Source organism: Zeugodacus cucurbitae, chromosome 4 (assembly GCF_028554725.1).
Source record: "Zeugodacus cucurbitae isolate PBARC_wt_2022May chromosome 4, idZeuCucr1.2, whole genome shotgun sequence".
Lineage (NCBI taxonomy): Eukaryota > Metazoa > Arthropoda > Insecta > Diptera > Tephritidae > Zeugodacus > Zeugodacus cucurbitae.
Window position 1 is genome coordinate 34,933,734 of NC_071669.1, and position 72,089 is coordinate 35,005,822.

Sequence of the window (72,089 nt, forward strand, 5' to 3'; positions counted from 1 at the left end):
AATTGGGATGTATGAGCTTATGCATATACACAGCAGAATAGCATGTGTTGCTTGCAAATGGGCGTGGTACGTGCAGTGGGTGTTGCTTCGATGACATGGCGGTCGCCGCGATAAATGTTCCATTCAACACTTGGTTCATTAGTGCGCACAAAACTATGGTATATTCTGAGAATCATTAGTATTTATTACAATGAAAATCTCTTATCCATGAGTAAGGAGTTCGAACTTTTTTAGGTTGGTTAATACTATAAATGAAACTTAGTTTTGGATACAAAAGAAAGTCTATAGGTTACACTTTCAGTTGTTGGAAATCTCAAACAAATCCAGTCGCATATTTTCCTGTTCGCTTTCGGGCATCGTTAAGCGTGTAAATCGTTCTCAAATGAAGACATCTAAATTCGTAATTCTCGAATTGTTAACTTCAAACCAGGGCACCCCACCCACAAGCAATGGCGCAGCCGACATCCTCCCATTCCCCTCATCGGAATATCTAAAATTAAGGCAATCGGTGCGAACAAAAATATTTAAATTTATTTTAATGAACAAAATGCGCGAGAATTTCATACTTCAGCGCAGCTTAAGTATACAATTGGCAACAACAAAACAGCTAAGGCGCACAAGTTGAACTTTGCATTTCAAACAACAAGTGGAATGCCAGAAGAAGGGTTGCTGCTGTGCCCCAGGCCAGGTTATTCCAATTCCAGTTGTGGTTGCCTGTTGAAAGGGTTAAGTTTTATGCTTTCTGTTAATTCTGTGTGGACCATGGTACAATGTTTTTGTTGTAGCGACCGTGTGTTATGGTGTTAATTTATCCGTAGACAAGTGGTGTATAGGTCGGGGAAGTTATGCGTGAGCTTTCACAATGATTTAAGCATTTGCCACACCGTGAAGGAGTAAATTAAGTGATTAATATAATTTCGGCACTACTCCATCTAGAAAGAGTTAATAATGCCTAGTAGTTGGGGAAGAAGGGAGATAATTTCTGATTTCTACTTTCGTTATGGTTCTCCGCCAACTAAATTTCGATAACTTCAACTTCAAGTTCGTGGGCGCAAAGTACTTTTATATATACTATATGTAAATCTCTACACTAATCAAAAATGTAACATAAAATGTTAGCGCAGTTGGATTGGATTTTTCAGTACATTCTGAGTCTGAAAAGAAACAAGTAAGGAGGCCTAAGTTCGGGTGGAACCACACATGTTATACTACATTCGGCATAAACGCGACTAAAATAACGAAAATCATTATGGAAGTTGGGGTAATCATCAGCCACATTATTTCAAAGATTTTCGGTGCACTTAATTTTGCTTTGATATCTCACATATTGTGCAGGAGGATGGGATCATGTGTAGAAGTTCACGTAAATGAGGATAGTTTTTGATTGTCAAGTTTGTTGACGGGGCAAAGACGGAAAAAGATGGGTCCTTGTGACATCTACTACAACGGCAATTTAAAAAGGAGCGCAAATTTGGTGTTGGATTTGTGGTGGGAGAGAGACTCCGTCGCCGTGTCCTGGCATTCACCCCGGTGGATGAACGTCTTGCCACAATCCGCATAAAAGCTAGGTTCTTCAACATATTGCTTATTTGCGCCCACGCCCCAACGGAAGAGAAGGACGATGTGACCAAAGATACTTTCTATGATCACCTAGAACGCACCTACGAGCGCTGCCCCCGCCACGATGTCAAAATCATGCTTGGCGATTTCAACGTTAGGGTCGGTAAAGAAGGTGCCTTTGGCACAACAGTTGGAAAATTCAGCCTCCATGACGAAACATCGCCAAACGGCCTGAGGCTGATCGATTTCGTTGTGGCCCGAAATACGGTCGCCTGTAGCACCAGATTTCAGCATAAGAAAATACATCAAGTCAAATAAATACAATTATGAAGGGAATACTTCTCCGACCTGCTGAATGGCATTGAAAGTACAACACCAGGAGATGGCAAACCCGATTCCCCAATCGTTGACGTTGGAACAGATGTTCCATTACCCGACGTTTATGAGGAATTTGGGGCTAGAGTTTGTAGTGACCTGAATATGCGCATTATTGGCACAGAGGCGTACTGTTATTCATTTCATATTTTCGGTTAAAAACTAGCCACAAGCATTCAGGTCCTCCGATATCTGGGGCTTTGAAAAGTTATGGTTAGATTTCGGCGATTTTTGGATGGACGTTTTGTTTCGATATCTTCAATGGTGCTTATTTTATATATTGTAAAGAGAAGGAATCGGATGGACTTCAAAATTGTAGTAAAGGGAAAGTAGGCGTGATAGTCAATCGATTTGGCTCATTTTCAAACTGTATCATTGGATTCCAAAGAAATGTTATGAAATGTTTTTGGTTGAAATTTGTAGAGTTGTTTCTGAGATAGGGTTTCTGATTCGAATAATGGTTTAAGCTAAGCTTAGCTGTAAAATAACTCTCCTCACATATGGATGTGTTTGATTTTTACCTCAAGGTATTTCAGATCACGCCTGAGTCGTGTCAAGTTGTCATGTTACGTTTGTTCAATATTATTTAGCATTTCATAATGGGAAGATTTACGCCTGAACAACGTTTACAAATTATTCAACTTTATTACGAAAGTTCACGTTCTGTAAAGAATGTTTTTTACACGCTTCGCTCAACTAATTGGAATGCTGAACGAACTATTCTCAACACCAACAACAGCAACCTGAAGAGATTCAAGAGCTGTTATTTTATCCAGAAAAAACAACGATTTGGTGTGGTTTATGAGCCGGTGGAAATTTTTTGATAAATGCTAGTCGAAAAATATTATCTATTATTGCACCATGAAATCCCATTGGAGCTAATTTTCATGGCTAACATTGGATTCAAAGCAGGTTTCGCAGATATAAATCATATTTATATCTATCATATTTAGCGCTCGTTGAACTAAATATGCGAATACAAGGGACCATTTGCGACTTAACTAATTCCACCTGAAGTTTTGTTGCCGGTTTGAATGGATCGGTCATGCACAAACGCTTTAAACGATTTGCATCTCTTAAGATGATCAATTTCTTCCTTCCGGGACCGTTTTTCTATCATGAGTTCCGGTTTCATCTCGTTCCACTAAAATTGTGTTCACTGCTGAGTTGCCGAGACTATGTATGCGATTTTTTGCGTTTGTACATTTTATTTGAATTTCACATTTTTTCTCGACAGACACGAGTTTTGTTGGAGTTGGGATTTTTGGTACAACCGCACTTTACGCTTAGATTTGCTCATCAAAAAATTCTAAAAAAATACTAAAATTATCAGCAAGTTCGAGAAAGCTTTAAGTGGACAATTTTTTTGTCGCTGAGTGTACGCGTTAACATTGAAAACATTGGAGTATCTGTCCTAAGTAAAGGTCATTGAACTCTATTTCCTTATTCATAACAAACTTCAAATAGAGTTAATCAAGAAGTGAAACTGGCAGAATTATACCGGTTACAGAAATTTCTTTCTTAGTGTTAAAATTTTTGAATTCGATGATGAGATTACACCCACCGTAGCACATACAGAGACTTCAATACAATAACTTTTCTTATAAATTGCCATATTCATACTATACACACTTATTCCATGCAGTTGAACTTAAATCATGAGAGGTAAGAGGCATCGAAATTTTAAACTGCTTATGAAATAGTCAGTCGACTGACAATGACAATAAAAACCAAATTACGTGTGTGCTCTCATAAGCATACAAAGTACAAGCGGTAAAAGCTGTTATGCCGATTTAAGATATGTTGTGCAAAACGTATAGAAACAGTACCATGATCTACCTCAACAAGTATCGTCTCGCTATGTACTCAACTCTCAGGTAGCGATATTCACATCGTAAAACTGATAACACAATCGCGAACATCGTACATATACATATAATAATAAACAAAAAAAATCGCTCAAAAAACAAAATAAAATAAAATGTAATAATCATAAATTACTTCATACGATGACGTTGGCAGATAAAGAGGGAGAGAGGGCTCATAATCTACCGAAAAAAGAGAACTTTTGTCAATTTGTATTTGTGGCGCTTTCATGTCTCTTCGTTGCGCCTAAGTAAGCGGGTGGATTGGTGGTTCGGCAGTCGGTTCATTGTTGTAACCTTGCCCTTCTTATATCCGACGACGACTGCTGCATGCATAAACGATTGCGCCGAATATGGGACATGCAACAAAGGAGGAATACTTGATAGATTTTTTATTTGTCGCACTTGACGAGTTTTCATGCTTCCAATGCATCGAACCGCAAGCGTAGTTTAAGGATTTAATAAAATTCACTTTACATATTCTATATGTATGTCATTTACGCATCGTCGGTTTCTAATATATTTCATATTCATATTCATCATATTTCCTTTGGTTAACTACTACTTATGAAATATTTTTTTTTTAATAAACCTAAAATGAAGACGGGAACTGTCTCCTAAATAACCGGTCAGTTTTTTAAGTTCTAATAATGCTAAGCAAATTGCTACTATTTGATGCATGATTTGAGGTAAATATATTGCGAAAATCTTCGTAATTATTACGGCTTATTCAAAGCTATTTACTTCATTTACCAGGTTTTTCACTTACAATTTTTTCCCTCGTGACTGTTGTTTTGTTGTTTTTACTACATACATATGCGTCCATAAAGTGGTCGACTCTACAACTTTTATTAATAGTCTGCAACATTTAATAATTAAATATAAATAAAGTAGTATTTGACACCAAAATTACTGAAAAAACATGTAAGGAAAGGCTAAGTTCGGGAGCAACCGAACATTTCATACTCTCGCAATTTATTGAAGAAATTTTATTAAGATAACATACAAATTCGGCATAAAGTTTAATAGAATAACGAAAATCGCCATATATAGTATATGAAGGCTGAAGTAATTCCTGAACCGATTTCATTCATTTTCATCAGCAAGGTACACTATATCCAAGACACACGCTCACTTAATTTTGCTAAGATAGCCCACATATTAACCAATACATATATGCGGAATAAAGCTCACCGTATTTTTGGAAAACCTATAATTAGGTATATGGGAGCTAGGAGAAGTTACTTTTGAAAAAACCTACAATGAGGTATATGGAGATGATATGGCCCGATTTTAATAATTTTTGGAACAGAGACACACTATTAGAATAAAACAATTTCCTCTGAATTACATTAAATTATCTGAAAAATTTACCCATATTTTCGGTTAAAATTTATCATTAGGCGCTGAGTTCAACATGTTCGATATCTGGGGCCTTGAAAAGTTATGGTCCGTTTTCGACAATTTTTTCACAAGTGAAGCCAGAGATGATATGCACTATTTGTGTAAAGTTTTATTATTTACCCATATTTTCGGTTAAAATTTATCATTAGGCGCTGAGTTCAACATGTTCGATATCTGGGCCTTGAAAAGTTCTGGTGCGTTTTCGACAATTTTTTCACAAGTGAAGCCAGAGATGATATGCACTATTTGTGTAAAGTTTTATTCTGCTATCTTCATTGGTTCCTTATGTTTACATTATAAAGTAAAGGAATCAGATGGAGTTCAAATTTGAGTTATAAGGAAAGTAGTCGTGGTTGTAAACCGATTTCGCCCATTTTTTATCCGTGTTATCAGGGTGTAAAGAAAATATTATATACCGTATTTCAGTGAAATCTGTGGAGTAGTTCCTGAGATATGGTTTTTGACCCATAAGTGGACGATGCCACACCCATTTTTCATTTTGTAAAAAAAATCTGAGTGCAGCTTCCTTCTACTATTATTTCTGTGAAATTTAGTGTTTCTAGTAAGAGAACCGACTGCAGAAAGTTTAGTTTATAAAGCTTTATTGGTTTGCGAGCTATATATAAATAACCGATTTGTGGACGGGGCCACGCCCACTTCCCCAAAAAGATTACATCCAAATATACCCCTTCCTAGTACGAGCCCTTATTCCAAATATATATACCTTTATTTATGGCTTAGTTATGACACTTTATGTATTTTTGGTTTTCGCCATATTGTGGGCGTGGCAATGGTCCGATTTCGCCCATTTTCGAAAGCAACCCTCTCACTGCCCCAAGGAACATGTCTTCCAAGTTTCATTAAGATATCTTAATTTTTACTCAAGTTAGAGCTTGCACAGACGGACAGACGGATCAACAGACATCCGGATTTCAAATCTACTCGTCACCCTGATCACTTTGGTGTATATGACTCTATATCTAACTCGTCTATTATACTCTCGTAGCAACTTTGTTGCGAGAGTTAAAAAGAATAAAAACACTATTTATTCCTACATTCTTTAAATTCAACGGCCCAGTAAACTTAATGTGGGCGTTAGATACATAGGCGCATACGTGCATATGTGTAAATTCAGTACGTGACAGACGCTCTACGCTCAAACTATATTGGGTGTATATACATGTGTTTGTATATAAATGCATATAAATATGTGAGTGTGTTTACATTTGGATGTACACCCATAAGATATGGTCTCTGCGCAGACGCCGACATGGAAAGTGAAATGCCGAGTATTATTTTCGTAGTTGAAATGCTGATTTTAAACAGTGTTTCGTGATTCTGTTGTTGTTGTCAAACGATAGCTCCCAAATGAATGCTGCAAACAAAATATGGGGTAGACAGCCATTTGATTTACTCACAGTCAAATAGCTATACTTATGCATATGTATATGTAAATGTTGTGCATGAGTATTGGTACGCGAGCATAATTCATAACGGTAACGCTTTTATTTATTTTCGCTCTACTATCCAATAACTATGCTTTCAAAATGCAAATGGCGTTAGTGACAGTGTACGAGGGACGAAAATGTTCAAATTCGATGGAAAGGTTTACGAAAACCTTGCATTTACACCTTTTCAAGACATAAAATTTAAATAATGTGCATACATATGTATTTAATTGTATGGATTTAACTTATTGTAGATATCTTAAGACTTCTTAATACAGTGTTAGCGACAGTGTGAGGATAAACGCTATATAGTTTAAAGGATTGAATGCCTCGGATATTCATATTTTCATATTTAGAGACTGAAACAAAAAATGTATATATTATGTGAAAATTCTCATTTTTTGATATTATCAAATGTCCAATTTATTAAAGAGCTATTTTTATATGATGCTAAAAAATTAATCATTACCATAATAATAGTTCATAAGTATAGTTTTCCAACAAAGTTGGAGAGGAACCGACTGAGTGCAGATCTTGGTTTGCTATCAACAGAATCACAACTCAAAAGTGCGGATGTTAATTTTGGTTTTGGATTCCATTACCTACTCTGAAAAGTGATTTTGTGTTTCGTGTGATATAAAAAGTATAAAAAATAAGAGTTTAAGTTTCATGAGCAAAGGTTGTTCAAATTTAGGATTTTTATGGTATTGTTTGTGAGACCCAAGTTTTTTGCAGCCGTGACGTGTTTCATTTCGAAGTTTCCATTTAATTGATGAACGGTTTTAGTTTTCATACAAAATGGGAAAATTTGAGATTTTCGTAACTAAAACTTAAACTTGGTTGTATTTTTTCTGCTGTTCAGCTCATTGAAATTATATTATACTTATATTGAGATTTTGCTTCCATTCATTTCATCTTCTAGTACTCTATCCAGCGCAACTGAGTAAAAAGGAGAAATAGTATGTGGCAAAAAAAGCAGCTTAACAGTGTTGGATCCAAAACAACTTTGATAGCAACAAAAACGATAAAATCAACAATGTCAAAAACAATGCCAACAACAACGCACGTGACTGAGAACAAACAAAACTAAGAGTGCAGATATAACAAATACTCGTACAACAGTGTCTGCCAATATCCACAAAAAAGGATGTCATGTTCGTTAGCATTCGTTGGCCGTGTTCGTGGCACGCAACTCGTCTGGAATACAAATGAGCTTGCCACATAGCTCATCGCTTTCCTGCCTCCAACCTTCTTTTTGCCGACCTTCGCTCGTCCCTTCTCGGTTGTTTCAGTTTTTGGGTTGCGCATAGTTGTTGGTTAACGGTGCTTATTTGTATTATATATACGTAGTGCGAATTCATATCCTGAACAGGATGTGACAGACTCACAATAAATTGCTGTTTTCGTTTTCCATTTTTACTTTTCTCCGCAATCATTACTATTGAATGATACTTATAGATTCTCCTTATGCTTAACTTTAACTACTGAATGTAGCCGGCATTTGTGCTCAATTCCGTATAGGTAAATCGGGCTTAATATCGATCAACATGCATTAGTCAACATGGACGAAATAAAAAACCCACTGAAACAACTCGTTTTTTGCAGCGCAAAATAATACTCCTACGAAAATTTATTTGGTGACTGGATTTCCTACAATATTCGATAAATTTGTTAAACAGTTTAATACTCACTCAGTGATGTCATTGTAATTGCGTTAGATTTATATTAAGATGTGTTTATTTAATAAAATACATAAATATTGTTTCTTTATATTATATAATTTGGATTAATTATGCAGTGTTGTTTCATACACATTATTAAAGTATTTGTCAAAATACATCATAATGGTTTTTCTAAATAAATGGAAGGGTTGATACTGCAATCCTATTATTTTCATGAGCCAACTCATTTTCATCCATATTATCTTCTTAAGGGGTTAGAGGTTCAGAGGCTAAATACAAGAAAATTTTTTATTTATTTATTTTTTTTTTTAATATACACAATCACATTATTCATTTAAACAATTCAGCATATCAAAGAAACATATTTAAACAGTTTTTTGTGACATTTTTAATTACAAATTCCGAAAACTCAGTCGTTGGCACCACATTTCCCATGACGTGTCCAAAAAAAGATATTGCCGTGGAGCCCATAACTCATCATTTGTTCATACAAAATCAATAAACCAAAAATATTTCGATAGTATGGACAAATCTAGTTAATGAACAAAGGAAAACATGAAATATAGAAATTTGAATTTTTGACGGAATTTTAATCAAAAAACTCACTTGTTTAGTTAAATTTACGCCATATAGATGCTCGAAAAAAGTAGTTGTAATCAAAATAAAAAATATTCATTTGTTCATTAACTAACTTATCGAGAAATCGTGTATATTACTCGGATAGATTTTATATATTATATATATGTAAATATGTTTTATAAAAAAAATTTCATATTTTGAAATTTTGAAAACCACCTAACTAATTCAAAATTTTGCAATTTCAAGTCAGTGTCTCAAATTTTTGAACACATTTAATGTTGTCAGAGTGATGACCTTCAACTATTTTTCTACCATTTATTCTCGACAAGCGTCTGCAAGTATTCAACAACTAACAGCACAACGCACGAATTCAAAAGTCCCAGAAAGTTTTGACGATTATATGTACGCGAATGTATGCAAATATATTCACACATATGTGCAAAGGCATGACACCCTCTATAAATGCCTTCTACTTTGCTTGGCGCTTTTAGTGCTAAACTTTTACGATGTACTAACAACTTTAAATATTCTTTATTTACCACCGTCTGAAACTCCACGGGATGTTGCCCACTGACAGGTGCACAACAGGTGAAAGTGGAAAGTGAATTACGACCAAGTTTTTGGCGCTAACCTTCGAGATCATTTGCTAGAGTGGCGCCAAAAAGCCGGCAACCGACAACCGGCAAAATGCAGATATTGTGCAGTGTGAAGCTAACTATTACAACATATTTGGCAAGAATTTCAAAACTAAGCGCGAATAGCAGAACGCGCTTCAAGCGCATTTTTTTGATTCGTAGAAAGTAATTATTACGAAAGTTACTACCATGCACTGCACAGTGTGAGATTTAGTCAATCTAGCATCTCGAAATTAAAAAAAAAAAATGTTTTCGTAACTCGCTCATATTTTTTTTTACGTGAGAGACCCCAATTGTTACGAAAACAAACACAAAAGAAAATAAAAAAAATGTTATTGGCGTGATAACAGCTATCAAACACGTGCAATTGCATAGCATGCTACAATTGATTTGCAAGCTTGCATTGATCACTAAAGTTTGAGTGATCAGGTTTTTTGGCCTAAAATATTTTTTGTATTGAAGGTTATTACTTAAACTTAAAATTTTTGTTTTATACAATATTTATTTTTGCACTCAAGTATTTTGAAAAAATTGTTTTATAACCACATGAAAGGTAAGACAAATTTTAAAGTTTTCAAATATTTGATAGACTAGAACTTCCAAGTCCCACGGAGTTCCGTGATGGGAATGCCAGCAGAATCTTTGTTAATGTGCCCAAAACAAATTTAAAAAATAAAATCCTGCCCATTTTTTGCCTTTTTTTAGTATGAGTGAAATATCGCGAGAGGAACTATTTTGGATTTGGTTGAGCAAGGTGAAAAGCGAAAAAACAGAAGCGGTCGAAAAGCACGTTATATCAATTTTTGGACCAGATGTTGACGATACCAAAATTAAAGATCATATAAAAAAGCTTTGCTTCCAATTTCAATCGCGATGGAGCGAATCTCAAAATGATAAAGCAAGATTTATGCATGACAATGCTATTTGGCTAAGTTCAAAAATTTCTACTGTTGATTTTGCTCTTGATCACGCACCATCAGCTTCAAAACAAATACCTCAACGCGGAAAGCGAGAAAAAGAGTTTGCTGAAAGTGCTTCGAGTACACAAAAACGGAAATGCAAAGAGTTAATAACAAATGTAGCTTCGGAACAATTAACTATGGCTACCGCAATGTATCTGAGATCCTGTGAAAAAAGAGACTCAGCAAATACTAATAACTAATTTTGAATATTTTCCATTGAAATCCATTCCATTTTTCATTGAAACAACATTAACTTTTTATTTTTCTCATCGAAAACTAAAGTTCGAAACTTGAAGAATTTTATAGAAATGGTTGTATGTGAGTGCTTATATCAATATATCGACAAGTTTTAGTTAGAAGAGAAAAAAAGAAGAAATTTTGAATATAAATGTGTACAAAAAATTGTCCCCAACTAGAGTTTTTGAGTGTAGTTCGGAACTAGTCCCCTTTGACACTAGTTGGAACTCGTTGTCTTTCACCATATTGAAGCTTATAATCTCCTTAACGCTCGTGCCAAATTTCAAGTTCATATCTCTACAACTTCATATAAAAATTAATTTTGATATGCTAGATTGACTAAATCTCACACTGTGCACTGTGCGCAATTACTTATGTGTATGAAATATGATTTAATGAACATGTAAATTTATGTTACCAGTATAAGTATGCTATATGTACGTATGGTACATATCTTGTATCTCGCTATAATAAACTACAAATGTCCCTTGTCTTAAAATTTTATACGAGTCCCACATTCACAGTTCACATTGAGTTACAATTTAAAGATCTCTTATGGTGTCTCCCGACTATATTAGAAGTCGAGGTTCTCTTTTAATGTTTAAAAACGATGTCAAAACATGTGTTACAACTAACAACAATACATATTGTTTTCTCTTTAAATACGTTGTAAATAAAATATTAAAATGTTCAATCTGCATTCAATTCTTTTGCTTACATCTATTTAATTTCGATTTAAGGTACACTAGTGTCCAAACCAAATAATCGTAAAAATTAATATTCCAAAACATGCACATAGTTCATATTTCTGTATATGGATAAGCGGAAAATAGAATTATTACTCGAAAAAAGATTTTCGTCACATGGTGATGAATTTTCTGACGAGTTCGCCTGCATTACACAGGCCTCGGTTAGTGGAATGCAATATACAAAAACAAAAAACAAATGCAAATAAAAACAATGGACCAAAAATACTTTCCGCCAGTCGTAATTAAGTTAGTAAAACAACAACTACAATAACAACAATTTTAACTTCTCGCCCACCAGTAGCAACTCTCGCTTCACATCCGACATCTCACAGACCTCTGCACACAGACTGCAATTCATCATAATATGAGATTTATGACAAAAACAAAAGGCTTATCGGAGTAAAATGGCACACCGCCTAAATGTATACGTGCATGTGGGTGAAACGTATGCATGTGGCTAAAAATGTTCATGTATCACTCCATTTTGTGTACTTAATTTCGTTATTTTACATACACGAACGCGGCTGACAGGAAAATTTAAATTTAAATTTACGATGTACTAACAACGATTTAAATTTAAATTTAAATTTATTTTATTGTCAGCCATCCATTACATTACTTCGATGTCTCTGCAATCAAATACACATCTATACAAATACAAACATATATTTATTAGTTGCAGCAGATGCAAACATTTCACACCAATACTTAGTTCGAAGTTAGTTATTGCTGTTGCTCGAGTATAAAATTTTTATTCATAAAGAAAAGTAATTATTGAAGGAATTATACACTAAATAGCCTTTGATGTGCATTTCCATATGTCCAAAGTCACAAGAATATTTATAAAGTCAGAGATAAAACGGAATATTTAAACAGGAATTTCCAATTCTTTTATTTAATTTTCCCGATCCTCCTCGCAAAAGCAACGGTTGTCATAGTTGCTTTTGACATATTGTCTTAACTTATCAAATTTTCGTAGTCAAATACACTTATATGATACGAGAAGTATACTAACTATTTTAATATTTACATTCATTGACAAAATAAAAATGTTCTTCCTAATTAAATAATATACAATTTAAAACATATAAAATGCAATAATTATATGCATAGCTTATGCATTGCAATAGGACATCCCTCCAATATGTGAAAACCTATTCTTATTGGAATTCTAATGATTTTGTTAAATCTGTTTTATTGATATATTGTATATGAATCTCCATTTTTCATATCACTGGAACATGTTGCGCTTGGATATAAAAGGTGTAACAACATACATATGTAGATGTGAATGTACGTATTGTCACCCATCCAAATTGGCCATGTTATAACTCTCTCCATGAATTTGACGTCTAGGGGAGTGTTTGTCTCCAATACCACACTAATATTTTCAGTGCGCATGCGTCCTTTGTGTGCTCGTATATGGTTACTGTGGGGCGAAAACTGTATTTCAATCTACAGTAAAACCCACCTCACTAGTAACTTATGGTGTTTCTTCGCGGCACCGCTTGCATTAGAAGAATATTTTAGCACAATACAATTTTGAACATAACCATGGCTTTAGGAAATTAATTTAATATATAAATTGAAAAAAAAATTAAAGAAAAGAACATAAAAACAAGTAAGGAAAGGCTAGAATAGGGCTGAACCGATTTCCCTCACCAAAGTATAGTATATCCAAGATATCCCACATATTAACCGATATATGCGGAATAAATCCCACCGTATTTTTGAAAAACATATAGTTATATAGTCACTGAGTTCTTCATCTTCGATATCCGGGGCCTTGAAAAGTTATAGTCAGTTTTCGACATTTTTTCCACAAGCGATTTTGCGACAGTATACAAATGATATTGCTCACATATTAACAATGATTGAATTAGAGGTATTTAAACTTAATTGAAATAAACTTATATGGTCCCCACTGTATTCTCATTCTAACGTTGTAACTCCCTTAGTGCTGCATTCAGTAATTTCTTTCACAGTCGATGAGCGCCACACCAACCTCCAGCGGAGAAATTCATTCAGTGCGGAGGGGGCAATATGTCTGCCATATACAAACAATGCATTGTCGTGATTCCATTTTGTATGTACTTATTGTTTGTAGTAGTCGTTGTTGTGTCCAAGGAAAATGGTCAAGCAAATAATCACACCAACATTTGACCACGAGTATGTCCTGACTGCTTGTGCAAACATACAAACGCACCACAAATAATAATTTATGCAACGGTGTTGCTTTATTTACTAGTATTTCCCCCGCACCAATACTGGTGTTTGTGGTTTGTTGCTTGCGGCAAAAATATTTCATGTGGCATGTAGAATTTGATTTTCCAACTCGACATTTGAGTTTGATTCAACCACAGTGGACATAAATAAAAATACACACACATCTGTTACAGAAGTATATATACATACATATATGCAAATGTAGAGATGATTGAAAGTAGCCGTTAAGATATACTATACATATGCAAAATATGGAAGCTCTGATATTGAAGAGTACAGAAATTTTCCCATTTTGATTCATGTTAGTAAACAGCAACTAATCATTATTATTATTCATTCATTTTAGAAATGGAGGCAAATATTTAGAACTTGAATAACTTGTATTTGTACGCTCGAATTTCCATTTAATGGCGAAATAAACGACACCGCTTATTAACAACTCAAATTAACACCTTCACAGATTCCATTAACGAGAGTAAACAATATTCTTTCCAGATAAGTATAGATAAGAATGATTGTGTTAATAAAAATAAGTTCACCTCATTGGTCACCTCTCATATTGGACAATAAAAATGTGTATAAATTATTTATCACCTAACTGTGGGAGGTCCCAACTTAGTTAAATATTTTACTGAGCTCTGACCTTATATATTAATCGACAAACTGTGATATTTATTAAATAAATATTGTCAATATACATACAAGTACATATCTAAATATACACATAGGTCTCCATAGTCTACATGCAGACCGATAACTCTTCTATCTTGTCTTTCTAAAATATTCGAAAAAGTATTACTATCACAGACATCTTCTTTCCGCCACGAAAATGATATAATACCCATTCGGGTTTCATGCAAAACATGACACTATAGTGCAAGTAAATACAATTACAAACGAGTTCACCTACAATTCTAAATGTAGCTTAGGCTTTCGATAATGTTTGGCATGAAGGGCTTTTATGGAAGAATAAAAACTGTTTACCTTTCGAACTGCATATAACCTGGGAGTCCTTTTTAAAAATAGGAGAAAACAGTTAAGGTAGCAAATTTCATATCAGAAGAACGACCGATAGGGCTACAGCAGCCTAGCACACCGCTAGGCCCAACTTTATGTATACAATATACATATGTATATACCGCAGATATTCCAACAGTCAAAAATATATTGAAACAGCTTATTGAGTCGTAACAAATGCCAATAAGAGCAAAAAGAGTATTAGAGGAACACTTAATTTCTGTCGAAGAATGGCTAGCCAACTGGCGAATAAGACAAAAAATGTGTCGGACAATTATATGAACAATATCACTTCATGTTCACATAGCAAGCAGCCAATTTACATAGGACATAACCCCCGCTCGCCAAATTTGTATATTAACTTAGATTTCGCTTCCACCTATATAGCTGATTTGCCTAACCAATTTTGGGTTTTCTATTAAGAGAAATATGTCGACCCACATTCCAGCCTTCGATATAACTTATACATACAACAAAAACTGCTGAAACATAAGTTTTGACAAACGCAACAACAAATATCTAATAAGCAATAAAATGAATGCCTCACGCAAAGGAATATCGAAATTGCTTTCAACGCATTTCAATAAAAATGCTACAAAGGCAACAACAAAACAGGAATATGTGTGCGTTAAGGGAATGAAAGGACATTCGTGAGACAGAAAAACAAAAACGCAAATCAAAATGGAAATCACAACTAAATTTCAGCTTTATTGATAACACGACAGCGCTAAATGGCCTATAAATTGCAAAGAAGTTGTGAGCGAAATCGAAATGATTGAAGTATAAAAATTTGGAAGAAGCAAAAGGGTTGAATGTATGTAAATGCGATAGAAGGCCGACATGTTCATACACACATACATATAATTGGTTTCCAACAAGTGTATTTGAAAGCTTTTATTGCTTTTCAGGAAATTATCTTAGATACAGTTACAAACCTTGGGGTTAGCAATAATATTTCGAAATATTATCTATAAAATGGTCAACTTGGTGGTCTAAACCAAGTCCAATAGCTCTTATTCCCAAAAGAAGCAAAGTAATCTCAATCCGGCGATGAATTATTCAACCAGTTTCCTATAAAATGGATAGAAACAATACAACGTAGGGTTTCTTTTAAATAGATAGAATAGATAGAAAAGTAAATTTCTCTCTCACATTAACCACAAGAAGATGCCCTATTCTCAAACAGTTTACGGGAACTTTCCATTAAGAACAATTAATATTCCAATTCCTTAACAGAAATAATTGTGATACTGTTTTCTTTAGCATTTCTTCAAAGTACTTTGGGGTCTTATTTTAATATTGTTTAATATTGTTATACTTCCACGTTTTGTAGGATATTAAATATATAATTTATGTAAAGTGTTAAATGCATTTGCATTATACATAGACAAATGGACACGTTTGTAGGCACTTATACAGCTCGTTTGGCCACTTTCTGACATTTATAGGAGCTTTACTTTAATAAATTTAATCAACCTATTCAACTGACATATTGAATTTGAGGAATTATTTGGAGAACTCCCATATTTCATCTCCACATTTATTGTATGTGTTTATCCAGTTGTATTCACTTTCGGTTTTCATTTTATTATGCGTAAACTTATTTTAGTGTAGTTTTTATGTTTTCGGTCGTCCTACTTATAATTGCATGATTTGCATGCTATTTCATTCTTGTTATTCGATTTATTTATTTGCCTAATTATAGCGAGTTTTTATGATTACATTTTATTTCAACTGAACTTAAGCACGCAATCAGAATTGTCAACTATGTTATTCGCCATATATTAAATGTGTTCTCTGCAAGCTCTACGCTTGAACTATATTCAGCGCATGTTGATCCACACGCAGCTATTCGCAAGAGGCTAATACCATAACTTAATTGGCTACTTACTACTTATTTACTTGTGTCTAGATTATTATTTTATAGTTAGAGAAAATTATTAAGTGCTTAATCGATTTTAGATGCTTCAAGAAGTCAAAACATTTCTACTATGAAGCAACTTAACTTACTTTAGCCATTTTTCGAAAAAAATTAGACCCGGAGTTCTGAATTATACTAACCCTTGATCTGGATATTATGTGCAAGCAACAAAGTTGTAATTTCATAGACAGAGGATGCAATTGTACAAGATATCCGTTAAGTATCTAACGGACGGACGATATTTAATGAAATTACATTAACGCATGCATCAGCTTCCTTGCAGAATATGGTCGGAAGAAAGCATGCCTGACGATTGGAATCTTAGTGTGCTCTGCCCAATCCATAAAAAGGGAGATCCCACAATCTGCGCCAATTACCGTGGGATCAGCCTCCTAAATATCGCATACAAGGTTCTATCGAGCGTACTGTGTGAAAGACTAAAGCTCACCGTCAAATGATTGGACCTTATCAGTGTGGCTTTAGACCTGGAAAATCGACAACTGACCAGATATTCACCATGCGCCAAATCTTGGGGAAGACCCGTGAAAATAGGATCGACACACACCACCTTTTTGTCGATTTTAAAGCTGCTTTCGACAGCACGAAAAGGAGCTGCCTTTACGCCGCGATGTCTGAATTTGGTATCCCCGCAAAGCTAATACGGCTGTGTAAGTTGACGTTGAGCAATACCAAAAGCTCCGTCATGATTGGGAAGGACCTCCCCGAGCCGTTCAATACCAAACGAGGTTTCAGACAAAGTGACTCACTATCGTGTGACTTCTTTAACATGATGCTGGAAAAAATTATACGAGCTGCAGAGCTAAATAGAGAAGGTACAATCTTCTACAAGAGTGTACAGCTCCTGGCGTACGCCGATGATATTGATATCATCGGAAGCAACTACCGCGCCGTTTGTTCTGCTTTTTCCAGACTTGATAAAGAAGCGAAGCGTATGGGTCTGGTGGTGAATGAGGACAAGACGAAATATCTCCTGTCATCAAGCAAACAGTTGGCGCACTCGGGTCTTGGCTCCCACGTCACTGTTGACAGTCATAACTTTGAAATTGTAGATAATTTCGTATACCTGGGAACCAGCATCAACAACACGAACAATGTCAGCCTCGAAATCCAGCGCAGAATCACTCTTGCCAACAGGTGCTACTTTGGACTGAGTACTCAATTGAACAGTAAAGTCCTCTCTCGACGAACCAAAATCAAACTCTACAAGTCGCTTATCATTCCCGTCCTGCTTTATGGTGCAGAAGCTTGGACGAAGTCAACATCAGATGAGACGACACTAGGAGTTTTCGAGAGGAAAATTTTGCGCAAGATTTATGGTCCTCAGAACATTGGCAACGGCGAATACCGCAGACGATGGAACGATGTACGAGTTATACGACGACATTGACATAGTTCAGCGAATAAAAAGACAGCGGCTACGCTGGCTAGGTCATGTTGTCCGAATGGACGAACTCCAGCCCTGAAAGTGTTCGATGCAGTACCCGCCGGAGGAAGCCGAGGAAGGGGAAGGCCTCCACTCCTTGAGAGGGACCAGGTGGAGAGCGACCTGGTTACACTTGGGATCTCCAACTGGCGCCGAACTGCGAAGGAGAGAGAGGTGGCGCACTATCTTCGATTCGGCTATAACCGGCTAAATGGTTGCAACGCCAATCACATACATACATACATTAACGCAACGCAAGCTTTGTTATAACTGATTCAGCATGAATTCAAAGCAAATTTCCCTCAGGGTACCTACAGGCGACATCTATAAATCATACAGTTTTACATTTCATATTTAACATCTCTTTCATACTTTCGTTGTACTTATCCATCAGTAGTAGCTCTCGATGGAGTTTGGGGGGCTAACAAAGTTACATACACGAATAAAAGAGGCAATGGCGATGGCCCTGATTGTATATTGTCAACAACAGGATAACGAAGCACCCAGTCTTTCCTTGCCCGCAAGAGTTGCTTCACAATTACAACAACAAATGCAACATCCACCGAAGCATTTAACGTTGTCACACAGTAAATATTATGCAAATTTGCACTATGCAAACTGTTTGCTGCGGCGTAACAACCCTACGTGAGCATACAGACAGACAAGCAGACACATAAATGGAAGCAGAGATTTTTAAGCAAATACGCTGAGAAATTGTCTGGCAACATAAAGCATTAAGTGTATAAAGCATTAAGAGAAAGCCGAATCGAACCACTGAGTGCCGAGCGTGCATCCTGAATTCCTTAACTGCTAAATGCAATTCTCGGTACGCTGGAATCTCAATAGAGAATATTTTCCATACGGTACATACTCATACAATTACTTTTCACTTGCCCACTTTAAAATAACTCAAACTCTGATTGATTAAGTAGAAACATCACGTTTACTATAGATGTTCGACTTTGATAAGACAATTAATGTGTACCCATAGAGCCCTTGCATTCTTTCAAGAATTCGATAGATGTTGAAAAAGTATAGCAAATGTATACTGCCGATATTAAGTAGTTACAAAACGTCTTATATGTTCTATAAGCAATAACATCCATCTAGCGCCCCATCTGTATTCTTTTTGATTAGGAACGACATTCCTTCAGTTTGGAGATAATATGTTTCACTGCTGGGTTTTTAGGCATATATGAATGTGTATATGACTGTTGTTATTTTGTCTCGTTCAGGATGTCGAGATAAATTTTACTCTGTTTACTTTGTTGCTACTTTGCTTATACGCATGTTTATTTCGATTTCCTCTTACCTTGTGTCTAGTTAATTCTTCCCTCCTAGTAAGGACCTTGCGCCCTATGTCCTTTTCTCAATTTGTAATTTCATTTAATTATCATCACTTTGCCTGATTATCTACATACATACATATGTACCTACGATGTACGTTGCACTGCAGGCATTCTTCTCATGCCTCTTCAAACGATTTTAGGTTTGGGCAAAAGTCAAAATCTAGTCAGCCATTTCTGCTCTGTTCAAAGACAATAGTGTAAATTTTACCAAATACCTTTGCGTAATTGAAGTGCGCACACTTATCTAAAAATCCAGAATAATTCATATCTATATACACGCAAATATTGGAGTTTCTTGACATAAATTTGATTACCTTGCTTCCAAAAGATACTGAAAGGTGTGGTGTTTTCACATATGTAAATATGCATACGTTTTCAAATGGATGGAAAACTTTATTAACATCCTAAGCATAACTTTTATGTAATGTGTTCTAATCATAAATTTGTCTCTGTTTTTCATAATTCATAGTCTGGAAAGCAAGATTTGTATCAAATTATCAATACAATGCCCATCGCCCATTGAACCATTTCCTGGCATGTCTGGCGGCCACGAAACATGCTCTTAGACATATAATTATGTAAGTGTATATCACAGTTACACTCGAGTTGCAACATAAGGACTTATAAATAAAAGGTGCAACTATTACGACCAACTACAACTACATGCAACCTAATTGGGGTGTAAAAAGCAGCAAAAGCGCGCACACAGAAATTTTTGGCGAATTTCCTACAAAAAGGAGCAAATGGGAAAAATCGGAAATTCCGAATTGGTGGCTTCTTCCATGCTACACTTTCACTTGCACTGGCTGCAAATTCAGAACAGAAACATATACAGCTGCGCTGGGGGTGGGTTTCACTGTGTAGGAACACCAGCGAGCGGAAACTTAGAATTTGTAAGTACTGCCATGAAAAATTTATGCAGCTCACGAAAGGTTGCAGCAACAGTGCCGTAATATCACGACAGAGGGGTGGGATAAAAGGGAAATTCAAAAACTAAATAAACTAAATGAAAATATGTCAACTGTTGCTTAGACTTAAATAGAACATTGCAGACGCTTAAGTGCATGCATATTAATGTATACATTTATACGTATATACATATAAAACAGTACACCAACATAAAATACATTTAATAAAATCAAAATAAGTAAATAAATATTTTATTACTCATAAATATATAAATGTCTTTACATTAGGACTTTTGAAGAATCTTTTTTTATTTTCAAGTTATATTCTTTAGTTATCACACATTTTTAAAATTCGCATGAATATTCCAATCTGTCCATAGTTCTATCGGTCATTTTCGTGCTTTTATCCAAACGCGCAACCATGGCGACAAGCAAAGCGGTTGCCTTTATGAATCGCGTTTGTAACGCGGCCAGAAAGCAGGAAGTTGTGTGAACCTTTCTCCTTAAGTAACTACATGACCAACTACGCGCTCGGAACTTTCCAATGAAAGGATTCGTTTAATGCGCCTGCTCAGGGAATGGTAATAGTGGCGCCATCTGTCGGAGCTAACTGTTGATAACAGCCATTTTGTTTATGCCTTATTCGCTTCCGCAGTCGGATAACTATAGGCTAACAAACCTGCTGCCACGTTCACTCACTACATTCTAGCGCCTGCTAAAGCACATTGACTTCCAGTAAATACTATTACTGCCCTGCTCATTCCAGTAGCTCAGACCTGCGCACTAGTTAAGCAACGCCCACGTTTGTTGTTTTTGCTTTAAGCAGGTACTCAGGCGATGACTAGCTGACTCGCTTCAACAGTGGTTTGTTTACTACGGAGCCGAGCACTATATGCTCAATGAGCGAGTGTTGTGCAAAGAGTAAGTGCACGAGCTCTTGTGCGACAGCCACAAACTCTTCGATGCGGTTTGAGACATTATCTCTTTTAATGTTGACTTTTGTGCTGGCGATATGTGGCGGAATTTTGACATTATCCTGACAGAACATGTAGTGTTGCCTGACAGATTTATTTTTCTCATTTTATGGACAAATTTACCATTTAAATGAACTTTCAAATATAATAAATTTTCTTGAAATTTATATTTGAATATCAGCCTGTTTATACTACTGGAGAAGCACAGAAGATAAGTTGAACTGATTTGGTAACCCAAAACTTAAATTAAATGTGTGATTAAATCGCATTCTTACATGTAAACCCGAATTTCTTGTTATTTGGATTGTTAAATTATTTTATCGATTACTTGTTTATTGTGATGTTTATTAGCTATGCACATATATGTCAAAAAGACGAATAAGGAAAACGATGTGTTTTCTTATCGGAAATACATAGATATTCAATATTCAAAGATCGCCGATATAAATAATTTGATGTCTCTATCTGTTCAAAATAATAAAAAAAGATAATTTCTTTTATTAGGAATACTATGGACCACAATCAAAACGTAATAATTCCATAATTTTGTATAAACTATATCCAATAGTAATTAGCTTTTCAATTATCTATTTTTGAGGCTCTTCGTTTTCTTTGTAATTGTGATAATGCATAAAAATGTCATCAGTTTCACTTTCCGGAATTACGTACATATATAATGGAGACAGATCAAAATCACATGTAAGTAATAATTGTTTATTATTATTTTTCTTTAGTTAATATATAGTCATTAGCATATGTCGTCGGCAGCAAAACAAACATATTTACTTACAAGTACACGTGTAACCGTGCTTTGTGGCTGTTGGTTCCTTCGCACCGGTGCTAACAAAATAACAATAGACCAGTCTTTACAGTGGCTCGAGTCTCTTCGCAAGCAAACACCTTCGCTGCAGTTCAAAGTCAGCTGATCAGTTCGATCGTAAGCAGCACAAAGCGTGTGTGTTTACTTTCGTTAATTTACGTAGTATAATTTTGTATGCAAATTTTTAATTTATGCTCTGCCTTCTTTCTTACGAATTTTCTGTGTATTTCTAGCAGTACTCGGGTATTTCAAATTATTCGAATAGCCTCTTTTTCACGCTTTTATTTTGTTCATTGTACTTTTACTTTCAATGATAAGAATATTAATACAACTGTGTCTTTTGTTATTTATTTATTGACGTACACAAACAATACTTTCTGGTCCCGAGCACAGTAATTTTTATTATAAGTATTGCAGTTTCGTTCACATAAGCGTTATACATAATTGCAACAACATAAAATCGCCGAGTACTATAGTTATAAACACTTGAACAAGAACAATAGACCTTACTTCAACCATTCGGTGTACGAGGTTTTATATCGAATACGGATAAGATTGACTAACATCTCAAAGATATATTTGATGTCACATTCTGGGTCTTAAACGATTAATTGTTATCAATTTCTTCGGTAATATGAACCACCCAGTTATCTTGAATTCCACTTAGTAAATCCTGCGTTATTGTCGTTTGATTTCTTCGGCTATTCACATAAACTTCCTCGGTTTGAATTTATTGTTCACCTAGTACGGATACCCGAGCAATAGGGATTTTTGCTTACCGTTACAGTTTTTGATTACGGTTGCTGATAATTATTTGTGCGTTAGTGAATGTTGCGTTTTTATATACAATTTATTGTGCAATGAATAAATTGGTTTGTTTTTTTTTTAAAGAAGAATCCAAATTTGGCGTCCCGCTCTCCAACGGGAACTTCATTGGCAGGAACACGAGGTTTCACAAAATATTATCTGAATACCTTTTTCTGACTTCCTTGAAAATGAAATGGACCATTTTAATTATGCACCCATTTTTAATATTCAGGGTATTTTTAATATTTTAATTATTCAGTCAACAATGTTTTTAACGTTGATGAAACAAGTATTGTCAAGGAAGGGCAAAAGGCGGATAGGGAGCCCTACAACTACCTGGTCCATTTTACCCTCCAAGATTTTTTTTCGTATTTTTAATGTGTGACTTTTATTCTGAAAGAAAAAATATTAGATCGAAGTATTGGAGAAAAAGCTTGGTAAGTAACGGGTGATTTTTTTGAGGTTAGGATTTTCATGCATTAGTATTTGACAGATCACGTGGGATTTCAGACATGGTGTCAAAGAGAAAGATGCTCAGTATGCTTTGACATTTCATCATGAATAGACTTACTAACGAGCAACGCTTGCAAATCATTGAATTTTATTACCAAAATCAGTGTTCGGTTCGAAATGTGAAATCCGCTTTTTTATCGACAAATTTTGTTCAGCGATGAGGCTCATTTCTGGTTGAATGGCTACGTAAATAAGCAAAATTGCCGCATTTGGGGTGAAGAGCAACCAGAAGCCGTTCAAGAACTGCCCATGCATCCCGAAAAATGCACTGTTTGGTGTGGTTTGTACGCTGGTGGAATCATTGGACCGTATTTTTTCAAAGATGCTGTTGGACGCAACGTTACGGTGAATGGCGATCGCTATCGTTCGATGCTAACAAACTTTTTGTTGCCAAAAATGGAAGAACTGAACTTGGTTGACATGTGGTTTCAACAAGATGGCGCTACATGCCACACAGCTCGCGATTCTATGGCCATTTTGAGGGAAAACTTCGGAGAACAATTCATCTCAAGAAATGGACCCGTAAGTTGGCCACCAAGATCATGCGATTTAACGCCTTTAGACTATTTTTTGTGGGGCTACGTCAAGTCTAAAGTCTACAGAAATAAGCCAGCAACTATTCCAGCTTTGGAAGACAACATTTCCGAAGAAATTCGGGCTATTCCGGCCGAAATGCTCGAAAAAGTTGCCCAAAATTGGACTTTCCGAATGGACCACCTAAGACGCAGCCGCGGTCAACATTTAAATGAAATTATCTTCAAAAAGTAAATGTCATGAACCAATCTAACGTTTCAAATAAAGAACCGATGAGATTTTGCAAATTTTATGCGTTTTTTTTTTTAAAAAGTTATCAAGCTCTTAAAAAATCACCCTTTACCTCTAGATACTTAAGCAGGATTAATTTAAGTGCCTTTCCCGCTTTGGTGCCTTGAAAGTGTTTTTAGCAGTGGCACTTAAACGAGGATTACTATATTTTGGATTTTGAGTTATTGTTTCACAAAAAAATGATTATATTATTGCATGTATTTGGTGAACTATATACCAAAAAAATATTGGTGGTCCATATTTGTCTACTTTACTATAATGGAAACTAATAATAAAATAAATAATAAAACTAATAATGGTAACTTTTTTAAAGAACCTTACAATATACCAGCTACCTTACTATATTCTACAAAATTTTGGACGTAACACGTTTAAATAACCCACCCAAACCTCTCCTAACAGACACCTCCCTAGGAACGGACATTTTTTCATGCATTAAGTTAAATGTGTGGAACAAATGATCGTCTCTTAGGCAGACACCTAGGAAGGGGCATATTTGGAAGTGGAAAATTACTAAAAGTGCGTTAACTCACTAAAGAAAAACATCAGACACACTAAATTTTACGGAAGAAATAGCAGAAGGAATCTGCACTCAGATTTTTTACAAAATGGAAAATGGGCGTGGCATTACCCACTTATGGGTCAAAACCATACCTCAGGAACTACTCGACGATTTGAATGAAATTCGGTATATAATATTTTGTTGACACCCTGATAACACGGATAAAAAAATGGGCGAAATAGGTTCACAACCATGATTACTTTCATTATAACTCAATTTTGAATTCCATCTTATTCCTTCACTTTATAATGTAAACATAAGGAACCAATGAAGATAGCGGAATAAAATTTTACACAAATAGTGCATCTCGGACTACAACTTTTCAAGGCCCCAGATATCGAATATGTTGAACTCAGCGCCTAAGGGAAAATTTTAACCAAAACAAGTAAGGAAGGGCTAAGATCGGGTGTAACCGAACATTTTATATTCTCGCAATTTATTTATTAAATTTTATTAATATAACATTCACATACAATTTGGCTCACATATTCGGCATATGTAAAGTATAAAAACCATTGAAAGTTTCAAACCCCTAACATTAGTTGAAATACTTCAAAATATTTGAGAGACTCACCTATATTTTAGTTAAAAAATTATTCGAAGCTCTGAGGTCCTCATATTCGATATATGAGGCCTTGAACACTTATGGTCCGATTTTAGCGATTTATAGAAGGGCGATGCCAAACTATAAATGTAGTATTTGTGCAAAGTTCTGTTCCGATATCTTCACTAGTGCTTACTTTATATATTGTAAAGTAAACGATTCAGATCGACTTCGAAGTTTTGGTAGGTGCGAAGTAGGCGTGGTTGTGATCCGATTTGGCCTATTTTCACAACATGTCATTGGGATGTAAGGAAAATATTACAAACCGAATTTCGTTCCGAACCGATCCTGCTCGCTTTCCTTACTGAATTAAAGCATTTTTAGCAGTTTTTAACGTAACTTTTGTATGGGAGGTGGGCGTGGTTATAATCCAATTTTCTCCATTTTTGTACTATATAAGGAAATGCCTGAAAAAACGACTATGAAAGTAGGAGGCGGGGCCACGCCTACTTTCCCAAAAATATTACATCCAAATATGCACCTTCCTAGAACAATCGTTTGTACCAAATTTTAAGTTCATAGCTTAATTTATTGCTTAGTTATAGCTCTTTATGTGTTTTCGGTTATCGTCATTTTGTGGGCGTGGCAGTGGTCCGATTCATCCATCTTCGAACTTAACCTTCTTATGGTGCCAAGGAACACGTGTTCCAAGTTTCATTAAGATATCTCAATTTTTACTTGCACGTACGGACAGACAGACATCCGGATTTGAACTTTACTCTTCTTAATGTAATTCAGAGGATTTTTTTTTTCTTCTAATAGTGTGTCTCTGTTCCAAAAATTATTAAAATCGGGTCATAACATCTCCCCTATATCTATATCTAATTATAGGTTTTTCAAAAATACGGTGGGCTTTATTCCGCATATATGTATTTGTTAATATGTGAGATATCTTAGCAAAATTAAGTGAGTGTATAGTCTTGGATATAGTGTACTAGTGAAATAGAATGAATAGTTAGTAAGTAGTATTTAAAGAAACAAAAACATATACCACGCTAAAATAATTTTGCAAAATTCAAATTTTTAATTATGAATTAACTTTTAAATAGGTAAACAATTTGAATGTAATGTTTTTGATTTATTAATATGAAATTGGGCTCCCGTTCTTGTTTGTTTTTAGTTTAGCCAATTTGTCACAGAATTGGCCAACTTTTACAGTACTGAAACGTTTACCTTCGCCTCAAAAATGTTGCGGAAAGTATGTCCCATAAATCCTCTATTAAATTCAGATCAGGACTTAATGACGTTTTTGTTGCCGGTAAGCGCGGTTTAGATACTTTGGATTCATATTTAAGATTTAAGTCTCCTTTCAAAAGTTGTTGGACACGTTTTCTTGGCACTTATAGACCAAATACTTGCGAATATGTCATTTGGTACGTTCATTTATCGAAGATTTTGGTCCAGTATACTTATGTTTTTGTATTCCTCGGGGTTTCCAAATAGTTTCGGATAGTTTTTCGATGCCAAAGTATTTTAGCAGTATTACATAAATTTTTAGAGCATCTTTGTTCATAATCTCTATCTTGATCTGTTCCTCAGACGAAATTCGGTTCAAATTGTTATTTTTAGCTAAAATTAAAGTTATTGTTCTTTTTATATATATACATATAATTATATTTCAATAATTGCTTACACCCTCGTTATTTGTTTTCATAATTCCAATAGTCGAGATGTTGACACCGTGACAGCCAAAAAACAAATTAATCATTTTGCGCATACACCTATTTTCTATGAAGCGACCCGATTTGCATAGTGGATTTATACTAACTGTACTATAAGCAAAGTGTTGTCGTCAATTTTTTTTGCGGCAAACAGAAATAAAGCATTAATAAACATAACTGCATACTCAGAATTAGGCTATTGTTTTATTCTTTTGAGAATTACAATAAAAAGAAATTTGCACAAATATCAATTTTACTGAGGTAAATCCTCGAAATATGAAATTTAAGATTATGCTGGGTCTATAGATAGATAATAGATAGAGATAGATGGTATTCCATGTCTAAAGCAGGAGCGGACTTCCTATTTAAATTCAAACCAAGGAAGTCTGAAAGTGATAGAACCAAGAAAGCGTTTCTATATTTGAATATACTGTCAGAACGAATTAGTACATGCTCACATATGTAGCTTGCAACCGGTTTCGGTGACTGAAGTGCCGGAGTATTTTCTTTCGTGTTTGTGAATTTCGCCGTAACAGATACACTGTATTCCGAAAACTTGATAGCCTCGCATAAGAGATGGTAACAGTTAAGTAACATGTTTATAATAGCATAACCAAGGCCCTACGTTAAATCAACTTTTCTAAGCATTTTAATACAAGTTTACACTCCACGTTTAAAAGTAGTGACGTGCTACACTTTTAATTGACTTCGAATTTAAGTAGGTCACTGAACTGAAGAAAACAAACAAGTTTTCAGCACATAGAATATTGGCCGGCTGAATTTCCACCTGCCCACTTGGTTACACCAAAGAAGGACCGAGTAAAATTAAAACAGAACTAAAATTAACACAAGGGATAACTAAGTCGTTTTTGTGAGCAGGGGAGCCCATTGAACAACCCTTGACATATCCAGGGGTAAGGAGCCTTAATTGTGTTCCACGCTTCGCGGCAACATCAAGATGCTAATGGCGCTCGGCAAATGTGAAACCGGATTCTTTTACTCGGCGCTTACGAAGCGGAGGTAACAACAAATGTCCTGCACCTTGTACTGCAACGCCTGCGTAGTGGCGGTGGCACGGCCATACCACTAAAGTGCACAACTCCTATCTATGTGCACTTGTGTAGTTGTGTATCTTCGACGCCTAACCTCTTGCGATCCGTTACAAGTCTCAATTGTAGCTCTTAATTTGTTTGCTTTTTATTATTATTTATCATTTTGTCGCTATTATTCATTCATTCAATTTCGTTTTAGACATTTGTATACATTTCACTGCTATTTTGTGACTCGGGCATTGTGCTGAGCACTGACCGATGCAGCATGCTACTTGGCTATTGCACCGTTTTACACGCTAATGACACGCTGACGTGAACTTGACCGTGGCTATCGCGAAACGCCGATCTTTTGTTGCCAACTAGACGCTGAGAAAAGAGATACCGATGCAATGGATCGGCTTCGTTACTTATAAGTCGGCACACTAGCTACAGCTACTTCGTTGTCTGCAAGGGATGTTTCACGTCAACGGTCAAGGTAGTCATTTGTTAGCCCGTTAGCGGTCGAGTGGTTAGCCGACTTGTGTGAGTGGTTGTACGCTTCAGTGAATGCTCGACGGTGGTGAAAATGCGCTTTAGAAACGGCTACACAATTCGGTCTACGGTCAGTGCTTCATGTTTTGATCAAAATGCCAGCATATTTGGCTACGGTAACCCACTGATATTATACGATAAACACGATCCGCACACTCCGGGGCCTAAATTGAATTTTCACTACCACGCGATTGCAGTTCGATCAATCAACGAGGAATAAGTGACACAAAATACTGGTCAACGTGGAAAAATTGAAAAAATAAATGAGGGATTGAAATCGTTTTTTGAAAAATGAAATTAAAGAAAAGGCTAAGCTATTGGCCACTGAGTTACAAATAGAGAGCTTTAAAGCAAACAATGGGTGGTTAGAATCTTTCCGCTTGAGACATAACATTCAATTTAAAGCTTTAAGTGGTGAAGGAGCAAATGTAGATCTTAAAGCTTCCTCAGATTGGAAGGAACTATCAATACAGTATAATCTCGAAAAGTAAATTCTCAGAAAGTAAATAATCGCGGAAAAGTTAATCACCTTTAAGATTACACATGCACCTCGAAAAAGTAAATTTTTTAATTTTTTAATTTAATTTTAATTTACTTTTCAGAGAGTGTGATAAAAAATTCGAAACGAAGCAAGCAGCGTTTTTACCATGTTGCAAAAACACTTACTCTCTTGTTTATCGCGTATTTTTAGTAAATAAACTCTCCTACTTGATCCACTGGTTTAAAAATGAAAAAGATGCAAATCAGGAGTCAGACTTTTTGAATTGTCGTACAAAAATGGTCAGAAAATATATTGCAAAAGAAAAAAAACAAAAGAATATTCAAGATTTTTTCTTTTCATAGTAAATACATATGTATGTATGTAAATGTAAATATGTTTTTCATGTAAATCCATATGTTTTATTGAAGCAAATAAATGAATGATTTTTTTAAGTTTAAAAATGCATTTAATATTATAAAAACATAATTTATGTATATATTTGCAAAAGTAAATTATTTGAAAAAGTAAATTACCCAAAATACCAATCGATTTACTTTTCGAGAGAATACTGTACTTTTAAAAAATTATTGATCTGAGGATCAGTTTAATGCGGATGAAACTGGACTGTTTTATCATCAATTACCTACTCGAAGTTGCAAAAGACTCAGTTTGTAAAGGAGACAAACTACCAAAAGAAAGACTGAGCGTATTGTTTTGCTGAAGCAGTACTGGAGAAAAGTTAATGCCACTAGTTATAGGTAGTGACTGCGACGCCGCGTGGTTTTCACCAAAATAAAATCGACACTAAAAATTTTATTGTGCAATGAGCTCACAATAAAAAGGCAAGACAACTGTAATTTTTCAGCATTGGCTTAGTTCTATCTATGAGCAAATGAAGAAGCAAAATAGAAAAATTAGTTTGTTTATTGACAACGCTACAAGCCACAGTTTAATGAATGAATATTCAAATGTGTTTGTAAAATTTCTGGCGCCGAACCTAACAGTATAAATACAACCCTCTTGTGATAAGAAAATGCTTTCAACGTGCTGGATTTCCTTGCCATAAATGTCCACCCCAAAAAGATCTGAATTATGAAAGTTTGATAAATCACAACTATCCTGAACAAATTCGAAATGTATTAGTATCGCCCATACTTATGGAAAATAATCGATAGAAATACATGAACAGGTGGGTGATTCCCATGAAACTATTTTTAAAAACAAACGTGGTAGAGGAAGTAAAACACATCTCCCAAGGAACTTCTTCAAGTGAAAGTGAAGATGAGTGCACTGAAAACTATAATCTTCCTACTGCAAAGGAGGCTTTATCAAACATGAATGAAGTCAGTCTTTATGTATCAGCACATCAACCAACTTTGGTGCCGGAGTTTTTAAAATTAAAAACGAAATTGGAACAAAATATAAGCTTATCAAAATTGAAACAAATGAAATAGATGTTTATTTTTCTAAAACTTCAACATTCTAAATAGTAGTAGTAATACATATTTATATTTTAAAATTTGTTAATTTGTATGTTTTTTTTTATTATATGTGACCTGGTCTACGAAAAGGGAGCTAACGTGCGAAATCTAGTTTCTGGGAAACAGCTGTTAAAAATAAACAACTCCCATCTTCCATACGAATCAACTAAAAAGTGAAAATTGATTTTTTGACACCTAAGCCCCCTTTCCGTAGACCAGGTCACATATATGAATTCAATGTACGTTAAATTTTGAAAAAAATTTAAATAAAGTCAATAAAATGTAAAAAAAAAAATTATTTCTTTATAACATGGACACTCGCGTAACTTGGACAAAATGTGCTGAGCCGCAGGTGTACCGCTTAGACAGGTTTTACTGTAGTTAGAATATGTTCAAAAATTTCTGAAATTATATACAATATTAGAACTAAATGTAATGACTTGCGATTGGGAATTAACTATGTAGTATGTATATCAGTTTTCTAATAGTACAGTAATAATCGTCAAGACTTCGCTAAAAATATTTTTATTTTAATAGTTTATAGGTTTGCCTTCGGCCACGGAGTTTACTAAACTTCGTAAATTTTGGAAACGGAATGTATGTATGATTTTGAAGCAATCACATACACATATACATATTCTTCAATTGTTGCATATCTCCCAGTAGTTCGGCTGGTGTCAAGCGATTACTAGAGCGCTAAGTCTACTAGCGATTTCATGCATTACTAGTAATTAGTGTTTTCGCTAATGATTTGTAATGCAACGAGGCATTACTCGAAAAATGAATTGGCAAAACCCACCCCTAAAAACAGTACTCTTGTTTTTTTCATTTCGCGCTCTCTCTCTCGTCTCTTTTGTCACACAATTTTTTTCCAAAAATTTGACGCGTCATTTCAAATTTTTCCGACTAAGAGGAAGATGTGTAATTTGCGTACGGAAAATTATTGAAATTTTTACATACAGTATAAACTCGGTAACCGCAACCCTCGATACACGCAACTCCTCGATTCATGCAACACTATAAAACATAGCATTGTAACCTTTATAATTGCAACTACTCAAAAATATTGTCCTCAATAACTGCAACTTTAAATCTAAATATGTTTTGCTTCAGTTCTTTTTTTCGTCGGTTTCTTCTTATGGCATTTTTTTGTTATGTATTCACAAACTGATCGTTATTTTACCGTTGCTCTGTCGACTTTGCTGTTTTTTGTGTGCGTTAAGAGCAATTGTCAACAAATGACTTTCATTATCAGTTTATTTTGCAACACGCCAGTAGTGTTTTATGTGTAAAAGTCATGGTGGTCACAAAAAATTAATAAAACTAACAATTAAAGAAAAAACTGAAATTTTGGATAAACTAGAAAGTGGTGTATCGACAAAAGCTCTTTGTATTGATTATAATGTTCACAAGTCGACAATAACGAGAATAAAGAAGAAAAAAGCTTGTATACTTAAATATGCCACAAATATGGAAGCTGGGCCAGGAAAACGGCAAACCTTAAAATCTTGTGAATACCCAAGAATGGAAAAGGCTCTCTACAAGTGGTTTTTGAAACAAAGGAGTGAAAATGTGTCTATATCCGTCGGTATCGTCAAAGCAAAAGCTCGCAAGCTCCATGAGAAAATAAGAGAAAAGACAGGATGTTTTCATGCAAGTAATGGTTGGGTATCTAATTTCAAAAAGCGATATGGCCTCCGCCACTTGAAAATTTGTGGAGAGAAGCTTTCCAATAAGACAGCGTCCGTCGGCCCATTTGTAATACGTTTTAGAAATAAAATCAAGGAGCTTGATCTTTCTAAATTTACAATGCCGACGCCAGATAAAACGTTGGTGAGCTTCAAGGAATCATCTGCTCCTGGTCGGAAAGTTAGTAAGGAAAGAATAACATTTCTCGCATGCACAAATGCTTCGGGTATGCACAAAGTTAAGCTCTTTGTCATTGGAAAAGCAAAAAACCCTAGAGCATTCAAAAATTTTCAAAAAATGCCCGTTGTCTACAAGGCTAACAAGAACTCGTGGATGACTTATTTGTTTTTCGAAGACTGGTTTCATCATACGTTTGTTCCTGAGGTGAGAAATACGAAATGTATTGAATTTTTGTTTAAAATTTATTTGTATTTTTTTGGATTGTTATAGGTACGCGAATTTCTAGAATCCAAGGGACTTCCCAAAAAAGCCCTATTGGTCTTGGATAACGCCCCGTGTCATCCTAAAGACAATGAGATGAAAAGTGATGATGGAATGATAACCGTTATGTGTCTTCCACCTAACTGTACCGCGATTCTCCAACCAATGGACCAAAACGTTATTAACTTAACAAAAGTCTATTACAAAAAAAGTCTTTTGGAGCATTTAATAGGGAATAAAACCACTCATCTGGAGGAAAAAATAAAGGAATTCAACTTAAGACATGCTATCTGTCTTCTTGCAAGTTCATGGGAAAAAGTGTCAGCAAGCAAAAATATTCCATTCGCAAGTGCTGGAATATTTTAATGAAACCAGATGTTGAGTGGAGTGAAGAGGACGATATTCCTCTCAGCATTCTAAAAAGAGAAATTGAAAATGAACGCGCAATCCTTGTATCAATGCTCCAAGAACTTGCACCAAATGATTCGTTCACAAATGAAGAGCTAAAGGAATGGATGCACGAAAGTGTTGCTTATCAAGAAGTGGATAAAGAAGCCGTAGAAATTGAAAATTCTGATGATAGCGAAGCGGATGTTATTCCACCTCCTAAAATAAAAGGATCAGTTGCTATGCAATCTTTTAACACATGCATTCAGTGGGCTGAGGAAAACGATATTCCAATAAAAGACATTATATTTCTGAAGGAGCTTCGTGAAAGAGCTATAATAAAAACACTTAATAAGAAGAAAGTGCAGACAACAATACCCGATATGTTTAAAAAATAAAATTTTTAATAAAAAAATAAGCTTTCCATATCATAAGACGATTTTCATTTGTCATATTTCTTGTTATATATTTTTCCTCGTTGGGTGCAACAAACTCAATAAGTGCAACTACCTAGATTTCTATTAGTTGCGATTACCGAGTCCGTACTGTATAGTGAAAAAGTATTGTACAAAAAAGTGAAAATTAATTTAATAAGTGAATAAATATAATAATAACATTAGAATAAGAACGCAACACAAGAAGAAGGCAAAAACAACCACGGACGGAGGCGCCAACACCGGATCATCACAAACAACAACAAAATCACCGCAGATCACCCAAACTCTACAACCCATAGAACCATCGCGGGATTATCCACCCATAGATCAAGTTATATACTTAATATAATTGAAAACTTATTATTAAAACATTATTATACTAAAAACTAATAATATTTTTGATTTTGTACGCGCATGTATGTGTATTAAATAATAAATGAAAATTAATTAAAATAGCTAATAATAAAAAAGTAATATTAATAAAGAAAATAAATAATTAGTAAATAAGAATAATATAATGTAAGATAAAGGTAGGAGATAAAAAATAAGAATAGTAGAAAATAAATATTTTTACACACATCATATAAATAAATTTCTTTGTATTTCGTACACATTTGTTTTATTTTGTGTAAAAGTGTTGTTTTCAAAAGTTTTTCTCAGGCGTAGAACCACAAGCGTTAATGGATCAGTAGAATCGCTAGCGATTTTGAATTAATGAAACCTCTAGCGTGTTCGAATTAGTCATATCACTAGGCATTTTGAATTAACGCAAACGCTTGTGATTCTGTACTAGCGATTCACTAACGATTTTGGAACTAGTCCTTTCACCAATGACTGGTAATGCAGAGTCGCACCGCTCGATTACTCTCGTAGGACATTTCAATGTAAAAATCGTTAGTCAAATAACATTGCATGTAATCGGGCTGGGACCGGTGCTAATGATTCGGAATTAGTTATATCGTTAGCTCTTCTCCGATGGTACCGAACTACAGGGCTATAATATAAGAATGAATCGCTAAATGTGTTGCTAAGCGCATAACTCGAGAACAGATGAACAGATTTCGCTAATTCTTTTTTTAGAATATTCCTTGAAGTAAAAGGATGGTTTTTACGGAGAGAATTTGTAATCTATAGATATAAAAATGAATTTGCTGTTCGTTAGTCACGAGGTGTCCTCCATGTCAATGCAACAATTTAGAATATCGTTCCAGGAGAGCTGACACCAGGATGATGTAGTCAACTCTCCCAAAAAAGTTGTATAATCATTTGAATTGCTTGCACTATTACCATTTAATTTGCAATTAAAAGTAGAATCAGGTGTCATCATGCTGTATCACATATATCAACCTCGATTTTGCAATGGAATAAAATTGGCTGTGACGAAGCAAATCTATATCGTCATCGAAGCCAAGATTGAGCCAACTTTGTAATTTATTCATTTATTGCATACTTCACTATAAGATTAAAAAAATAAAAAATTTAACAAACTATGCTGATTTGCGCTTAATACAGATCTACAATAAGGTACACCAATCATTTTCAAAAATTTTCACTATTGTCTGACTAATACCGTAGTGTAGAGTAGCCGGGTCTGCTAGGATATTTAATATTAATAAGTAATCTGACTTATAGCGTAACTTTCTGGATTAATAATTATTAAGACCACCGCTTTTCTTAGTTTCGCTTAATTCAAATATCAATTCATATTTATTGCCATTAATAGAGTTGCATATAACTGTTTTTTATGTACACAACATGTCGTAATAACTTAAATGAACGCTTGAATGTGATGCGAGACTCCACCTCTGTGTTTGAAAATATCTGAAACAAGTAAGGAAGGGCTAAGCTCGGGTGTAACCGAACATTTTATACTCTCGCAATTTATTTATTTAACTTTATTTATATTATATAATACACAATTTGACCCACATATTCGTCATATATATTTTATAAAGTCCGTTGAGAGATGGAAACCATAATATTAGGTTAGAAGCACCGATAAACATAGTATTTGTGCAAAGTTCTGCTCCGTTATCTTCACTAGTGCTTTCTTTTTATTTTGTTATGTAAACGATTCAGATCGTCTTCAAAGTTCTGGTATATAGGTAGTAGGCGTGGTTGTGAAGCGATTTGGCCTATTTTCACAACATATCATTGGGATGTAAGGAAACTATTACAAACCAAGTTTCATTGAAATCGGTCGAGTAGTTCCTGGGATATGGTTTTTGACCCATAAGTGGGCGCTGCCACGCCCATTTTTCATTTCGTTAAAAATCTGAGTGCAGCTTCTAACTGCCATTTCTGATGTAAAATTTAGTGTTTCTGGCGTTTTTTGTTAGTGAGTTAACCCACTTTTAGTAATTTTCAACCTAACCTTTGTATGGGAGGTGGGCGTGGTTATTATCCAATTTCTTTAATTTTTGGACTGTATTAGGAAGTGGCTAAAAAAACGATTGCAGAAAGTTTGGTTTATATAGCTCTATTGGTTTGCGAGATATGAACAAAATTACATCCAAATGTGCCCCTCCCTAATGCGATCCTATGTTCCAAATTTTATTTTCATAATTTTATTTATGGCTTAATTATGACACTGTATAGGTTTTTGGTTTCCGCCATTTTGTGGGCGTGGCAGTGGACCGATTTTGCCCATTTTCGAAAGCAACCTCCTCAGGGTGCCAAGGAGTATGTGTTCCAAGTTTCATTAAGATATCTTAATTTTTACTCAAGTTATCGCTTGCACGGACAGACGGACAGACATCCGGATTTCAACTCCACTCGTCATCCTGATCATTTATATCTATATAACCCCATATCTAACTCTTTTATTTCTTGGTAACACAAACAACCGTTATGTGAACAAAACTATAATACTCAGTGCAACATGTTGCGAGAGTATAAAAATTGCACCAGATTAAATATTTTATCTACTCACTGGCTTAACTAGTAAAGCCAGCGCCCTAATTGCGCGTCTTTGAGCTTATCAGCGGCGTAGATCTCTCTTTACAAGTTTTTAAAACAGCAACTGTTTGATAGTTTCCCACAATATATCAACAGTGACAAAGCAAATGCCTGAGGCTTCATTTTGAAATACAGGGTGGAAGTAAAGTGTTTGTCTAAAAACCAGATAAATATCATGAAAGCTTTAAATTATTGCGAAAGTATTCAGATAATAATTTTTTCCTTAAAAATTGAATTAATATTAAATGAACAAGAAGTCTACTAGAGATGACTATTGATTAATCTTTTTCTGTTCAGCACTTTTTGTCAGTAATATATTTGTAAATCACACTAAATGAGTCAGGAGATAAATGTGTTAGCTGATCCAGGCTCGAAACATTTAATTTTAATTTAGTTATCATATCATATTATTATTTAACCAGAGTGATATGATTTTTACTTAAATTTATGTCAACTGAAGTTTTATAACCTTTTTACCACCGAGAATGTTGTATTGTCTCGAAGGCCGAAGTTAGCTAAAAATAAGGGTGCGGGGTGCGTAAGAACTATACGACTTCGTTTAACTTTTGATGCCGTAAGAATTATACTGTTCGGCGTACCACTAGATGGCGCGCAATTTAGAGAGGTTTTGAACCAATTTACAAATACACACATACATATTTGTGAGTATGTAAAACTTCTATCGCACCTCTTCATCCCCAATAACATTAATACAAATCAGCTCCAATACAATTCTTAACCCCTCAAAAGAAAAAAATATTAACAGAATTTCCCCATTTGATTTGAAAATGAGCACATGCGTATTGCATCCGAATTATATGAAACAGGAGAATTTTCGATGGAGTTTTCGAAAAGCACTTGTGGAGTTTAGTGTGCCGACAGACACTGAAGCGGAAGGTTGGCTTAACGCAATTTTCAAGTTTCGTTACCAACCCAATATGTTTTTGAGTAGGTAAGTATGTATATATGTATGTATGTATGTATATCTTCTATCCTCCAGTTGCACGCAGTCTATGTGTAAATAAAAATACACATATTTGTGTAGATAAAAGTACCATATATACCCCGATTGGTATTTGTTGAATCAGCTCAAAAATAATAAAGAAATCAGATGATATTATATATAAAATATGTGTGTTGTTTTTTATTTAGACCAGGTGCAACACTGTGGCAACGACAACGAATAACTGTATTGCAACAATAACGCCAATTTACTTCGCAGTGCAATGGCAAACATTTGCAGATGAGCGGCCATGTGGAAACTTTCCCTTCCGTAAAGCAATTGCCGCTTAAAATGAATAGCCATGGGACAACAGATCGGCATAATCAAACTGATGAATGTAAAATAACGCAGTCAGTTACTCTCGCAATGCGGATTGCATTGTTGGCGGGAGGAAATACTCGAGCTGACGCCATGAAAAATCAGCTATGACACGCAATGGGAACAATCACAGCTCCAGAGTTTATTAATGCAAGCGTGATTTCATTCATTGTATGTGAAAATAATAAAAAATAAAATATCTCTCTATTATAAAAGTACGATCGCTTTTACTACTCTTAACTAGTCCCAGTGATGAATTGAATCACATGAAAAAATACTCCACAAAATACAAAATACCCCAGTTGTTATGGGTTCTGGCTTGAAATACATGGCTACATCCGACTATCTTCTAAAATCAAAACGACCTTCTAACATTATAACCATAAGTTCTTTTAAACTCTATACGATTTTTATTATATTGCATTCACTAATGACATTCTTAGACTTAGTAGAGTTTGTGACCAAAGAATACCTTAGTATCTATTATGATAAGACTCGCTTGTAGAATTCCGAGTTTAAGTTTAACATAAAAAGCCTACGAATTTCTATAAAACTCCTTGAATGTAAATAAGATTAATAAAAGCGAAATTTGATAACAACAAAATCGTAAGACTTAAGAGTTATATATTACTCTATATCTCTATCTATATTTAAACTATATTTGAATGCGGGAACTAGAGTACATATAGAAAATCCACTCCAGTGGAAATTATGCTTATAGAAAGCTCTGAAATAATCGTCGTGGGGAGCAATGCTCTCTGACGGATCCACGGGGGGGTGGGTGGTGGTTTTGGTGTTAAAACACCCCCTAAACTCAGAGAAAAATATATATTTGTTGACATGGGTTTGGAATGAGGTTATTGTCAAAAAACAAGTAAGGAAGGGCTAAGTCCAATGGAAGTTGGAAACCCTAATATTAGGTTAGAAGCACCGAGGCCCTCATGTTCGATATTGAAAAGCTATGGTCCGATTTCGGCGATTTTAAGAAAGGGGCTGCCACACTATAAATGCAGTATTTATGCAAAATTCTGTTCTGATATCTTCACTAGTGCTTACTTTACATATTAGGCGTGTTTTATTTGACCACCACAAGCTAATAGCTAAATCATGGACAAATAAAACGCATTTAGCTTATTTCATATCTTCGCTTAAAAATGAATTGGGTTGGCAATGCGAGCCCGAACTCTCAGCTGAAATGTAATTTATTTGAAAAAAAAAGTTGAATTTGTTAATCAAATTCGCTTTTCTATAATATTCTGAGCTTTTAAGGAATCTACAATCATTATTAGATCCGGGATGGTCTAAATAAATATGGATAAAGTTCTATAGAATTTAAAATTTTGGTTTGTTTACATTTTTATCTGTCAAAATGGGGTTCTCGCTATTGCCAACTAAATTTTTTTGGTAAAACCCAACTATTGTGAATGAAAAAAAACGATGAACTGGCAATGCCTCTAGTTCAATATACAAGCTATGATAGCTTATGACAAGCCAACATAATTATGTTGGCTAAGTCTTCCATCCAAAATAAGCTAATAGCTTCATTTGCTGGTCAAATAAAACACGCCTATTGTAAAGTAAACCTTTCAGATCGACTTCAAAGTTCTGGTATATAGGAAGTAGACGTGGTTGTCAATTTGGCCTATTTTCACAACATATCATTGGGATATAAGGAAAATATTTCAAACCAAGTTTCATTGATATTGGTCGAGTAGTTTCGGAGATATGGTTTTTTACACATAAGTGGGCGAAGCCACGCCCATTTCAACTTGTGTATACCAATTTGAGTGCAGCCCTCTGTAACATCTTTGTAATGAAATTTAAGGTTTCTGGTGCTTTTCCTTAGTGAATTAAAGCGTTTTTAGTAGTAACCTTTGTATGGGAGGTGGGTGTAGTTATAATCCGATTTTCTCCATTTTTGGACTGTATAAGGATGAGCCTACGAGATATGTACAAAAACCTTAGTAGGGGGCGTGGCCACGTCCACTTCTCCAAAAAAATTACATCCACTTATGCCCCTTCTTAGTGCGGTCCTTCATATCAAATTTTATTTCAATAGCTTAATTTATGGCTTAGTTATAGCTCTTTATATGTTTTCGGTTTTCGTCATTTTGTGGGCGTGGCAATGTCCCGATTTCGCCCATTTTCGAAAGAAACCTCCTCAGGGTGCCAAGGAATATGTGTTCCAAGTTTCATTAAGATATCTCAATTTTTACTCAAGTTATCGCTTGCACGGACAGACGGACGGACGGACAGACGGATTTCAATTCCACTCGTCATCCTGATCATTTATATATAAATAACCCCATATCTAACTCTTTTATTTCTAGGTGACACAAACAACCGTTATGTTAACAAAACTATAATACTCTGTGCAACATGTTGCGAGAGTATAATCACATCAAATTTTAAGCAATTATAATAAGTTACAAGATTTTTGTTATTATTCATATAATTCGAACTTGTGATTAATTGAAGATTACACGGGATCTCATATTCCATGTAATATTTATACTCTCGCAACAAATGTTGCTAAAGAGAGTATTATAGTTTTGTTCACATAACGGTTGTTTGTAACACCCAAAACTAAACGAGTTAGATATAAGGTTATATATACCAAAGTGATCAGGGTGGAGAGTGGAGTTAAAATCCGAATGTCTTGGCACACTTATTTCTTGGCACCATAGGAAGGTTGCTTTCGAAAATGAGCAAAATCGGACCACTGCCACGCCCACAAAATGGCGAAAACCGAAAACACATAAAGTGCCATAACTAAGCCATAAATAAAGCTATGGAAATAAAATTTGGTATGAAGTATCGTACTATGAAGGGGCATATTTGGATGTAATTTTTTTGGGGAAGTGAGCGTGGCCCCGCCCCTTTTTCACATATCTCGCAAAACAATAGAGCTATATAAAACAAACTTTCTGCACTCGTTTTTTTAGAGACTTCCTAATACAGTCCAAAAATGAAAGAAATCGGATCATAACCACGCCCACCTCCCATTCAAAAGTTAGGTTGAAAATTACTAAAAGTGGGTTAACTCACTAACGAAAAACGTCAGAAACACTAAATTTCATATAAGAAATGGCAGATGGAAGCTGCACTCAGATTTTTTTACAAAATGGAAAATGGGCGTGGCGTCGCTCACTTATGGGTCAAAAACCATATCTCAGGAACTACTCGACCGATTTCAATGAAACTTGGTTTGTAATAGTTTCCTTACATCCCAATGATATATTGTGAAAATAGGTCAAATCGCTTCACAACCACGCCTACTTCCTCTATACCAGAACTTTGAAGACAATCTGAATCGTTTACTTTACAATATATAAAATAAGTACTAGTGAAGATATCGGTGCAGAACTTTGCACAAATACTATGTTAATAGTGTGGCAGCCCCATTCTAAAAATCGCCGAAATCGGACCATAGATTTTTAAGGCCCCATGTATAGAACACGAGGACCTCGTTGCTTCTAACCTAATATTATGGTTTCCAACTATCAATGGACTTTATACAATATATATGACGAATATGTGGGTAAAATTGTGTATTATATAATATAAACTAGCAGACCCGGCCACACGTTTTTGTGGCTAAGGTATACATTAAATTAAGTTGGTCCAATCTTGGCTTCGGCGACGATATTGATTACTCGAGGTTGATTTATGTTACGCAGCATGATTACTACTCACACTACTTTTAATTGCAAAGTACAGGCAATTTTAAATAGTTTGGGATAATTGACTACGTCATCCTGGTTAGTAGCTGTGTCAACTCCCTTGGACCGAAATTCTAAATTGTCGCATTAAGATCATCGATATTTTTTTTTTACCACCAATATAGGTCATTCAATCAGTCATTTATGGTTATCTTATTGAGGTTTCATGTCAGGAAAACTTCTCTTTCGAGTCAATGAAGTGAAAGAAATCTATTGGAAATGCTATTAATCCATCGAGGTGTCAACTGCCAACTATTTCTATAATCGCAATTTGGTATTGTTGCAAAAACACTCATATGTTAGTTGTTAATTGGCGATTCTTAATGTGTCGCCACAAATTAAATGATTTTAGGCATGCGATTAGCCCGTCAGTAACAGTTGATCCAGGAATAATTGGAAGAGTCAACTGTTCCACCAAAAACGTTTATCGACAATCAAGATCTTTTAAAGTCCTGTGCAGTACCTCCAGCGACTTCTTGAATATTTGGAAAATTTTCGTTAAAACGCTATTTTTGACGATTTTGCTGACTGGTGTTTCGTTCATTTGCAATTTAGGAGTAATTTCAAGGCCGAATGTGCCGTATGTTTGCCTACTAACAGGTGCCAAGTCGCCCCTATTCCCGTTAACCTTGGTGGTGAAAATGAGTGAAAATGGTTCTGGAATTACATCAGCCCTCATATACTATATATGATGATTTTCTATTGGATTTTATGTCGAATATATAGGTAAAATTGTGTGTTATCTTAATAAAATTACATCAATAAATTGTGAGAGTATAGGCTAAGTTCGGTTGGACCCGAACTGGAATCTTCCTCGAAATTTTTTCATATTTCCTTATTTGTTACAAATTGTTTTGGGCTATCGACACAACCCTATACAATTGAACAATAACAAAAATATTTTAACAAAGCAACAATGACAACCTTCAAATTATAATTTTTTGTTTTCTCTTTTATATTTTTCTTGTCAACTCGAATAAAATTCTCTTATTATTATCTTCCTCGAAATTTTTTCATATTTACTCACTTTTTAATCTTTTTCTGGCCTTCCACGAATATTTCAAGACTAAAATTAGCCAGATCGGTTTGGCCGTTCTCGTTTGCGGCACAAACGAACAGCAATTCATTTTTATATCATATTATTATCAAGCGACAATTATTTTTAATTCCGCACAGGACCATTCAAAAATTTCAAAATTTTTAACTCGTGATATCTTTTGAATGGTATGTCAGAATCTAAATAAAGAGCCTTTTCAAGTAGTGGTATTTTAATTAATTTTTTTATATAAAATCGCTTATTGTGACAAAACTATAATAGTTAGAGGTATGATGTCGTGACGTTTTTTGTAGATAATGATAAGTTCTACAAAATTGTAGTACATCACTTTGTTATATCTTCAATCGTTTTCGCAGCATTCGCGATTAAAGAAAGTTTTTTGGAATTTTTTTTTACATTATCGGAGTTTTTGTAAGGAAACCTCTTTTTTTTTTAAACTAAATATAGCCTATGTCACTCAGGGATAGTATAGCTTTCCAACGGTGAAAGAATTTTTCAAATCGGTTCAGTAGTTTCGGAGCCTATTCGACACAAACAAACAAAAAAACAAACATTTCCTCTTTATAATATTAGTATAGATAAAGTTAAATAAATAAATTGCGATAGTATAAAATGTTCGGTTACACCCGAACTTAGCCCTTCCTTACTTGTTTCCTTTGTTTTTGAAAGAATTCTTCTAGTATTTCATCAACTGACAGATCAATATCCCTATGAATATTCATTCATGCTACACCATTAAGCCTATCTTGACCTGTCGTATTTCGTAAATAGGTTTTAATTCTCTTTAAACTTTTTTCCGGTGATGCTATTGAAACAGGCAATATGCGTAAAATCTTGAAAACATTCCCAAAATACGTTTTGTTCACTGCTTCTAAAGCTTCGAGAGCATTCCGAAAATGCTTGCCTGAAGTTCGTTGTTTCCACATTTTCACCTCCGCATGAAAGTTTTGTTCTGAACAGTTGATCATTCTTTCAATTAGTAGGAGTACGCAAGCCATTATACATATGTAATGAAGTAAATCTGTGTACATATGTGTGAGTGATATGCGCGGGAAAATCGTCTTTTGGCACGCGATGACATTTGCAATGGCCTGTTGCCGCCGCCATCTCTGCAAATTCGCTTGCCATCTGCCCTCTGTCCGCCCTAATGGATTCATGCTTATATTCTAACATTTTTGATTTAGTGGCCTGCGATCGTTATCAACAAATAAAAAATAATGAATTTGCCACTGCGCGTGTTGCATGTTTGGTTGTTGCATTTATTATTGTTTAGATGATTTTGATGAACTTCCTGTTGCATGCCGCAAGTGCAATAACAATGGATACATATGTATATAATATCAAAATGTACGGCCGCAACAGAATTTACATTAATTAATTCTACGCGCTTTGCTGATTTATGACAACATATATATGTAAGTTTGTGTGTGTGTATGTAAGAATATATGGATATGTGTATATGCGGAACCTGTTAACCGGTAAAGTTAATGCCCCACCCATCCTGAATTTGTACAATAATATATGTACTTATTATATTATATAATATATTAACTGTAACTTATGTATATGTAACTTATATTGTGTGTTCAGTATACATATGTATTACAAGTATGTATGGTATATTTGGACGATTGGTACGTTTTTCGTAAACGGCAAAAAGTTTTCAGAAATATTTAACAAATTTATGCTTAAGCCGACAAATGAACAACGTCACAACTAAAGCAATGGCCAAAATGTAGAACAAAACAATATTACAAATTCAAAAATTTTAATGAGATAAGTGAACAGGTGAAATCTACTACAGGCATTCGACGGACGAAGAGCTGTTATTTCAACAAAATATTTTAAAATATATATATATGTATTTGTTAGTTGGCAACTTTGTGTTGTGGACAACTTTAGCGGGGAGTGGGTGTACCTGCCTACGGTGGGTCCTGTCTGTTTTATGTTTCAATGATGAAATTTGGGGTGGTGCTCTTTGGCAAGAACAACAATGTGATTTACAACTGTTGCTGTTACTGTTGTTACAACCCTCGAGCACTGTTGTTGTTGTTGACATTTTTTTGTAAGTCTAAAAAATGTTTATGTAAATATTTTAAAAATATGCAGACAGGAATAAAGCCGTCGAACTTTATTTCAGATATTTGCCGCAAAAGAGGAAAGCTGCTTTTCGATAACTTGATGTATATTGCTTGTTATAGTTTATAAATTTTTTTAGTATTTTATGCGATTAGAGCTTAAAATATCAAGCAAATTTGATTGGTAGCAGTTGTTCGGTATTTTAAACTAGAATTTGATATCGGTTTACACTTGGCGCCAAACAACAAGATGGAGGAATAAATGGTGCGCTCTTATAGATTGGTATATAACTGTGTAAGCGATGCCTACGCCAAATATATATATATATATATATATATTTATATATGGACACATATTTCAGCAGAGGCAGAGAGGCAGAGAGGCAGAGGATGATTCTTTTACAATTAGGGAGTTCAGGAGTCGTATATAGCATAGTTATAAGATGAGCACCCCGTACAATTTGCGTTCTTGTTATTATTGGAATACAATTATAATTGAATAGATAATGGGTCTAATCATTGAATCCGTTTCGATTCGAACGAACTAAGTCGGAATCATTGGAACCGTATCGAAAATAAAATTTACGATCACATTCAACTCACTTACCGACTGGAAAAAATACATTCCGCGGATAATGTATGTATGTGATTGGCGTTGCAACCGTTTAGCCGGTTATAGCCGAATCGACGATAGTGCGCCACCTCTCTCTCTCCTTCGCAGTTCGGCGCCAGTTGGAGATCCCAAGTTTAACCAGGTCGCTCTCCACCTGGTCCCTCCAACGGAGTGGAGGCCTTCCCCTTCCTCGGCTTCCTCCGGCGGGTACTGCATCGAACACTTTCAGTGCTGGAGTGTTTTCGTCCATTCGGACAACATGACCTAGCCAGCGTAGCCGCTGTCTTTTTATTCGCTGAACTATGTCAATGTCGTCGTATAACTCGTACAGCTCATCGTTCCATCGTCTGCGGTATTCGCCGTTGCCAATTTTCTGAGGACCATAAATCTTGCGCAAAATTTTCCTCTCGAAAACTCCTAGTGTCGTCTCATCTGATGTTGACATCGTCCAAGCTTCTGCACCGTAGAGCAGGATACGCGACTTGTAGAGCTTGATTTTGGTTCGTCGAGAGAGGACTTTACTGTTCAATTGCCTACTCAGTCCAAAGTAGCACCTGTTGGCAAGAGTTACTCTGCGCTGGATTTCGAGGCTGACATTGTTCGTGTTGTTGATGCTGGTTCCCAGGTATACGAAATTATCTACGACCTCGAAGTTATGACTGTCAACAGTGACGTGGGAGCCAAGACGCGAATGCGCCGACTGTTTGTTTGATGACAGGAGATATTGCGTCTTGTCCTCATTCACCTCCAGACCCATTCGCTTCGCCTCCTTATCCAGGCGGGAAAGAACAGAACAAGCGGCGCAGTTGTTGCTTCCGATGATATCAATATCATCGGCGTACGCCAGCAGCTGTACACTCTTATAGAAGATTTAGCTCTGCAGCTCGTATAATTTTTTCCAGCATCAAGTTAAATAAGTCACACGATAGTGAGTCACCTTGTCTGAAACCTCGTTTGGTATCCAATGGCTCGGAGAGGTCCTTCCCAATCATGACGGAGCTTTTGGTATTGCTCAACGTCAACTTAGACAGCCGTATTAGTTTTGCGGGGATACCAAATTCAGACATCGCGGCGTAAAGGCAGCTCCTTTTCGTGCTGTCGAAAGCAGCTTTAAAATCGACAAAAAGGTGGTGTGTGTCGATCCTCTTTTCACGGGTCTTCTCCAAAATGTCGCCCAAGGTGAATATCTGGTCAGTTGTCGATTTTCCAGATCTAAAGCCACACTGATAAGGTCCAATCAGTTTGTTGACGGTGGGCTTTAGTCTTTCACACAGTACGCTCGATAGAACCTTGTATGCGATATTTAGGAGGCTTTTCCCACGGTAATTGGTACAGATTGTGGGATCTCCCTTTTTATGGATTGGGCAGAGCACACTGAGATTCCAATCGTCAGGCATGCTTTCTTCCGACCATATTCTGCAAAGAAGCTGATGCATGCACCTTATCAGTTCTTCGCCGCCGTATTTTAACAGTTCTGCCGGTAATCTATCGGCCCCCGCTGCTTTGTTGTTCTTCAAGCGGGTAATTGCTATTCGAATTTCTTCATGGTCGGGTAATGGAACATCTGTTCCATCGTCATCGATTGGGGGATCGGGTTCGCCATATCCTGGTGTTGTGCTCTCACTGCCATTCAGCAGGTCGGAGAAGTGTTCCCTCCATAATCCCAGTATGCTCTGGACATCGGTTACCAGATTACCACCTTGGTCTCTACATGAGGATGCTCCGGTCTTGAAACCTTCGTTAAGTCGCTTCATTTTTTCATAAAATTTTCGAGCATTACCTCTGTCTGCCAGCTTCTCAAGCTCTTCGTACTCACGCATTTCGGCCTCTTTCTTTTTTTGTCTGCAGATGCGTCTCGCTTCCCTCTTCAGCTCTCGGTATCTATCCCATCCCGCACGTGTTGTGGTCGTTTGCAACGTTGCGAGGTAGGCAGTCTGTTTTCTCTCCGCTGCGAGACTCTCATCTCACTCCTCATCGTACCAGCTTGTTTTTTGTCGTTGCCGAAAACCAATTGTTTCGGCTGCAGCGGTACGCAGTGAGTTTGAGATGCCGTTCCACAGTTCCCTTATACCGAGATGCTGATGAGTGCTCTCAGAGAGCAGGAGTGCAAGTCGAGTAGAGTATTTCGTGGCTGTCTGTTGCGATTGCAGCTTTTCGACGTCGAACCTTCCTTGTGTTTGTTGACGGGCATTCTTTGCTGCTCAGAGGCGGGTGCGTATCTTCGCTGCGACCAGATAATGGTCCGAGTCTATATTTGGTCCTCGGAGCGTACGCACGTCTAAAACACAGGAGACATGTCTTCCGTCTATCACAACGTGATCGATTTGGTTCCGCGTGTTTCGATCAGCAGACAGCCAAGTAGCTTGATGTATTTTCTTATGCTGGAATCTGGTACTACTGACGACCATATTTTGGGCCCAGCGAAGTCGATCAGCCTCAGGCCGTTTGTCGATGTTTCGTCATGGAGGCTGAATTTTCCGACTGTTGTGCCAAAGACACCTTCTTTACCCACCCTGGCGTTAAAATCGCCAAGCAGGACTTTTACATCGTGGCGGGGGCAGCGCTCATAGGTACGTTCTAGGCGCTCATAGAAAGCATCTTTGGTCACATCGTCCTTCTCTTCCGTTGGGGCGTGGGCGCAAATGAGCGATATGTTGAAGAACCTCGCTTTGATGCGGATTGTGGCTAGACGTTCATCCACCGGGGTGAATGCCAGGACTCTGCGACGGAGTCTCTCTCCCACCACAAATCCAACACCAAATTTGCGCTCCTTTATATGGCCGCTGTAGTAGATGTCACAAGGACCCACCTTCTTCCGTCCTTGTCCCGTCCATCGCACTTCTTGGATGGCGGTGATGTCAGCCTTGAGTCGTATGAGGACATCAACCAGCTGAGCAGAGACACCTTCCCAATTAAGGGTCCGGACATTCCAGGTGCATGCCCTTATATCATTGTCCTTAAAACGTTTGCAGGGGTCGTCATCAAAAGGGGGGTGTCTCATCCGAGGCTTTCGTAGATTTTTCATTGGGGGGTGTTTTTATGTGGTGGGTCCCAAGCCCCACGCACAACCGCATAAGCGGGCTTCGCCTTCTCACTTTAGCTCGCCTTCAAACGGATGTCTGTTGGCTACCCAGAGGATACTTGGTCTAAAACCGGAAGTCGTGAGCTGCTTGAACCATGTGGAGAAGAATCGTTTCTGGCCACTCCCAAGTGAATGACAATCAAAAACTTTCCTCACTTGCGTGAACTTCTACACATGATCCCATCCTCCATGATCCCATCCGCGGATAATAGATGTCGCTAATTCCGCGATCATTGAATCCGCAAAATCGAATATTTTGGTCGTATTCTATCCGTTGATGAGTGAGTTGTGGAAATTTTAAAGACGTAAACCATTTGGAAGTTTTATGTAAACGATTACTGATGACGGTCTAAATTACATATATTTGAAATGGGTATTTTAGAGGCAAGAGACAAAAACAGACTAACAAAAATGAATTTAAGGTGTTTAAAAGCGATATAAAGTTACCTCCTCGATATAGCGAATGAATTTTCTCAAAGAGCCTCAGGCGAAATAAATATTTTTTGGAAAACATTTCACAATAGTTAAAGGGTAGTTTTATTTTTTTTTTTAACAAAGCAAACATTTTTATAACAAAGCACTTTACCAAATTTGTTGCATTTGTCGAAAAAGGTCGATGAAACAGGCTTACGTTCTCACTTTGTGGTAAAGCAATTTATCGATGGAATCAATGATTGCAACATTTTCGATCAAAAGTCTTTATCGTAACGAAATCGAATTCGCTGCGGATTCGATCATTAGGCCCAATAATGCAAATATGACAAATAGGTTTTATGTTGGTTTCGGAAAACTTCAGTCAATGCGTGACCAAATCATATGATCGTTTCCGGACATCGCTTCTTTTGTTGTAATAAATTTTAAAATGTACTTGTACTTATTTCATTTACTAATTTTCCACGCATTGCGTTGCTGTTACCTAATAATATTTGCAAATTCTAAATTGCGTCATTGTCAACATTCAGTCTCCCCACAGAAGTAAAACCAGAGCCATTGCCATCGCAAGTGACCTACTCAGATACTCGTAACACACACAGTTTCGCTATTAATGGCTTTACTTACACCTTATTTGGAAGCATGTGAAATAAAGCAATAAAAAACATTGAGAATAGCAAGCTGAGCCGCGACGGCATTTTCCATTTAATTTGCATGCATTTGCAATCATTTTCGGCCCAAACGAATAAATACAAAATATTTACTTAATGCTATTATTATTTGAGTTAAATGTTATTATGGATGTGAACACAGTCAAATATTTGCACGGAAGTAGATGTGTGTGTTTGTATGTTTGTTGCAAGACGTACGAGGATGTTTACGGTTTTTCCACTGTCTCGAATGACTCAAAGACTTAAACTGCAGGACTCTGTCCTTGTTCAAAACAAGCATTTACGCACACATAGGTACTACGCACCTTACATGCGTACGGGCATTCGTGCATAAACATGTACATATTTACATCTATGAAAAACTTTAAGTAATATTTCTTCACTTAGAATATTAGACATTTTGTTTTGTTACTGCCAATGAAAGGTGTAAACGATGCGTTTGCGAAAATTTATTGCATTTTCTGTGGCAACAGTACCAACGCCCAGTTAGCAGGCAGTCGACTTTATTGTTGTTTTCATTTGCCGTCATCTAATTTAACAGTCTCTTTTTGCAGTTTTTCTTTAGATTATCTAATTTACATTTCAGTAACGCCTTTGCAGTAACCTCTGCTGGCACTTCTCCTAAACTACGATGGCCCTTTCTTGAAATGAAAAGTTCTGCACAGTGGCGAAGAATATTGAAATACAGTGATAAATGAATCTGCTTGGTCATCAACTTAAAGATGTTTGAGAAATGGGTTGAAAATTAACCCTACTTCTGAGTAAAGGGAATTTTTGTATAATACATAAAAACTTTTAGGAAAATTCCCTTAAAATTTAAAGGTCATTTATAATTGTAGAATTTGGGTATATCCCAGAGAAGCTATTTCATTGTCGAGCATTAAAAAAAAAATCACCTTTTGCCCTGTATGTTGTGGATTTCATAATTTACAAGAAACACTACCCAGTGAAGATGTGCAATTTTGAAAGAAATTCTCGATCCAAATCAGCGCAAAATCTTTAGGTGTTTCGAGAATATACTTTTTATTAAAATTTGTTATTTATTACTAATATTGTTTTTCACACCTGCTGCAATACGACGAGCCAGCCTATTCCAACTAGACTTAGACAAGTTAAAAAAACGTCTAAAATAAAATAGGATAAATCAATTAAACTGTTTTGCCTGCTTTTAAATCAAATTACTGTTATTATGAAATCTCTCTCGATAACTAGAAACTTAGACCAACTAAGAGTTCAGTTGCAAAACAATACACTGTGTGCTTCGTCGGCACAATGGCGAATGAGTGCGTTTGAATATATAAAAATGTAAAAGTATTTGTAAATAAACATATGTATGGATGTATGTATATGAATATACACATTATATTAGCTATTTGGTGTTTGAGTGCATAAAATGTTTCAACTGTAGCCATATCAGCGCTTTAAATATTTGGGAGCAACAAGACATCCTCCAAAAAATAATAAACCGGAAAAAAGAACTTAAGTAAACATTAATTTACATAACTTTTGTGCAGGCAGCACTCACAGCACACATAACCAACCGATGTATTCCAACAGGCTGAGTACTTGATATCCTCCAATGTAATGCTTATGCTCCGCAGCCTAGCTCTAGTGGGCTGTGAGGGAAATGCCCAACTGTTATTCACTCCAGTGTGCGTTAGGGTTGCCATTTGCAACACAGTTTCTTCTAGCTGGGACTTTTTCTCATTCCCAGTCTCTTTAGCGCTGCTTTTGCTTGATATTAAAAAATAAAGCATGTTTTGCGGCGCATGGCCTTTCTTTTAGATACATACTTCAACGCCAATCCTCCACTAATATTGTTTACAATTGCTTCTAAGCCCGCCCTCTGCCACATCGCTTGTTTATATTGCTGGCAATTGTTTTTATTTCTTGTTCGTGGGCGTATCTCTGCTTGGATGCTCGAAGTCAATGTTTTCCTTTCTTTTTTCGGGATTCGAAACGCATAAGTACGACGTTAGTTTTTATGGAAAACTAAAAGCGAATTGAAGCTGAAATATTTAGGCCAGATATTAAATTTAAAATATTCCATTATAATTAGGAAACATTCAACTTAAATGAACGCCTATGTATATAACCAAGGGGTCTCAGTGAACACTGTTCTTTAAATTACGTTTATGTGGCATTATTCTCAATAAGTTCCATAACAAACCGAAAGTGCATATGTAATTGGAATAGTTAGCGTGGGAATAATTAAGAAATGATCATGCCACAGTATGCTGCGGCAGTATACTATATTTCTATACCATAAATACTATTCAACTCGGCTATAACCGGCTAAACGGTTGCAACGCCAATCACATCACATACAAATACTATTCAATGCATCAGGGACTCTAAATGTGTGTAAGTATACTTTAGACTTAACATAGATCATTCCTAGTGTCACTCAGTTACCCTTTCTTGGGGAAAGTTTATGTCTTCGTAAAATTGCATGAATGCCCGCAACCTTTAGTGAGGTGATGATCCACGCAGATAGTAAAACAGCGATACTAACGTTGAGTTCGCTGACTATGCGCTCAAGGTTGGTTAGAAAGTCTTTTCTTCACTATCAGTGGTAACGATATACTTTTCGATTGGATTGGTCTGGGTTCCTTGCATCACCGGAATCGCAGTAAATTCTAAAGATGGTGGCACGAATGATAGAACACAAGATTGCGACATTCGTTTACAGTTAGCTTTTTTGGGTTTTAATTTCCTGTAACGTGACGTAATAAAGACCTCATTGTACGGTAGTACAAATCAATAAAACAAAGCCAAAAGGTGGAAATGAGCGATAGTGCTTTATTTAAAATAATAAGTAAAAATATATACAGTAATCCCCGATTAAGTGCCCGTCCTTAACATGCAAGACTTTTAGGATACTTAAGCGGGAGAGGCACTTAAATGAATTCCGCTTAAGTGCATCGGGTTACTTACCAAACTTTTTCTCAAATACAGTGGAACTTCTTTAACTCGAATCACCATAATCCACAAAAAAAACTTCGAGTTATAGAATTTTCATTAAAAATGTATAATTTTTCAAAAAGCTGTAAAATAAGATTTATACACTGTTTTACTTATTTACTTCGCAAAAATTTTGATGGACATACATTTTTTGTTTTCTGTAATTTTGTTAGTTGCACTTTGCTATTGTTTGGCTGTTGGCGTCTATATCCCATGCCTTTGTTGGATGATTTATGCAATCCATAAGCGTAATATAATATACCTAAGCGGGGATCGGGGAATTTAATAACAATAGTACAGACAAGGACGGAAAAGCTAAGTTCGAGTGTACATTATATACTCTTGCAATTTATTTATTTATTGTATTAAGATAACATACAATTTTACCCACACATTCGGCATAAAGTCCATTCGGAAACAAAAATCAGTATGTATAGTATATGGGGGCTATCCACATGCTCACTAAATCTTGCTGATATATCTCACATACTAACCGATATATATATGGCAAAAAGTCCAAAGCTAGTTTGAACCCCAAATATTAGGTACATGGGAGCTTGGGGAAGTTATGACCCAATTTCACTCATTTTTGGTGTGAGATTTGAGTGGAAGTTACTTAAAAATAAAATTATCAACGATTCCGTTAGAATGTGGAAAGATTAAAATGAAGGCCATACATTTAGTTATTTTCATCTTAGACACTACTTTAAATATAGATCGCCTTCGAAAATAGGCTTTTTTACTTTTACTCATTTTATATACATTTTTAACGTTTCATTATTTATAAAAATGAATTTGCCCACATAAAAACATTTTTAGCATAAGAATTATAACAACACTGCCCTAAAAAATATATGTAGGTATGTCACCTTACTTGCCGAAATGCAAGCTTATGAAAGTTGGGTACATTCGTTGAAGTTTTATGTCATAAGGGTTTTCTTAGAAACGCGGATTAAAGGCACGTAGAGCGTTTAGTCATCCGACCCCTCTGTTGTTCACATCATGCCGTTCATTGATTCCACCACCACCACCCTCTAAATCTTCTGATTCATTGTTTTTTTAAGCTTAGCAAAATATTGTTTGCAATTTTTTGTGACTGCTTACTGTTTTTGTTTTTTTTTCTTGTACGCGTCTTTACTTTTATGACTTTCTTGAATACCCCCTAACACTTAATTCCAGTGCCGAAGCAACTTCTCAAAGTTAACACATCGTTGCCAACATATTGCGTAATATTTTTTTTGCAACCACAATGAGAGAGTGAATTAAAAAATGGCAAGGATATTGAAAAGGGAAACATTTAATGGAAGCAATGAGGTATAGATATGAAGCGGAGTATTTGTGTGTATGTGTTTATAGCGAACAATATGCATGCTAATGTAAACGTTTGTGGACCAGTGCTTGTGCTCTGACTGCTATTCGGCGGATAATGTAGAACGCGTGTATACTTAAGATGGGAACAACGAGGATATCATTATAACAGCACACTCGAAACAACAGTAATTTTGTGACAGGATAATTATGTCGTATGACTTTTATGAATTTGCATTTAAAGTGGCAGATACGATGTTTTAAGTGACAAAATGAATTTTCGGCAGAACTCTACTTGTAATAAAACTCGAATGCGCCTTGTAAAGGTGATGAAAATAAAAACGCCAATTTAACGTATTTTAGCAAATGACTCATAGTAAGGGTAGGAACAGGACGTCACGTTGTACTTGCATACAAATGACAGTAATAAAGTCAGAGCATTTCTTGCAATTTATATTAATATGAAGTAAATAAAGTAAAATTCTTACCACCACCATAACTTTTTAAACGTCGACTTTACGGCGACGGCCAACAGGACAGGCAGAAATTGATATATTTTTCTCTTCATGATTCTCTCATATGAATTACGGAAATGGTATGAAAGTTGTCAAAAGGTGTTATGTATGAATATATTCATAATAACAGCCCTATTCTGTGCACTTGACAAATTTATAAAATATTTTTAAATTTTTTCAAATTTTTGTCAAGAAATAGATTTTTGGCAAAGTGTATTCAACAAAGTGAACTAAGTATATGACATTTCATTTTTTACCAGAATTTGACATGTTTGTTGCCATTGATTTAACCCTTCTTACATTTATTTAAAAATTCAAATTTTGAAATTGAAAAGTAAACAAATTACAAACCAAAAAAAAATATTTTTTAAATGAATAAAAGAAAGTGCCGAATACTTTCTGCTTATGCAAAACAACTCATGGAAGCAATTTACTAATGTTTTGTGCTCCAACTGACAAATTGCAAACAATTTTATTAATATATATTATATTGTTCAAGATAAAAAATACGGGTTAATGTAAACAAATACATGAATTGTTTACTATTTTATTGTCAAAAACGGGTATGTCAAATACTTAGTTCACTTTGTTGAATACACTTTGATTTTTTGTAGATATTCTGTGACAATTTGATAAAATAAAAAGCTTTTCCCCACACGTGTGGGAAACAAAATAATGTAAACAGACACAGCAGATTTTTTTCCAATTATATTGAATTTAATTGAAAAATCTTTTTGAATTAATCTATGACGTTCATTTTTTACATCAATTTCAATATTTGTTGCAAAATAGTTAATAATTTAACCTCAATTTCAGAATAAATCCTTTGCGTCTAGACCAAGAAGACGTGAATTTTCTGAGAGTGCGCAAATATTCCATACTCCGAATCTGGCCCTTTTTTCATGCAAATGATCGTTATTTGGATGAGTGTTTGTTTTAACCGAGCCTTCTTCATTGTGGCTTCGTTGATAAGTTTGGTTTACTATTGACCGGTTATCAGCCTATCTATCCGAATATGATGTCGAGATAGCGACTGAAGCCTCCCAGGCCTGATACAAAGTATTTTGTTTGCTTTTACAACCCCATTTACTCTATATAGATGATAAGGTTATACCGCCTTCACTCGCTCGCCAGAGCCTCGTTAGCCTCCCTAACCAAACAGTGAGTGCCGCGCGTAAATGAGGTTGATTGATAATCGGATGACAGAGGCTATATATTCGCTTTTCCATCCCAGATCCTTCTCTTGTCTTTTGCTCCCCCACAAAGCCATACCCATATGTACATATGCCCTTTATAATATACTTAAAAATATTTGGAATGCAATTTTGATTTAGTTGGTTGTTATGTTTAGCTTCAGAAAAGTTCCTTGGGACTACGAAATCTAAACTTTGTTCATTGGCAAAAATTTGCTAAGCTGTAATCGCATACAATATATAGAAAACAATTTCGGAAATGGAAAAATAAACTTCTTAATATAAAAACGTCTCAATAACGCGAGCCATCAACATGTTCATATTTTTCCTCTTTGTATGTATAAAAATAACGACAAATGTAAAATATCTCCATTACAACAAATTCACTTCACAACTACCCACAATGAGATTTTATTTGTCAAGAGCATTTTACTTCTTAACAATTGAACAAGAAAATTTTTTTTTTTATTTTAGACACAGAATACGAAATGCTTGATAAATTTCAAATTTTTACAAATTATAATAGAAATTTGTGAATATGTAAAGTGGACAGAATAGGGCTGTAAGTCATATAAGTTGAAAAATATAAAAACTAATATTTAAAATCAGAATAACTTACAGTAGCTTTGTATTAAAATACCCCGCAATGTACCACAAATATAAGTGTCTTTATGGAATGGATCAATAGTTTTAGGCAGATCCACTCTTGACCGTGTGTTTTTTTTAACCAGTTGCTGGAGAAAATAATAAGAATCGCAGAGCGCACATTATTCCCGTTCTACTATGTATATGGTGCAGAAGCGTGAATTCTGTCGATATCCGATGAGAACGGTTTAGTAGAAGATTTATGGTCCTTCAAACATATGCAGCGGCGAATAACGTGAAAGATGGAGCGATGAGCTGTATAATTTGTTACCCGAATTGATGAAAGAACTCCTGCTTGGAGATTGTTCGATGCAGTACCCGCAGAGGAAGACCTTCCTTCTGATGGAAGGATCAAGTAGCTCTCCACAATCGATTTCGTATGGTATTTTCAAATAGAAACAAATTGCGAGAATAAGATATTGATTCGGCTGAAATCGCGTCAGCAGTGTCTACTCCAATCACATACGAGTAAATACGATTGAGTGATCTACTAAATTGAATGTTGGTAAACAAGCTACATAATTAAATACGCGCTCTTATAAGATATTTGGATTGTAAAACAATAATAAGTGAACTCTTTTAAGGCGAATTAATTATATCAAATACATTCACGTAATTGGCACACATTGAATAACTGAAGTTTAAAGTACCTTTGGTATGGCTAATGAATTTGAAGGCAACGGAGTTTCTTCACAAGCAAATGCAGTATGTGCGTTCTGCTTACAGCTAGCTATCACAGCACAATGTCTAACTACGGCAATGAAACAATAATAACATAAAGTCATTAGATGTTATTCTTCATTAATTGATTACAAAATATTATGATACAAAAATATAAAAATCCTTAACTAATAAATTAATTTAAAGTTTCTTAGGTTTAAATTATGAATACTTAAACGCGTAGCGAATCTTTTCCATCAAATATAAATTTAAGTGCTACCAACTGAGCTCTTCTGGTAAACCACCAGGATACTCTCCAGTCAGACAAGCAGTGCAGTATCCCGACTTAATGGGATTAGTGTTGGCTTTGTTTATTTCCACAGCTGTAACGAGTCCAGCCACGCTCAAGTATTTTAAACTATCAGCACCTGCGAATAATTACACTGTACAGCATACAAAAGAGGCAATAAAACACGCATATGATCGACTTACCAACATGATCTGCCAGATCGTCGGGCTCCAACTTGTTTGCAATAAGCTCCTCTCTAGTTGGTATATTAATTCCCATATAACAAGGATACATTAGCGGTGGACTGGCGATACGGACATGCACTTCTGTGGCACCAGCGTCTCGTAGCAACTTGATGATAGGACCAATGGTGTTGCCTCTGACTATTGAATCGTCAATGAGAACGACACGTTTGCCTTCACAATTAACTGAGAGAGCCCCAAATTTCTTTGCCACACCCAATTGTCGGAGTCGTGGTGAAGGTTGAATAAAGGTGCGACCGACGTATCGATTCTTGCAAAGCACCTCGGCGAATGGTATGCCGGACTGAAAACGAATTCGAACAGTATGAGTGAAAACGAAAATTTTACTATAAATATATTTCTACCTCCTTTGCGTACCCGTGCGCTGCCGCTGTGCCCGACTCTGGTACTGAGCTGACAATATCTGCTTCGATAGGCCATTCTCGTGCTAATTGTCTACCACATTGCAATCGCACCGAGTATACCATCTGCCCCTCAAAAGTCGAATCGCTACGTGCAAAATAAACATACTCAAAAATACAAAAGGCCATCTTCTTGTAATCTGGACGCTCCACAATGTCCACTGTACGGAAACCGTTTTTAGTCAACTCTACAATCTCACCGGGTTCCACTTCCCGTACATAACGAGCACCTATCGACAGGAATCCGCAACTTTCGCTCGATACTACCCAACCCTCTGCGGGTGCATCTTCTGGCTTCCCATGACCCAGTGTGATTGGCACAATCTTGCCAATGCAAAGCGGTCGGTTACCGTATGAATCACGTACGGCATAGATCTTGTCCTTATGCATAACGACCAATGAGTATGACAGCGGCGCAAGTGTCATGAACTGTCGTATGCGAGCTGGCCAGTCGGGCCCATCGTGTTCGCTGGCATCTTCAGGTGCGCAGCATAGTGATTGGGCAATCAACTCACTGTCACTGTGCGTGGATAAGCCAACTCCGCGCTCTAATACCTTAAAGCATTGGTTCGAAATGAGAACATAAATTGATATCAAACATTTCCCAGATACTCACCACTCGACGCAAAGATTCGCAATTGATCAGTTCACCATTATGCGCAATCGCCACAGCGCCATGTGCGGTGTGCACGACAAAAGGCTGGCAATTCACAACCTCCGATGCAGCGGATGTGGAATATCGAGTGTGCCCAATACCTAAGTTACCCTTTAGTTTTCGAATGGCATCATCGTTGAAGAGATTACTGATCATCCCCATTCCTTTGTGAATATTAAAATTTTTAGCAGTTTTTCCTAGACTTGTAGCGATGCCGGCCGACTCCTGTCCACGATGCTGCAGTGCTACTAATCCTAGGAAAATGCACTGAGCAATGTCTATCTGGAAATAAAAATAATGGATCCGGTTTAAAATTGTGTTTTATAATATAAGACATTTTTTTATTTATTTTTATACTAAAAACTGGCATTTTCAACTGGTTACCTTATCGACAAATAAAGGGTGATTTTTTAAGAGCTTGATAACTTTTTTAAAAAAAAAAACGCATAAAATTTGCAAAATCTCATCGGTTCTTTATTTGAAACGTTAGATTGGTTCATGACATTTACTTTTTGAAGATAATTTCATTTAAATGTTGACCGCGGCTGCGTCTTAGGTGGTCCATTCGGAAAGTCCAATTTTGGGCAACTTTTTCGAGCATTTCGGCCGGAATAGCCCGAATTTCTTCGGAAATGTTGTCTTCCAAAGCTGGAATAGTTGCTGGCTTATTTCTGTAGACTTTAGACTTGACGTAGCCCCACAAAAAATAGTCTAAAGGCGTTAAATCGCATGATCTTGGTGGCCAACTTACGGGTCCATTTCTTGAGATGAATTGTTCTCCGAAGTTTTCCCTCAAAATGGCCATAGAATCGCGAGCTGTGTGGCATGTAGCGCCATCTTGTTGAAACCACATGTCAACCAAGTTCAGTTCTTCCATTTTTGGCAACAAAAAGTTTGTTAGCATCGAACGATAGCGATCGCCATTCACCGTAACGTTGCGTCCAACAGCATCTTTGAAAAAATACGGTCCAATGATTCCACCAGCGTACAAACCACACCAAACAGTGCATTTTTCGGGATGCATGGGCAGTTCTTGAACGGCTTCTGGTTGCTCTTCACCCCAAATGCGGCAATTTTGCTTATTTACGTAGCCATTCAACCAGAAATGAGCCTCATCGCTGAACAAAATTTGTCGATAAAAAAGCGGATTTCACATTTCGAACCGAACACTGATTTTGGTAATAAAATTCAATGATTTGCAAGCGTTGCTCGTTAGTATGTCTATTCATGATGAAATGTCAAAGCATACTGAGCATCTTTCTCTTTGACACCATGTCTGAAATCCCACGTGATCTGTCAAATACTAATGCATGAAAATCCTAACCTCAAAAAAATCACCCGTTACAATGACCGATAAATGAGTCCACTGGTTTGACGTCATTGAAGACATAAACAATAACAACTTGCATTATCATGTTGAAGAATTGTAAACAAAAACAATTACAACAGCGCTAAGACCCCCAAGCAAGCTATGCGCTGCTTTGATAACGGGCAGAAGCTGAGTATATTACCATTAATTGACTCCTCGTTCATCGCATAAATCGAATCTTAATCAAACATTACAATAACAACTGAACCCCTCAACTACTGACGTCAATACTTCTAATGTAAATTACACATATTATACCTCTACGAGGGTCTGCCTTCTCATACGCATAAAAACATTATTTTTTACTTTAGATTCTAGAAACACAAAAATTGTAAACAATATACGATTTGTTCCAGATTTAAAATAGAACGTATGTTTGATGAACAGAAGTCAGATCAAAATGACTAGACGTATTAATTAATGAAAATACTAAGCTCCATAAAAATCCGCAAACCAATAAGTTTTATACTCTCGCAACATGTTGCATAGAGTATAATCGGTTTGTTCATACAACGGTTGTTTGTAATACCTAAAATAAAACGAGTTAGATATAAAGTTATTTATACCAATGTGATCAGGTTGACGAGTAGAGTTGAAATTCCGATGTCTGCCTGTCCGTTCGTCCCTACAAGCGATAACTTGAGTAAAAATTAAGATAACCTGATAAAATTTGGATATCATCATATATTTTATAGAAATTAAGAGGAAATATTTTTCTTCAAATAATGTGTTTGTGTGCCAAAAATAGGTAAAAACGGGACATAACTTCTACTAGCTCCCATATACCTAATATTAGGTTTTACAAATATGTTCGGTTACTCCCTCATATATTTCTGCATATGCATCTAACTTAATCTCTTTCAATATCTTTCCCCATCAGACGGTTTCATTAAAAAACCGTATAACTGTGTAAAAATCTAGTGCAGTTTAAAATAGTTCGAATTGGAAGTAGGCGTGGTTTCATTACTATTTCGCCCATTTTGACATCATAGCATAATTATGTCAAAATATAATGTTATTCACATACAAAGAAAGAAATATTTATACTAAGTTTGATTGATGTAGTTGTAGTAGTTAGGGGACAAGACTCGGTCTACATTTCAAATATGTTTTATCAATAGGTACCCACCCCTCTTTAGCATTAGCACCGGTTAAATAAAAATGTCCTCAGTATGTCAAGGAATACCAAGTAACTAATTTTATTATTTTTTAATGAGTTTATTTTCGATTCAACCTTTAATTCCTGGTTGGAAGAGTTTAATGACATATATGTACATGTACAACGAATTTTATATATAATGTACGATTGTGCCAACTTCAATATATAATCGGGTAACCTAAACTTTATTCCCAGCTAATTCTGGGTAATAAAGGAATTATTTGTGGCTTGGGTAATATGAAAATATAAACAATTAGGGTATTCACAAGGTGTCATAGTGTGTCATATCGTCATATTTTTTTATTACTGTCATACCAACACTGTTGTTGTTTCACATGCAAAATTAAAATATGACTGATAAAACACTACGTGGTATGTTTCTTGAGTTCGCTATTCTATACCTCTACCCACTTGCTGCCGAATTTTTTCGGTTTTTTGCGGCATATACCTAGTACTGCAGTAACCGGTTTTTTTGGGACACACTCGTGGCAGTGTGGGCGGTCGGTGGGTGGGGCTTTGGGGAAAAACTTCGACGAGTGGGTAGTCGGTTTTCTGTGAAGAACCGTGGGTTGGTCAGTGGTCGGTTTTGCTCGTGCCCTTCTGCCCGAACACTTCTCAACCGATTTACACCGCACATTGTGTATATCTGGAAAATACGGACATATATCTGGTTTTGGCCTCAGCAAAAATCGCTATGTTTCTTTTTGCTAAGGCCAAAATCGGATGATCGCATATATATATTGATGATTTTTTATCGCGGATCGGCGCTCGCGGATATATAGCATTTCTGTCTTCTTAATTTTTCACTATCAGCTGATTAAGTGTACAAATATGACAAAATATGACATACAACAGTTAAGGCTGCTCACAAGTGTCGTATTTTTTAAGAATATTAAAATACAACAAAGCTTGTGAATTGCCTAAATGATTATTTTAAATGTTGACATTTTGAATGCAAAAGATGTTTAAGAAATCCTTATTTGAGATATATGTATGTACATATACATATTTAAGTTTAGAAAGATTAACAAATGTTTTAAGAAAACTTGGGCTACAAGAACTGCACGATTTGTAAATATAGTTGGATGAAATTTATATTATTAATATTATACTCTCGAAGCAAAGTTGATAAAGAAAGTATAATAGTTTTGTTCACTTAACGGTTGTTTGAAATAAAAGAGTTAGATATAGGGCTATATATATCAAAATTATCAGGATGACGTCCGTATGTCCGTGCAAGAGATAACATGAGTAAAAATTAAGATATCTTGACGAAACTTGGCAAATATGTTCTTTGAGACCATGAGAGGGTTGCCTTCGATGATGATGGTCAAAATCTGCACTTTCTGCACTTTTTTTTGCCACTTCCTTATACAGTCCAAAAAGTAAAGAAATCGGATAATAACCACGCCCATCTCCCATACAAAGGTTAGGTTGAAAATTACTAAAAGTGCGTAAACTCACTAACGAAAAGCGTCAGAAACACTATATTTTACAGAACAAATAGCAGAAGGAAGCTGCTTTCAGATTTTTTTACAAAATGGAAAATGGGCGTGGCGTCGCCCTCATATGTGTTAAAAAACATATCTCAGGAACTACTCGACCGATTTCAATGAAGTTAGGGATATAATATTTCCTTCACACCCTGATGACACGTGTGGAAAATGGATGAAATCGGTTCACAACCACGACAACTTCCCATATAACTCAATTTTGAATTCCATCTTATTCCTTCACTTTATAATACGAGTATATAAATAAGGAACCAATGAAGATAGCGGAATAAAACTTTACACAAATACTGTATATGATCTGTGGCATCACTTGTGAAAAAATTGTCGAAATCGGAATATAACATATTTTTATATATTTGCCCCGGATATCGAATATAAAGAACTGAGTGCCTAAGGTCAATTTTTCACCGAAAATATAGATAAATCTCTCAGATATTTTAATTTAATTCAGAGGAATTCTTTTTCTTCTAATAGTGTGCCTCTGTATCAGAAATGGTTAAAATCGGGTAATGACTTCCCCTAGCTTTCATATACTTAATTATATGATTTTCAAAAATACGATGGACTTAATAGCTTATAAATCGGTTAATATGTGAAATATCTTAGCCTATATATATGATGTGATATACATATATATGATGATTTTCGTTTTTCTATTGGACCTTATGCCGAATATATGGGTCAATTTATGTGTTATCTTAAAAACTATATCAATAAATTGCGAGAGTATAAAATGTTCGTTTGCACCTGAACTTATCCTACCCTTACTTGTTTTTAATATACTTTCAAGATATTATGTACATAGATACTGTAAGGACAATGAAATTCGTAAATAATTAAACTTTTTTGCAGCGCTTGGTATTGCTTTAGAAGTTATTTGATTAATATAAGTAGCACAGCAGTCTTTAAATACAAAGCTATTAGTTTACTAACCTGTGTCGGCCATTCACCGCAGGCTATTGCTCCAAATACACCACATTCGTGGGTCAGTCCCGACACTTCTTTCCCAGTTGGTTGAACCTGCTTGTACTTTTTATCAGGGAAACATTTCGAACGATTCTTCGTGACGGCATTATTAGAGGCTGAAAACGTGAATATACAATGAATATATGTGAGAACGCCTGATAAGAGAATCCATAAAACACATATAATTACAACAACATAATTTTAATAATACGGATCTTGCGGGAACTTTGAAAATAATTGCGAATGTTGCAAAATGTTGCTAATTTCAAATTGTATCTTATGTAAAACAATTGCATTAATCAGACTAGCCATTTCTAAGGCATTTAGGCATATAAATGTTAAATAACATTTTCCTTTATTGTCATACCATTCACACTTTTAACATCACGACATAACTTTTCACACACAAATCAATGTAAGAAATATTTTCGTAACAGAAGATTGGATTCTTGGGTTTGACCAGGATATAGTTTTTATAGTTTTTTTTATAGCGCTATAAACACTTAGTGATCTATAAAGTTTCTGGAGAAGCGTTTGTACATACCCACGTTTACACATTTTCCGCAGGCTTCGGTGTTTTTCGAACAAGACATTATGGTTGGTTGAGAATCCTTTTTAAAGTTCCGTAATAATATTTATTTTGTTACTTTTTAAATTCGCAAAGTTTCCAAAATCAAAATGTTCTTTATTTAAAATATTGCAATCCAGTTTCCAATAAAAATTTCCACTTTACTCACAAGACCGCCTACGACCGTTCTTACTACAATCAGAACTTGAATTAAACAACAACTTGGCGCGATGCTGTGTATTAATCTGTTACAGCTCGATTTGTTTTTCAGATTTGTGAGGCAATTCATCAATATCAAGACCATTGGAATCGAATGCCTTATCAGCAGTTCGGGGCTTGCCTAGCGTCGTTTGTCGTTTGCTTAAACACAGGAACTGATAAGAAGGCCTAAAACGCTTGCAAAGCAGTCAGCAAGCTCATGTACATAAATGTAGTTCAAACACTTGTTTTCGGTTGAATATGTCCACCCGAGTGTATAATGGATTTAGAAAACAAAAATCAACAGAAAGTGCTAAAGAATATTGAGTTTCGCAGTGAATAGAAATGGAGGCACATTCAACTATAGAAGATAATAAATATGTATATGGGTATTTGTGTGTTGGGTGTGAGTAATTGACCAACAGTAGTCATTCCCATCTGGTGATGACTGCGCCATCAACATAGTTTTGTATAAAGCACTGACCACATGACGTCATAAATCGTGTTAAAACTCGAGATGAACCTTATCACTCACAATCAAAAAATCAAAAATGTTTTGTATTGTTTTCGATGCAAACAATTTGTGTTGCTAACTAAATATAATTTTAACAACTAATAAATAAAACCGAATAAACGCAGAAAACAACTAAGGTGGGATACTACATACATATGTAGTCAACCAGGCAGCGTTATTAATATGTAACATATACAAATGAATTGTGTTGTATTATCACTATTTATTAGCACTGCTGATTTCTGATTTCTGTAGTGGAAAACTTTTCAATAAAAATACAGCTCCTCAATCGATTTGATGATAATAATCCAAAATAATCCAATGTGAACGAATTATGCATGTGAAAAATAATCATACATGCAATCGGTTGAGCCCAGGGCGGGCGTAAACAACTTTGATATTAATTTTTAGAACTCGCTTATTGATTCAAGCAAATAATAATAACAAATTCCTGAAATAATTTTTCCAAATATTTGGGTAAAGTCTTCCGAATTCGATTCAATACAGAGTTATTTATGCGCGATATGATGCAATCCGTCGGTGCAGTGTGATCAGCTGAACTTTTCCGTTATTCAATACGTTCTCGCTCTCGCTGATGCATATGCATATTTGATTCACACATTATTCACAAATAGTGAACCTGCGCGCCATCCACCACTTTCAGGCTCTGAGATATTTTGTGCTTTAGTATTTTTAGAATGACATTAGCGGTATCAAAATTGCATCATTTAGGGTTTGTGAGATAATTCCACTGAAAATAAAATCTAAAAATAAATTTATCAAGGTTGAATAAACTGATTTATGCTAATTTATGCACGTGCTGTTATCAATACATGTGAATAACACAATCAGGTAATCACTGTCATTAAATTCTTTATAAATAAAAGTAATTGATAATGACCAGCGCCACATGCTGCATAAAGTGATCCACGAAAGTATTTGTATCAGATGTGAATTTGTCTTTTATATATTTTTTTTCTTGTTTAACTTCTGAGCTGTTTGGCTAAAAAATAATAATTTGAATAATAAAATTACATTTTGCTACGAATATCTTCAGCTTAAAAACGATATTCCACCTACCCGTTCCTTGTTAATATTTCTTTTTACTGTTGATTTCCATTTCTGCATTTTAAAATTTAGGGGTATGCCCATTACTTCAGCAAGAAAGCAGCAACAATGACAACGATAAGAATTTAAACATTTCATATAATATTGCAACGTATGTATACCTGGGATCTACTATTTAAGTTTGTCTATGTAATCAAATGATCTTATTAGAATGTAAATGTGTTTCGGGGTTCACGTAAAAAGAAAGAGGCCGAAATGCGTGAATATGAAAACCTTGAAAAGCTGGCCGACATGGGTAACGCTCGAAAATTCTATGAAAAGAACAGGCGATTTACAGAAGGTTTCAAGACCGGAGCATTATCATGTAGGGACCGAGGAGATAATCTGGTAATGAATTTCCAGAGCATACTGGGATTATTGAGGGAACTCTTCTCCGACCTGCTGAATGGCAGTGAAAGTACAACACCGGGAGATGGCGAACCCGATTCCCCAATCGATGACGATGGAATATATGTTCCATTACCCGACCATGAAGAAATTAGAATAGCAATTACCCGCTTGAAGAACAACAAGGCGGCAGGGGCCGATGTATTACCGGCCGAGCTATTCAAATACGGCGGCGAAGAGCTGATAAGGTGCATGCATCAGCTTCTTTTCAGAATATGGTCGGAAGAAAACATGCCTGACGATTGGAATCTCAGTGTGCTCGACCCAATCCATAAAAAGGGAGATCCCACAATCTGTACCAAGTACCGTGGGAAAAGCCTCCTAAATATCGCCTATAAGGTTCTATCGAGCGTACTGTGTGAAAGACTAAAGCCCACCGTCAACAAACTGATAGGACCTTATCAGTGTGGCTTTAGACCTGGAAAATCGACAACTGACCAGATATTCACCATGCGCCAAATTTTGGAGAAGACCCGTGAAAAGAGGATCGACACACACCACCTTTTTGTCGATTTTAAAGTTGCTTTCGACAGCACGAAAAGGAGCTGCCTTTACGCCGCGATGCCTGAATTTAGTATCCCCGCAAAACTAATACGGCTGTGTAAGTTGACGTTGAGCAATACCAAAAGCTCCGTCATGATTGGGAAGGACCTCTCCGAGCCATTGGATACCAAACGAGGTTTCAGACAAGGTGACTCACTATCGTGTGACTTATTTAACTTGATGCTGGAAAAAATTATACGAGCTGCAGAGCTAAATCTTCTATAAGAGTGTACAGCTGCTGGCGTACGCCGATGATATTGATATCATCGGAAGCAACAACTGCGCCGTTTGTTCTGTTCTTTCCCGCCTGGATAAGGAAGCGAAGCGAATGGGTCTGGTGGTGAACGAGGACAGACGAAATATCTCCTGTCATCAAACAAACAGTCAGCGCACTCGCGTCTTGGCTCCCACGTCACTGTTGACAGTCATAACTTTGAAGTTGTAGATAATTTCGTTTATCTGGGAACCCCTATTAACAACACTGACATTGTTGTCAGCCTCAAAATCCAACGCAGAATCACTCTTGCCAACAGGTGCTACTTTGAACTGAGTAGGCAATTGAAAAGTAACGTCCTCCCTCGGCGTAACAAAATTAAACTCTACAAGTTAAAGGTTTTGCGCAAGATTTATGGTCCTCTAAACATTGGCAAAGGCGAATACCGCACACGATGGAACGATGAGCTGTACGATTTATACGACGACATTGACATAGTTCAGCGAATAAAAAAACAGCGGCTAAGCTGGCTAAGTCATGTTGTACGGATGGATGAAAATACTCCAGCTCTGAAAGTGTTCGATGCAGTACCCGCTGGAGGAAGCCGCGGAAGAGGACGACCTCCACTCCGATGGAAGGATCAAGTGGAAAGTGACCTGGCTTCACTTGGTGTTTCCAGTTGGCGCCAAAAAGCAAAAAGGAGAAACGAGTGGCGCGTTCTGATGGATTCAGCTATAATCGCTTAAAGCGTTTCCTACGCCAAATATATATGTATAAACTATTACACGCAATCGGTTGATTGCCTTCGTGATCGTTCCGATTTTTACTTATAAATCTAATTAAAAACCAATAAGGAAGTGCTAAGTTCAGGTGTACCCGAACATTTTATACTCTTGCAATTTATTGATGCAATTTTATTGAGTCACTGGAATAACGAAAATCATCATATATAGTATATGAGGGTAATTCGTGAACCGATTTCACGATTTTCACCACCAAGATACAGTGTATCCAAGAGTATACGCTTACTTAATTTTGCTAAGAGATCTCACATATAAACTAATATATGCGAAATAAAGCCCACCGTATTTTTTAAAACCCTAATAATAGGTTCATAAATGAGAGCTAGGGAATGTGATGAATTTTGCGAATAGATCTTGGTCTACATCCTTACAAGATAAAATTGACGCAAGAACTGCAGCCCCTTGACCACCAGAGTCGTCGTATGCTCGTGAATTAGGCTGAGAACAACTTGAAAATTATCAGAAATTCATCGAAAAATCATCTTCAGCGATGAGGCTCATTTCTGGCGGAATGGCTTCGTCAATAAGCAAAATATGCGTCAGGCAACAATCCACAGGTACTCCATGAGTCATTTGTGCGGTTGCATTATGGTTTTGTGCGGTTTAAGGGCCGGCGGTGTCATTGGGCCGTACTTCTTCCGTAATAATCAAGACCGGCACGTTACTGTGAATCTCTACCGCTCAATTATAACCGTATATTTTTGGGCCGAACGTGAAATTGCAGCAGTATTGGCCGATTTATACTAGAAAGCGTGCCCTTAATGGCCATGCAAAAGAAATCGAGTTCCATACATAATGGCACTTTCACAGGAATAAAGAATTTCATTGATATCCCAATTTGTGTTCTATTTGTAGTGGCCTTATTGAAAAATCCTTTATATACGTATTATAAAGTGAACGAATCAGATGGAATTCTAAAATTTTATTATACGGGAAGTAGGCATCCATTGGAGGATGGAGTCATATGTAGAAGTTCACGTAAGTGAGGAAAGTTTCTGACTGCCATTCACTTGGGAGTGGCCAGGAACGATTCTTTTACATGTGGCTCAAGCAGCTCACAACTTCCGGTCTTAGACCAAGTATCCTCTGGGTAGCCAACAGACATCCGTCTGGAAGCGAGCTAAAGTGAGAAGGCGAATCCCGCTTATGCGGTTGTGCGTAGGGCTTGGGACCCACCACATAAAAACGAATAACCAGTGAATAAGAAACACAGGCCTCGGATGAGAAACCCCCCTTTTGATGACGACCACGGCAAACGTATAAAGGACTATGATATAAGGGCATGCACCTGGAATGTCCGGACCCTTAATTGGGAAGGTGCCTCTGCCCAGCTGGTTGATGTCCTCGTAAGAGTAAAGGCTGACATCACCGCAATCCAAGAAATGCGATGGACGGGACAAGGACGGAAGAAGGTGGGTCCTTGTGACATCTACTACAGCGGCCATATAAAGGAGTGCAAATTCGGTGTGGGATTCGTGGTGGGAGAGAGACTCCGTCGTCGAGTCCTGGCATTCACTCCGGTGGATGAACGTCTAGCCACAATCCGCATCAAAGCGAGGTTCTTCAACATATCGCTGATTTGCGCCCACGCCCCGACGGAAGAGAAGGACGATGTGACCAAAGATACCTTCTATGAGCGCCTAGAACGTACATATGAGCGCTGCCCCCGCCACGATGTCAAAATCGTGCTTGGCGATTTCAACGCTAGGGTGGGTAAAGAAGGTGTCTTTGGCACAACAGTCGGAAAATTCAGCCTCCATGACGAAACATCACCAAACGGTCTGAGGCTGATCGACTTCGCCGGGGCCCGAAATATGGTCATCTGTAGCACTAGATTCCAGCATAAGAAAATCCATCAAGCTACTTGGCTGTCTCCGGATCGAATCACTCGCAACCAGATCGATCATGTTGTGATAGATGGACGACATGTCTCCAGTGTTTTTGATGTGCGTACGCTTCGTGGTCCCAACATCGACTCGGACCACTATCTTGTAGCAGCTAAGATACGCACCCGCCTCTGTGTAGAAAAGCGCACACGTCAACAAACACAAGGAAGGTTCGACATCGAGAAGCTGCAATCACAACCGACAGCCGAACGATTTTCTACTCGACTTGCACTCCTGCTCTCTGAGAGCACTCATCAACATCTCGGTATAAGGGAGCTGTGGGACGGCATATCAAACTCCTTACGTACAGCTGCAACCGAAACCATTGGCTTTCGGAAAAGCCAAAAAAACAGCTGGTATGATGAGGATTGTCGTCTCGCAGTGGAGAGAAAACAGACTGCCTACCTCGCAATGTTGCGATCGACCGCAACACGAGCGGGATGGGAAAGATACCGAGAGCTGAAGAGGGAAGCGAGACGCATTTGCAGAAAAAGAAAGAAAGAGGCAGAAATGCGTGAGTATGAAGAGCTTGACAAGCTGGCCGACAGGGGTAATGCTCGAAAATTTTACGAAAAGATCCGGCGACTAACTGAAGGTTTCAAGACCGGAGCACACTCCTGTAGGACCCCCAGCGGTGATCTAGTGGTTGATGACCAGAGTATACTGTGTTTGTGGAGGGAACACTTCTCCAGCCTGCTGAATGGCAGTGAAAGTACAACACCAGGAGATGGCGAACCCGATTCCCCAATCGACGACGATGGAACAGATGTTCCATTGCCCGACCGTGAAGAAATTAGAATAGCAATTACCCGCTTGAAGAACAACAAGGCGGCGGGGGCCGATGGATTGCCGGCCGAGCTATTCAAATACGGCGGCGAAGAGCTGATAAGGTGCATGCATCAGCTTCTTTGCGAAATATGGTCGGAAGAAAGCATGCCCGACGATTGGAATCTCAGTGTACTCTGCCCAATCCACAAAAAGGGAGACCCCACAATCTGCGCCAACTATCGTGGGATAAGCCTCCTTAACATCGCTTATAAGGTTCTATCGAGCGTACTGTGTGAAAGACTAAAGCCCACCGTCAACAAACTGATTGGACCTTATCAGTGTGGCTTTAGACCTGGAAAATCAACAACTGACCAGATATTCACCATGCGCCAAATCTTGGAGAAGACCCGTGAAAAAAGGATCGACACACACCTTCTATTTGTCGACTTTAAAGCTGCTTTCGACAGCACGAAAAGGAGCTGCCTTTATGCCGCGATGTCTGAATTTGGTATCCCCGCAAAACTAATACGGCTGTGTAAGTTGACGTTGAGCAACACCAAAAGCTCCGTCAGGATCGGGAAGGACCTCTCCGAGCCGTTCGATACCAAACGAGGTTTCAGACAAGGTGACTCGCTATCGTGCGACTTCTTTAACTTGATGCTGGAGAAAATTATAAGAGCTGCAGAGCTAAATAGAGAAGGTACAATCTTCTACAAGAGTGTACAGCTCCTGGCGTACGCCGATGATATTGATATCATCGGAAACAACACCCGCGCCGTTAGTTCTGCTTTTTCCCGCCTGGATAAGGAAGCGAAGCGAATGGATCTGGTGGTGAACGAGGACAAGACGAAATATCTCCTGTCATCAAACAAACAGTCAGCGCATTCGCGTCTTGGCTCCCACGTCACTGTTGACAGTCATAACTTTGAAGTTGTAGATAATTTCGTATACCTAGGAACCAACATTAACACCGATAATAATGTCAGCCTTGAAATCCAACGCAGAATCACTCTTGCCAACAGGTGCTACTATGGACTGAGTAGGCAATTGAAAAGTAAAGTCCTCTCTCGACGAACAAAAACTAAACTCTACAAGTCCCTCATCATTCCCGTCCTACTTTATGGTGCAGAAGCGTGGACGGTGTCAACATCCGATGAGACGGCACTAGGAGTTTTCGAGAGAAAGGTTTTGCGGAAGATTTACGGTCCCTTAAACATTGGCAACGGCGAATACCGCAGAAGATGGAATGATGAGCTGTATGTGTTGTTCGACGACATAGACATAGTCCAGCGAATAAAAAGACAGCGGCTACGCTGGCTGGGTCATGTTGTTCGAATGGATGAAAGTGCCCCAGCTCTGAAAGTTTTCGATGCAGTACCCGCTGGTGGAAGCCGAGGAAGAGGGAGACCTCCACTCCGGTGGAAGGACCAGGTGGAGAAGGACCTGTCTTCACTTGGTATTACCAATTGGCGCCAAACCGCCAAAAGGAGAGATGCGTGGCGCACTGTTGTGGACTCGGCTATAACCGCGTAAGCGGTTTCTACGCCAGTTAAGAAGAAGAAGAAGGCATCCAATAGATGGATATAATGACTAGAAAAGTTGAGTTATATCGAATCTCA

The 72,089-nt window shown here is 36.5% G+C and overlaps 2 protein-coding genes and 1 long non-coding RNA gene across 3 annotated transcripts; 2 read left to right on the forward strand and 1 right to left on the reverse strand.

The window, feature by feature from the left end:
• The first annotated feature begins 20,525 nt into the window (after positions 1-20,525).
• LOC128921792 (uncharacterized) lies at positions 20,526-23,160 on the forward strand. The gene is made up of 3 exons (XR_008471098.1): positions 20,526-21,864; positions 21,934-22,034; positions 22,088-23,160. It is a non-coding gene; the product is annotated as an uncharacterized LOC128921792 (long non-coding RNA).
• Positions 23,161-31,799: 8,639 nt separating this feature from the next.
• On the forward strand, positions 31,800-33,172 carry LOC128921464 (jerky protein homolog-like). The gene is made up of 2 exons (XM_054229219.1): positions 31,800-32,745; positions 32,812-33,172. The coding sequence occupies exons 1-2, from the start codon at positions 31,957-31,959 to the stop codon at positions 33,166-33,168; spliced, it is 1,146 nt and encodes a 381-aa protein (XP_054085194.1). The 5' UTR covers positions 31,800-31,956; the 3' UTR covers positions 33,169-33,172.
• A 23,789-nt stretch (positions 33,173-56,961) lies between these two features.
• Prat_0 (amidophosphoribosyltransferase) lies at positions 56,962-64,278 on the reverse strand. Its single transcript, XM_011191138.3, has 6 exons — positions 64,006-64,278; positions 63,429-63,577; positions 58,415-58,735; positions 57,742-58,353; positions 57,338-57,680; positions 56,962-57,273 (listed from the first exon to the last, which is right to left on the reverse strand). The coding sequence occupies exons 1-6, from the start codon at positions 64,052-64,054 to the stop codon at positions 57,122-57,124; spliced, it is 1,626 nt and encodes a 541-aa protein (XP_011189440.1). The 5' UTR covers positions 64,055-64,278; the 3' UTR covers positions 56,962-57,121.
• Between the last annotated feature and the right edge of the window lie 7,811 nt (positions 64,279-72,089).

Excerpts from the sequence above, each read along its gene's own strand:
- Prat_0 (XM_011191138.3), bottom strand. The coding sequence starts at position 64,054 with ATGTCTTGTTCGAAAAACACCGAAGCCTGCGGAAAATGTGTAAACGTG. Across the intron at positions 58,736-63,428 it reads GCGGTGAATGGCCGACACAG|ATAGACATTGCTCAGTGCAT; the intron begins GTTAGTAAACTA and ends TTTTATTTCCAG. Across the intron at positions 57,681-57,741 it reads CGCACGGGTACGCAAAGGAG|TCCGGCATACCATTCGCCGA; the intron begins GTAGAAATATAT and ends ATTCGTTTTCAG.
- LOC128921464 (XM_054229219.1), top strand. The coding sequence starts at position 31,957 with ATGTGTAAAAGTCATGGTGGTCACAAAAAATTAATAAAACTAACAATT. Across the intron at positions 32,746-32,811 it reads ATCATACGTTTGTTCCTGAG|GTACGCGAATTTCTAGAATC; the intron begins GTGAGAAATACG and ends GGATTGTTATAG.